The 72,089-nt window shown below is 35.8% G+C and overlaps 2 protein-coding genes and 1 pseudogene across 2 annotated transcripts; all 3 read right to left on the minus strand.

The window, feature by feature from the left end:
- Positions 1–10,047: 10,047 nt before the first annotated feature.
- LOC124945745 (oxysterol-binding protein-related protein 3C-like) lies at positions 10,048–20,503 on the minus strand. The gene is made up of 10 exons (XM_047486234.1): positions 20,187–20,503; positions 19,646–19,739; positions 18,637–18,753; positions 18,475–18,547; positions 18,276–18,394; positions 16,669–16,790; positions 12,977–13,153; positions 12,312–12,456; positions 11,531–11,709; positions 10,048–10,530 (listed from the first exon to the last, which is right to left on the minus strand). The coding sequence occupies exons 1-10, from the start codon at positions 20,288–20,290 to the stop codon at positions 10,299–10,301; spliced, it is 1,362 nt and encodes a 453-aa protein (XP_047342190.1). The 5' UTR covers positions 20,291–20,503; the 3' UTR covers positions 10,048–10,298.
- Positions 20,504–24,148: 3,645 nt separating this feature from the next.
- On the minus strand, positions 24,149–26,186 carry LOC124909751 (annotated as a pseudogene).
- Positions 26,187–47,414: 21,228 nt separating this feature from the next.
- LOC124909752 (probable transcriptional regulator RABBIT EARS) lies at positions 47,415–48,278 on the minus strand. Its single transcript, XM_047450398.1, has one exon. The coding sequence runs from the start codon at positions 48,276–48,278 to the stop codon at positions 47,415–47,417; it is 864 nt and encodes a 287-aa protein (XP_047306354.1).
- Between the last annotated feature and the right edge of the window lie 23,811 nt (positions 48,279–72,089).

Here is a 72,089-nt window from a genome sequence, read left to right on the forward strand (position 1 = left end):
GGGTGCTGTTCGATGTCCTTATTTGGATAATCGGCACCAGGTCAGTAGCACTCGTTCCCCAGATTAGCCGACTGCTTGAGGAACTTGGGGTCCCAACCTGTCCAGGCGAAGATCTGGACCGCAGCCAAGTGTTCACCAAGGAAATCATCGACTCGTTCTACGATCGGGTTGAGGAAGAGTGGAGGAGGAACCGCTAAGTCACTCCTTCTTGCATCCGGTCATTTTGCTTCATGCACCGGATGTATTATTATTCAACTCGAATCTAACCATATCGGCTTCATCCATGTCCACTTCGGTTCTATTCGTGCTTTTCATTTCTGTATGACATATTTCGGCTTTCTCTCTACCACTTTAGGTCTCTATCTAATCAATGTTGTTTATGTGATAAATGCACTTAGTGAGATAATCTTATTTAATGAGATAACTCCCAACCAACTACATATTTAATTTCCAACTAATCTGGTCGCTTCCCAACTAATATTTACCTCGAGCCTTGCGATTTGCTCCTTCCCCATGCATCATTAAAAGGGAAAGATTCTCTTCCTTAATAAAACAAAACTAACCATCAATACACAGATTTTCCCTCCAAAACCGATTCTATATAAGGAGCTATCCTCTTCTTGTCTCATCACATCCAAAAGTACAAAATCACTATCCCCTCTTGAATCTCGTTTCTCTCTCTCAATACCGATATCATGCCGAGCAGAACTCTGGGAAATTTTCTATGCATCGATTTCGACTCGTGCACGGACATAAGGGATTGTAATGCTAAGACGAGAATCATGTATGACTCTCTTGTTCAAACCGGTCTTCAACCGTTTCTTGAAGAGGCCGGTCCCATCCTTTTAGATGACGTCAAGGCCTTCTTTCGAAGCGCCTGCATCAGGGGGAAGTACATCGTCTCGACTGTCCGAGACCACACATTCTGGATCGACGAGGATGAATTTTCTTCACTCTTCGATCTACCCGCTGAAGGTTTCTCTGACTTCCCGGCTGCTCAGGACCCTGCGGGATTTGAAACCGCACTTTACCTGTCGGCAACCCCTCTTTCGGTAGAACAGTTTGGGCCAAAAACCCAGCTTGCCAGTCACGGTCAGCTCTTGCTCGAAATAGTGATCAGGTCAATCCTGTGTCAATCACCCAATCAACGGTATTCCAAGAATACATACAATATCATGACCAACATTCTTCGCAAATCGGCCATTAACTGGTCCTCGGTCATCTGGGAAAACTTGAAGGATATGGTGATAACCAAGAAGGGTCTCGGGTATGCACCGCATATCAGCAAACTGATTCTTGGGTATCGACCGGAGTTCGGACCAGGCACACCGGCTTCCTCTTCTAACATCCTCAACAGTGGTTCGGCAAGAGAACGACTCTGGAGAATGCCTGTTGAATAGGCTATAGTTCTCATTATTTCTATATGCCTACTCCTGTACCGAATCTTATAATCGGTTTTCTCCTCTTAACATTTCCTGAATTTCATTATCATTTCAGTTTAAATGATCGAGTTTTCTTAAATTCCTTGAACACTTATCTAAGTAACCGGTTCACTCTTTCTACCTGTAACCGCTTACTTATCCGGTCTTCTAAAATCTGCTTGAAACTGTTAAACACCGATCAATCAAAATATCTGAATAGGCTTAGAAACGATCTACCATTCGGTCTCAAGGAAAAGATTGTGTCACCCATGACAGAGACAAAATTTTGGAGGGAAATCTCCCGCTCAAAATGCCGCCCACTGTTTCGTACGTAACCGCCCATTGTTTGGCGTCCTTTCGTTTTGGAGGGAAAACTCCCGCCCATTCATGATGGGACGGTTTGGCTTCCAAACCGTGCCTATAAAAGGGGGCCTTCGTCATATTTTTCATTTTCACACAAATTCACTTTCTCTCTCTAAGCTACTAAATTCTTTGAAGCCGAATTCTCTCATTCTCAAACTCTTCAAACATGGGTCGTGATTCGGTATTATTCAAACTATACTCTCAAGTGGACTTTGAAGAGATTCGGCAGAATGGAACAACCGAGGCAAAAGAAGTAATTGACCGACTGATTAAAACCGGTCTGGGATATTTTCTAGGTGGCCCTCACGTAATCTACAAGAACGCGGTCGAAGAATTCTTCAAAACCGCAACCATCTCTTACGATAGGATCCTCGCAACAGTTTGCGGTTCCCAAGTTGAGATCACCGAAACAGTGGTGGCCGAGAGTTTACGTCTTCCAACTACCGGCATGGACGCAATGGCAGAGATGGACGATGACACTTTCAAAACCGCTTGCCGCATCTTATCGGCAACCAACAAGCCGGTTACCACATCCGGAAAGAAACAGACGCTGAAACCGGAGCTTATCCCGGCGTGTGACGTTTTTGCCAGGGCGATACTGGCAAGAGGAGGAAACTTCAGCAATCTAACCAAAGACAAAATCAAAATGATCTTTCGTCTGATGGAAGGAACAGAGGTGAACTGGGCAAGATCGGTATTCAGCAACCTCATGGACATGGTAAGATCAGATTCAGCCAGGTCATGGGGGTATGCCGTACAACTCGGTAAGATCTTCTTACACTTGAACATCAACGTCGGTCCCGGTGTTGGGATAATACAACGTAGCATCATCCGATCAAGGCACTTTCTTCCAAGAAAGCAGTCGGCCTCCAGTTCCTCAGGTGGCCGAAAGAAGAAAGCCGCGAAGAAAAATGCTCCGGCAAAAGAAAACACCGGAGGAAAGAGGAAAGAAAAGATAACTTTCGAAGACCCACCGCAACAAACAGAAGATGAGGAGTGGGCCGATGAGGAAGCCGACACAGAGGGAACCGAGGATAGAACGGACCATGACGACGATCTTTCGGTTCGGAGTCCGAATAATACCGAACAAAGCGCTAATCCTGAGACTACCGAGGGTGAGGACGGGGTTGACACAGGTGCCAATGATGAAGGCCTCAGCAGGGAAGAAGCCGATGAGGCCGAGGCCGAAAGACTGGCACAGAATATCTTTTTCGGCATCAACAAGCGGGACGAGGACGTCATAGACTTATATCTGGAGTGGCATGAGTACCGGTATAATACAAAGTATAGAGATATCCGACCGGACCTCACGCAACAGGGTTGCTTCGCAAGATTGGAGGAAGTCGAGAAGATGATCTTAAGCCTCACAAAATCCAATACCATTCATGAGGTACAATGCCGAACTTGCCTACTGATACCGAGAAGTCATCTTCGGAAACTGAGAAGGCGCATCAGAAAGATTAAGGAAGAATATGCCGAAGAAGGATCGGTGTCTACCGTAGCACCGCGAGTATTGGAAAAGCTTGAAAAAGGCAAACTGGAAATTCGGCAGGAAATAGAGCGGCTGGAAGCCATATGCAATCAGAAACAAGTTCCGGTATATACCGCTCCGGTCATCGAAGAATTTCCAATTGACTGGACAACAACTTCAAGGGAGGACACTGAGACACCGAGGGACATTGAGACACCGATGCAAGAAAATGCTGAGATACCGACTTCAAAATCTGTTGAGGTACAAAGTTTAGAAAATGTCGAAGTACCAATCTCAGAAGTTGCGGTAACGAACTTGGAGGATGCAGTCACATTAGAATCTCCTAATGAGGATGCAGCACTGATGGACTCCGGTGAGAGAGCCGATCCTAATCCGACCGAGCAGTCCCCTCCCACTCCACCACCGGAAGCCACCGTTTCAGTTCCCCCTAAGGAATGGATTAATGACCGGTTCCAAGAGTTTGAGGCATCCGTCTCTGGGCGGATTGATGAACAACTCAAGAAATTTGAAGTGTCCACATCAGGGCAGATTGAAGACCGGCTTCAACAGTTTAAGGCATCAATATCGGAGCAGATTGATGACCGTGTACTTGAACACGAGGTGTCCAAGTTTCAACCGTTCAAGGACTGTTGCAATAAAATATTTGATTCGGCCATGAAGTTCGCCGATGTGACAAAGAAGGTTGTGGATCACAATCAAGCACGCCTAGCGGAACTCAGCACCGGACTGTGGGAAGAAGCCGGTGAGCGTGAAAATTGTGCTCAGCATATTGTAGCTCTGGAGGGTATCACTTCGGAATTAAAGAAGGATTTCGAACGGGTCGACACGACAATTGAACGGGTCTCGGTGCTGGAAAAGACAAATGAGACTCTCGTGGCCGAGGTAAAGACGCTCAACGAACAGATGGCCGAAATTCTGAAAGCTAAGGCAAACGCGGATGCCGCGGCTATAGAGGCCGATGCTCTGGTTGCTAAGAGAGTCCAGGAAAGGCTGGACGCCGAAGTCAGCAAAGACAAAGGGGCGCCGCGAGCAACTCAGCTGACCGAGGAAGAAGTAGAGGCCGAGAGAATAAGAAGGGCTGAGATCATGTATCCAGGGTATGCTGAGCAAATAGCAAGACAAGCTGCGGATGATGCCGCACGGCTGGAGAGACAAAAACGTGGGCTGGAAGAGTTCTCCGAAGCAAACAAGAAGAAAAAGAAAGTGGCCGCCTCTGCTTCAGCACCGGTCACCTCCGCCTCAGCACCAAAGAAAAGAAAGAAGTCGGCTCCTAAGAAAGTTCGGATTGTGGAGATGCTCAATACAATTTCTGACCCGGTCGAGACGGGTACTTCGCAGCAAGACGACCAAGTCGAGGATGAACTCGAAGAACAGCTGCGGTCCCGATCTAAACGACCACGACACTCCACGCAACCGCAACCGCAACCGCCACCGCAACCGAAGAGAAAGAAGAGTGCCTACGAATTCACGGACTCGGAATAGGGACTACCCTTCTTTTTCTTACTTGCCTTAGTATTTTCGCTTAGTCTTTTCCGGTTATCTATAAATATATAAAGTTATTTTTGAATACCGGCCTTATTTTGCATTTCTACATGATTTTGATAATTTTAAATAAAATAATCAAAAAGGGAGAAATTGTTAGATAAGTTAGATAAAAGATAGAGATCCTTCCAAAACTCCTCCCTTAAAATTTTTTTAAAAAAAAAAAAAAATTCTCTAAGCCTTTTTCAAAATCGGCCAAACAAAACAACCGGCCTACGGTTGCAAACTTACATGATTTTGATAATTTTAAATAAAATAATCAAAAAGGGAGAAATTGTTAGATAAATTCATACTGGTTCGAATAAACCTAACTTAAACAAACTTCCCATGCAGGAACAAGAAACCGGACCGGACGAACAAAAGAAAACCAACTGAAGAAACCGAACCGGTCAAGTTACCATACCGATCAAAAGCATTCTGAACGTGACCGCACAAAGGATCGGCCAAAGCCTAAAAGCCAGATCCATCAAATAGTCGATTATCTACAAGACAAGAATAACCGGAAGAAGTCAGGTTACTTCACTACCAAAAGACATTCGGCCAAGTCAAGAGGCCGACTAGTACAAGAAGACACTTTGGGTATCTGTTGAGAATGATACCAAAGGAACAGACTGAATACTTCCATATCCATGCAAGTCTGAGGAAAGACTGTAGGCTGCAGAAAACAATACTACCGGATCCTTCTACTTCGGGATAAGCCAGAAAGGAAATCTTCAAAGTACAGACAACTGTCCAAGCAGACAGTGCCTACATTGAGTAAAAGACAAACCCAGCAGGTTTGCCTTACAGACCGGCAGGTCTGAAACAGGATACCAGGTCTGAGACGACCGGCAGGTCTGAGACACTGAATCACTGCATCTCTGATCAGCCAATCAGATTCAAGGCTTTGAAATATGACCGTTGGCATATTTCACCTATAAAAGGAGGCAGTTGCAGAAGAGTAAATGCAGTTACTAAGCGGGACATTAAGTGAGACAAGTGAAGCGTTGAAAGCATTTACTACAAGTGATAACAGTGTGGTATTCTAAGAAAGCCTAAGTGCTAAATTCTAAGTGTGTGCTACAATTTCGGTGTGAATTGTAAGAGTGTTATCGAGCAGGAAATAAGTCTCGATCGAATTATACTTGTATTCCTTAGTGAATATCCTTCTCGCGGTTTCGAGAGGAAGGGGTGACGTAGGAGTTTTATCTCCGAACATCCATAAAATCTGTTGTGTTATTTACTTTCTGTTGGCTTTATTACATAACCGACTAACTTAACCATACCGCTCCAAACCAACTCCATACTGACCATACCGAATATCCAGATAACCGAAACCGACCCACCATTCTTTAAATCTCCATCATCCGAAACCGACTTCGCCTATCATACACGTGTACCGCTTCAACTTGAAAGCAAACCTCTTCCGCGCTTGAACCTAGTTCAAGGGTTTGTGACAGGTTGTGTAGTATTGAAACCCCGGTGTTAATCTTTAACCGGATTAACAACCACCCTACGAGTAAGAACCGCTAACCGGTCCAACCCCCGGTCCACCAGCGGCGACCTAGATCCTAACAGTATAAGAATATAGCGATTGGTCATCTACCAAACGCCGTTGTCAATTAAGGGAACAACGAGAAGACTTTTGCCGATTGAAGGCGATTGGTTTATGACCAATCATTATAGGCCTATAACGATTGGTTTGGAGGTTAATAGCGATTGATTTACCAATCGCTATAAGGTCTTTTTTTACAAGTGTAATCAAACAATAATTTTTTTGTTTAACCTTATTATATAATGAGATATCTATGTCATTCGAGTAGTTGTTTGATACATTTAACAGAGTCATGAGAAAGAAAAAACTAACAACTATTCTCACAAATCAAAATACAGCAATGGAAAAGCTTTAGTTTTGAGATTGTATGAGACACATGATCGTTTGTGTATTAGGCACATTTATCAAAATGCTACCATACATTTGAGTAGTATTTTTTCAAAGTTTAAAGAGTTTGTTAAAAAAATTGCTTCTTGTATATATGATTCTGATGAAGAGTAATAATTTATTGCATCTTGGAACCAAATGTTAACTCAAATTAGAAAAAAAATGATTGATTGAGGCGTATGTTTAAGATAAGGGAATAATGGGCTTTGGTGTATGACCCACACATATTTTGGGCATATATGACTACGTACGGTCCAAATAAGAGAGAGCATGAACAACATTGTGAAAATGTACGTCACATAGAAACACGCAAGTTTTTAGACTTTTTTATAATCATTTTGAAAGACTACTTGAAGAGTCGATATAAGGAGTTAAGAGCTGAAATACGGTCTAAACTAAGTGCTTCATTCTTGGAATTTGTAATTGAAATTTTTAAACAAGCAAGTAGTATTTATACTCCCAAGATATATAAGTATTTTCAAACCGAATGGTCAAATCTTATGATACTAGTGTTAGAATAATTGAGAATGATAGAACTCTTACAAATATGAAGGTACTCATCTCCGAAAGAGTTACAATTGATTCATACTTTGGAAAATTAGATTGTGATTGTAGAAATTTTGGATTAGCTGGAATTTTATGTTCCAATATTTTGAAAATATTTACGATGAATAATATCGTAGAGATTTCAAGTATGTTCATATGGAAAATGTGGACACAAGAAGCTAAAGTTGAATATTTTGGAGTTAATGATTTAATTGGTGACCAAACAAATTTGTTTTCAAAGTAATACAAATAGGAGATTTGAAGATTTGTATGGGTGGTATGTTCAATTAGTTACTAAGGCAGCGGAGAGTGACACTTATAATATGGTTGTTAAAGATGATATCTTGTGTATGTTGAAATTTATGGATGAGATGTTACAAACTGGTGAGTCTAGCACAAATATTTTAAATGAGGTAGAAATTAGTTTAAAGGACTCTAATGGAATTAAAAGGATTAAAAGGAAGAAGAAAATGACCTCAGCTAAAAGATTTAAAGGTGGATTGGAGAGTATAAAAAAATGAAAAAAATTGAGTAAAACCAAGCAAACATCAACACTTGATAAGTTTCAACCCAAACCCCCAAACCTATTGAAATTTATTTTACTCAAGCAAACATCAACACTTGATAAGTTTCAACCCAAACCCCCCAAACCTATTGAAATTTATTTATGTTGTTAAATGTTATAAATATAAATGTATGGAGGACCATTGTAAGACCATTCCAACATTGTAAGACCATTCCAAGTATATACGTGGTATGTATGGAACTCAATCTTCAAAATCTTAGCCAACATCACATTCTTAGGTATAATTATATTTATAATTACCATTTTTTTGTACCAAGTTTAAGTAATGTTCAAATATTGTGCTCTAATTATTTTACAAATTAGAACTACGAACTCAAGTCAACAGCTCTTGGCTGGAAATTCATAATCATCACTGTGATGGTCAAATGTATGAATCTAGTTAAATTAGCATATTTTTTATTGGGTTAGACTTATAAAGTATTAATTATTTGATAGGTACAACACTTGCAACCAATGACTTGTTAGATATTGGTTATTGTGATACACAAAACTTGTAAGGATGCTATATAATCTAGGAAATTATCCCACCAATGTACTTAATCATAGTTGTAATGATAAATGTGATTGTTGGCATTGTAAAAATAATTTGAATTTATGATATATGTGATTGTTGTCATTGTAAAAATAATTAATTAATGATAAATTTAATTGTTCACATTGCAAAAATAATATGATCGTCTCTCTTGTTTATGAGTCAAGAAATACTATATTATGTCCATGTAGTGAGTTAACTTTTATAAGACACATAATTTTAGATGGTCTTATCTTATCCCTAGCTAGACAAAATTTCTAGATGGTTTGGTCATCCAAAATCAGTTGTGTTGCTTTTGATGAGGAGCTGGCTGTCATACTAATGATGATGCTGATAGGAGTTCATTGTCATACTAATGATAATGATAATGTTAATGATATAAGAATCTCTAATTTTTCTTATCTAATAAATCATAAATTAGTTAGACAATTATACAAGCAAGTGCGAGTATGCATATAATTCACTCTTTATAATTGGTCAATAATTAATCGATTTTTATGATATCAATTACAAAATAAACTACACTTATTACAGAATTGATCAACTACACTTATGACAGATTTGATCCAATTTATAGAAAAGGTGAATAAGCTGGTTTGTCTTTTAATCTTATCACTTCTAAAATTCATTTATACAAATTATTTCAACCATGTTGCATCAATTTTCTTTTAAAGTAAATCAAATAAGTTGTATCAATTTCATCTCTACTACATCAATCTAACTGATTCCAACATTCATAAGAAGAATCATTAATTATTTTATAAAGTAAATAAAACAATATGCAGTAATTTCAATACTACTGATATTAGATTCCAACATTATTTCATTCAACCATATTACATCAATCTAGCAGATTTCAACCTTCGAGAAAGATAAAGAAGATTATCGGTTAGACGTCAACTAGATCAATCCATCATTCACTCTACGAAGAGGTTGGCTATGATTAGAAGGAGCTGGCGACGAGGAGCTTCGGTCTACAAACCAAATTCATGGGGCACAGACAAGTAGAGAAAGAAAAGAACTACCAAATTTGTACATAAAATAATATCAGGTTAAGCGGAGGAAATGAGGTATTACCTTTTATTCGAACAAAATGATGTTTAAAAGCCGCCTATTTCTTCAACATCATCGAACCGAACTAAATCATGATCTTAGAAGTTCTAGTGATCACATCCGTAATGTAAAATTCTCTAAATCAACAGTAAAAGGTGTCGAACTAATGTCAGCTTTCGACTCCAGTTTTTTCTCACAAAAATAAGAAATGGTTCCCTATTCTCAACCCTCAAAAAATTTAGAGCCACAGCCCCTAATCCGAGATTTAAGACCAACATTATCTGCTTCGTCTCATTTTCAGGCTTACTCAATCGAGAGAGACGAAGATGAATATCATCCAATGAAACTGTGATTGAAAAGGTTATGAATGGTTAGGGTAGGACTTGTTAAATTAAGAGGGTTTTGTAGGAAGCCCTATTCACAAGTACACTTTCAAAAATAATTTCTTAAGAACTCCATCCCTTTCCAAATGAATTCTGGAAACGGTCAGAATGTTACTCAAATTTTCTGACAGAGTTCATTTACTGAACAAAAAAGTAAATGTGTTTGTAAAAATGAAAATGTGACAAAATTCAAAATAGGTTGGAGATATAACAAAAATAAATAAATAAATCATAGTTTTAAGTTTTCTTCAAATAAGCTCAATACAAACATGGGAACCTTGGGAGATGAAATACTATTTTAACAAATCAATGGTAGCGAAGCTACAGCTATATCTATAAAGTTAACCAAATAGGAAACCAAAGGGACATCTCACAACTAAAAGCACATGAGTCTTAAAGAGACTGAAAAGTATATCAGAAAAGTCGAGGGATAACACCATCACCAATAATTCTCAACACTTAATACTGCCACGGGTCGAACTCGATTGAGTTGATGTCAATAATCTCCTCAACACTGTCTGACTTATCGATTGCAGCTCGATGTTCATCATATTTTCCATTGTACCCATAAAGCTCCAAGTCACCCCAAGGCGTAACAGCGGTTTCATTCAATGGATCAAACCATTTTGGAACAAACTGATCCCCACTTAATTCTCTTCTTTTCTTTTCAGCCCTCTGCCTCTCTTCCAACCTAAACAATGTTATATTAATCATTAATGTAAGCTCATGAACTGGATTGTTAGGCTCGTGACTTAAATTACAATTCTAGAGGCTGAATTATTGAGCTCAGAAGGCAATTTTTACAAATTTTATAGAAAGAATTAGGTTGAACATGATATAGGGGCATTCTTGTGGAAGGTCATGGCTTATAGGGCTTGTTTGATGTATTACTTTTTTTTAATCAAATTATCAACTAAAATAGAAAAATACCCTCACTTTATTCTTTATATTTAAAAATATTAAGTACTAAGGATACTTTAGTCTTTTTAGATATGTTATTATACTTTTTTTTTAATAAAAATAAACATGCATCTAATCATCAATCACTTCTCCTTTAATTCATTCAAATTTCAAACCATTAAACTACCCTTATTTTATGTTTAAAAATATTAAATATTCTACATATTATAGTAAATTTATCCAAATAAACCAGTTAATAATTCCATTTATTTTAGACATGAATTGTCTTAGAAACACATTTTTTATAAGTATCTCATCTAAATAGGATGGTCAAAATAATCCCAAGTTAAACAATCCCTTGATCATTTGACCCAAATAACCTATTTTCATCAAAAGTTCTTTTTTTAAAAAAGCAAGAGCTTTTTAATAATGAATTATTTGAAAAATAAATCTGGATTATGTTCATGTTTGATTTCAAAAATTCAGATCATTTAAGTTCATTTAGTATTTTACCCTTACCTTAAATTTATAGTAATTAAAGTTAAAAAAATATATTTTAATATTTAGTTGATGATTTAAATGATGGGATCGAAAAAGTGATGTTTATTGAGATTGTGTGTGGATTATTTGGAAATAATCTCAAATAATCTACACATCAAACAAGCTCCAAGATTATTTCAAAATAACTCTAGATCAAGAAAGGCCAAAATCTGTTCTTCTGGTTCCTAATTTACTGTGTATTGCCATGCACAAGAAAACAGAGAAAAGGATGGAGGAAGAGGAAGAAAGACCTGCTCTTTTCTGAACCAGCTTTAGACAAATCACCCTTCTCCAGCGCATATCTGTCGGGACGTAACCTGGAGTCTGATGCCAATAGTTTCTTAGGCGCAGTATCAAAACTATTGATTTTGTGGGCGAAGTGCGTATATTGAAATTTATCATTAACTGGAGGTTCAGCGAGTTTCCACACCTGTAATATGGCAACATAAATTAATGAACCTAGATCTGGAAGAAATGAATTGCATATTACATTGTTCAAACACTATTATCGATATACACAAATTCCAAACATGAATAAGTAATCATATTGAAATTATATACCTTAAGCATATCAGTCATTATGAATGAATGCATAACTAACCAGTTAAGTTTCTAATACAAAAATGTAGGAATCAGTATAAATGAGTTTTGACTAGAAAAGATCATCTAAAGTCAACATAAAATATATAGTTGTGTTTGTGTTGTATAATAATAAACACAACCTGTTCGATTAACATATTTTTTTAATTTTATTTTTACTAAGGTTTCTTCCCTTGGAGGAGACTAGCACAACAACCCTCCCCACTTTAATCAAAGTGCTTTAAATGAGAACTGAACTACCACTTGAACTACCATGGGTAAGTAAAAATAAGTTAGTCCGCATAATCATTTTGAGATAGAGGTTAAGGAAAATATAATAGAGGATAGGGCATCTTATGGCAATGCCATTCTCAACAATATATAAGGTCTTAATGTGGCATTTGGAAATAAAAAGCAAAAGCTGTGAAAGCCAGAAAGTGTAACAAAACTAACCTCCTTCATTTCAGTTCCTGCCAAGGGCTCCCCATCCAAATCACATAATTGATAACTTATCGACTCACTCCATTTTCCAGTCAATAATATTTTTGGTTCCTCTTGGGCATTATAAACATATCCATCTACTTCATAACGGCCAGCACTAAGAACATAACACAGAAAAAACACAGGTCAAATAGAGTCTTGAACTTTGACATAATCAACAGCATAGTATCACTACCCAGAAGACATGTTTATATGGAAGGCTAAACGAACATATTGGCTTCCTTTGGAAACACTGTTTTGATTAGATTACTCATCTGATCTGTGGATCGGATCACTTTTGGAAACTGAAATTCGTTATACACAAATGCAGAAATTTATTTATAGTTTCTTATCTCGATCCTAAAACATAATGCGTTTCCAAATGAAGCGATCACTTCCCTCTTGAAATGTGTAACCAGACATTTTAATTGATTTACAATAGTCCAGTTAATAATATAAGAGGGTATTTTTTTTACAAACTGCCTCAGCATTCACAACAATAACAAATCTTAAGATGAAAAAGATAAGTATTTCACTATCAGTAATTTAAATTAACTTCAATCTCCAGCCAAAATAAATCATAGAAGTATAAACAAATTCATCATAGAACTATGAAAATGACAAAAAAAAAGGCATACCCAAACCATCCGCAAGGCTGAAAGTACAAAACAACCTTGTCACCAGTGGTCGTGTTTGTCAAGATCATCTCACCAGGTGAATCAACCCAAGTACGCCCAAAGATCAAGTTATTGACCTTTGAGGGAGGGGGAACCAATTCTAGAACCACACCATCTCTTTTAAAGACTACCCGTGTCCTGCACAATAATAGTGGATATATGAGTAGTAGTATAAGGATAGTATAAAACTTAGTAGAGTGAGTTAGTGAGATAATGGATTAGTAACTTAAAAATAGTACAGTATGAAATAATATTGGATTATGAATGAGATAGTATTGAATCTAGTTTTCCTCTACATTTCTTCTACAAATATTTTATCTCATCTCATCTGTTGCAGTTAATATGTAGGAAATAGAGATATTTCTTTCAATCTTTTTCAAGATAAACATTCCCATGTCCACGTGTTTGGTTCTATAATGACCAAGATTCATGATCACACTGATTGCATATTGGTTTTCACATAATACTAGAGGGGAGTTTCCCCTAATTCTTCACATATGTCAAGGGCTAGGGATCTTAACTTTGAGTCGGCAATGGTTCTTAAGACCACAATTTGACTCTTGCTTATCCATGTAATTAAATTTCCCCACACATAAGAACAATAGGGAGATATAGACCTTATTTTCACTATGTTAAGAGCATGATATGCAGCTGTGTAAATATCCATCCATCTTTCATCATTTTACTGAAAATAACCCTTTCCGAGTGTGAATTTGATGTACCTCACAATTACATGTGTTCTTCAGTGGGGTTGTGCACGACTTAATGAGTCCTTATCTGAATCAATTAGCTACAAGTCTTGCTTTAGCGTTTTAACTTCTCTAATTGCTCTGTATTTAATGTTAAATGTCCATCAACACCTAACAGGGGCTCTTGTCTTTAGAAAGATCAACCATTGTCTAGGTTTCATTTTTATGTAATGGTTCCATCTCCTCAAACAGAAAGGCATTCTATGAACGAATTCCTTCATAGCCTTCATAGATATACAGTAGTAGGTTTCTTCCATCCTCGATGTGCAAGTGCTTATGCATATTATCTATGAAGTAACAAATGCCTTGTAAATTGGAGACAAGAATGATACTTTACGCAATTGTCGGTAGGATGTTTAGTACATTTTGTACCCCTTTTCTTGATGCAATTGGTTCATCCCAATCTTCAAGAGGATCAGTTCTTGAGGAGACTTTGAACCTCAATTGAAGTTATGACAAAGGTGTAAGCGGTCTTAAAAACCTTCCTTCATATTATTAAGACTTATTTCAAACATCCATTCAAGTCTCAAAACCAAACAATGAAAGGGGATTATTCTCCTCATATATTGAGTCCTACATATCAATGCATGGGATAGTCCATACTAGTTCTTGTGTGAACATATAAGAAGTAATAATCGATAGTAACAATAAGCTATGAAAGCGGTGAGAAGACAGATAAAAAAGAGTTGGGAAAATAGAAGAATAAGGTGAGAGTTACAGGTTTTAATCAAAGTAGCATAAATCTCCCAACACTCAACCTCACCAATTAAATATAAAAACACAAAACCCTAGCTGCTACCATAGTCGGTTACAACAGGGAACATTCTACTTCCACTAACAACAGGCCATGTCGCCTTAGTACTACCAAAAGACAGCAAAAGAAATAAAAACATAAAGCATAAAATAAGCAAGTAATCCCATGTGCCCCAGTCCATCATAACTAAATTGTGACAGAATCCCAAACAAAATGAGTCGTTGAACGATAGATCGTCACCTTTTCGAAGTTGCTAGGGCACTCATGTTCACAAATTATATGCCAAAACATTTAAGGGGAGATGTTATAACAACTAAATATTACCCTCAAGAATCCTAACTTCCACACCCTTTGATGCACTAGTTCAGACTTTTTCCCATACAAAATTCTTCTTCAAACATACCCAAAAAGGTGTTTGGTTGTTCTACCTTTGTTTATAACCACTCCCTTATTGCTCCAAAACTTGACCCGACGACATTAATTGTGTTTTTCTTGGATATTCACCAAATAAATGGGGATACAAATGCAATTGTCCATCCACACAAAAAAAAAAACTTTTCACTCTATGGATGTCACCTAATCGAACTATTTATGAATCAATGAAAAAAGATATGGATAAGGAACTTCTGGAAAAGTAATTCAAATATATTTAGCAATATCACAAACTTCACAATGAAAGAAACTTGAACTTTTATTATGAAGCAAGTAACTCTGAAAATTACTTGGCTAAGTACAAAGAACTAGGATATCCGAGTCAATGATGCAAGTTAAGATACTACTACTGCTAGGATTAAAGGAACAGTTGAGAAATAAATTGTAAAATGAAGATTTTGTGAATGACTATTGGTGATGAGGATGTAGAGACCACACACTAGTTTAGCAAAGTCAATCTTCTATTTTTCTTCCCCGATCTCATCTCTTGAAATTCGCACAAAGAGTTACTGAACTTGGCAATACATTTGTAATCAAGGCATAATTTTGTGATGGACAAGAGGTTACATGCCAAATTTTGAATCAATAAGACCTTGTTAAGGGTGAGATCTTCTAATAATTTTAGTAACTCTTCTCCCAAGACCATATATAGAGTTCCATCAACAATTCAAACACAAGTTTTAGCCTTTGCAATACAGTAATTATCTAGAAATTATGGAACACCAGTCATAGGGTTTGATGCTCCTGCTCCTGACTCTATGACTCAACTGTTTGTTTTAGGCTTGAATAGAGTATAGAGTTGCAGAAAGTTTACCTTGTAAAGACATCATTCCTAATTGATTAAAAGTAGTTCCCATAGTATTATTGATTAAGGTCTACAAGGTTGTTAATTGCTCCTAGCTAAAGCCTATGAACGGTTCTCTTTTGTTGCAGAATTGACATTAGCCTTCCATTACTTGGCTTCCAATCAACTGGTTTTCCATGAATCTTCCTGTTGGGGAAAAACCTTTCCTTGCATTATTTCCAGTTTGTCCTAGCATAGGCTTTTGATTGTTTTCTTCATTTACATCAATGACTACAGTCTGAGATTAGGGAGGGGTTTGGTTTCCATAACCCTTCCTTTTACCACATCAAACTCGGTGTTTAGACCAAGCAAAAACCGAGAAGATATTTTTTTTGTTCTATCTCCTTTTGGTATGTTGTTTCATGTTCAACATTCTTCCATACTAGAGATTTGAACATATCTAGTTGTTGCGAGTATATATTCCGTCGATGGAAGAACAGAGTGACTGATAATAAGTCTTCTATAATCTACGCATTGTGTTATCAGTTTTGGAGTGGACTTCCCTAGCAACATGCTATATCTCATTTGTCGTTCATATAGCAAGAAGTTTGGCATGGAATTAATTAACTAAGACATAACAATATGGTTATTAATCTTCTAAATAAGCACCAAGTTTGTCTATCTAAAATCTAAATAAGCAGACCAATAACCTCTAACACCTAAACATGTAGATATTGGTTCAAAATATGATCAAAATCAACAAACCAATGTATGTTTTAGTCCCCAACCACTTACCTTGTATTTATTGCAATACTGATTAGGGTTATAACAAAAATCAACCAACACAAAAAAATATACACAAAGTTACCAATTATTATAGAGTACCAACATAAAAAACCGAATACAAATGCTCAGACAAAAAAAGTTATTTTACCTCCCAAGAGGATATATATCAATCGAGTTTCCCAGAAACTTGGTCTTCACCTTCGAAGTTATATCATACACAAAATGGTCATTTTCCGCATGTGCAGCACTTATTGGTGGATGATGGCTAACCTGAAAGCAAAATTATGTGAATATTACAAATACACAACGGAAAAGCTCAATAGAATTATGTGAGGGTTACAACATATTAACCAATAACAATATATTAACAAATACAGCAATGAGTCTTAGGGGAGACTGATAGATAAGTTCATTGATTTATATAATGTGCGGAATGGAAAAAGAATTGTATGGATCCACTATGTATCAACCACTTGAGTAATCCTATACTTTATATCTTATCAGTTCTCTAACTAGTAAGTAATCCTTTTCTTGTTTTCCATTTAATTACAAGTTCTTCTTTTTTGAGATAGAATATACTACCGCAGTTTTAATGTAAAGAGCTTTTACCCCAAACCACTAATGTCACTAACATATACAACATTGTTCTTTTACAGTGAGAATCAACATTGAACTCATACCCAAATGACAAAGCCTTAATGAGAACTACAAATCCTCCACGATGTAGCATCTAATGAGTTGAGATTCCTTCATTGGGGAAGACTTAATGAACTAGATATCATTAACAAACAAAACCTTCTTTTTTTACACCAAGGTTTTTCCCCTTGAGGAGGCTAGCTAGCACAAAATCCATCCAAACTTCAATAAGGGTGCTTTCAGTGAGAATCGAACGTGAGATATCATCCTCGTAGATCAAGACTCAACAAGAAACTACCTTGGGTAGGTCATTAACAAACATAATCTATAACCTACTACTAAGTAAAAACTCAATTGTAACTGTTCTGTATTCTATTTTCTTTTAATTTTTACTTTTCTTCAAAATTGATAAATAAATATTTCTGTTAACTTTGTTAGTGTCCCTTTTTTCTGTTTAAAGAGGATGGATTTCAATTGTTTCAAGATTTCTAGAAAAAAGCACTGCATATTTTATGAAGTTGCATTTTTTATTTTACAGTTCTTGAATTAAATTTATCAGCCATCAAACATAGACATCTTACTTGAACCACTATCTGTTATAAAATTTATTTTCTTTCCATGTACTTTCAGTCTTTCAATAATATTTGATAGTGCAGTGCCCGTGATCTGGACATCTTGGATTTATGTTTCTATATTAGTCAATAGGTTTAGTGTTTATAAGTCTTTCCATATTTTCTATTCTCAATCATATGAAATCACCTATACATTGTGACTGTCTTAAAGGTCAAACAACGAGAATAGACACATTTTTAGTTTGAAAATAGAAGAAATAGTAGTTAATGCAAGGAATTGATGTTAGTAGGACAAACACTACTAAACTTGGAGCATAATCAGCTTTTAATCTGTATTTGGGTCTCATTTTAAGTATAGACTCATATTCAGATTTCTTGAGATGAATTATATATTCAGTTGAACGTCTTCACTACTTTTTACCACAAAATAAATAAATGAAATATTTTTTTTGTTACTAAATCATGTGAGGAAATCATGATAAAAGCTACCATTCAAAGTTAAGGAATTCAAAAAAAGTAGTTATCACAAGGAAAATGTCTGAATAACCTGTTCTGATAAAAATGTAATACCACCATGATTGGCCATTTCATAAGTTTCACCTAGAATAGGATTGAATGGCTTCCAGGTTCGCTGGAATGCATAATAAGTGCCTACAAAGAATGATGCTGCAGCAGAAAGATACATAAATTTAATAGGTAAGAAAAGTTTGGGACAGAGAAAGCAAACGAAAATCAAGAACTCTTACATGCATATACCAAACGCATGTACGGATCCTCACATGTATCAGCCATGTCTAATAGGTAACTGTATTCCATCAACTGAGAAAGCATATTAGTGATAGCATGTCAGCAAATGATGCTCAAATCTGAAGACAGAACGTCATTTTTTAATGTTAATTAAGACAAACCTCTGACATTTTCTGAACCATTGACATTGGCTCAAAAATAACAACAGGCAGTGTGACCAAGGATGTGACATCAGCCCCTATATACTTTTGCATCATCTTCCAATAGCTGTCTCGATCCTACAATGCAAGAAAAATTGAGAATGAGATCATAAAGTCTGGTATGCCTTGAGGAATCTCTGATACTTTCAACATCATGATTGGACAGTAACCAACATCGATGTAATGGAAAGTTAATGCAGTTGTTGGATAACACATATGAAATAAGCCTCTTCTGTTTTAGATCTGACCACAAATTCTAAGTGAAAAACAAACCATGTGGGACAATAATGTGATGGTTAAAATGTTTAGAACAGATTAGAGAGAGTTTCTTTGAAGCATAATATGTTCTCGAGAGTTGGAGAAATATGTCTAAGTATTAGATTGAGGATTGAAAGTTGCATTAGGCTAGGTTTATTTTACAGGTTATTTATGTCTTTCCAATATTCTATTATGGCACAGTTAAGATATTTTCAAAAGTCTCTATGGAAAATTGTCAAAGTTAAAATTGAAAGTAATTGTTTTCATTTGGTATAAAGAATGTGGATAATCATCCACATTATAGTGTATTTTATACAAATTATTTTCTTGATCACCTTCCAAATTATAATAAAACTTTTTGCTTCATTTGGTATAAAGATTTACTTCTTGATGATCAGATATTTTTAGATCACCATGATCTTTTGCAAACCTAATAAATGCAGATTTTTCAGATCATTATCAACATTAAAAAATGTTGGTAATAAAAAACGGCCACATGCCCTATTAATGTCACTAAATGTGAGAATTGTTCCCTATGTTTTCAACATTAGGGGTCACAATTCTAAACCCTAATAATAGATGACTCTAGAAAAACCCTAGTTTCATGAATATTAGAATCAACCCATTGTGGCTTTCCTCCTTGTGGCTTTCCTCCCCTGTAATAAAAAAAACGGATTAAATAAAATATGCTAAAAGAAAAAACACGCCGCACCTCTTGTTTCCATCTTCCCTTCTGTGCTTCAGCTTCAGAATCTTCAGTACCTCCTTCAGGATTTATAACTTCCAGACCTTCATAGCCCAACATTCTAAAGTAAACACATACAAAACATGCTTAGTATATAAGATGAATGTGAAGAGCATCACATGAAGCAACTGAAGATATAGTAATGACCCTTTGAGCATCTAAGAACACTTGGACACTTTAGCATATCAGCAAATAAAGTGATCAGACAGTGTCAGTTACATCACTATCCTTAGTCACTGATGGTACACATCCATCAAATTAACCCTAGATTTTCATGTTACAGGGCATGTTATGTGACAGAGCTTGCAATTACTTGTCAGTTCCTTTACAAGCTTTCTATTTTAGCAAATGATCCAACTAAGTGAACCCAACTGGATGCACAATTCGCAATTCAGTATTGTGAATAACATAGAACCATGATAAGACACACAATTATAAGAGACGATGCAACTGCCGACAAATTCATAGATTGAAAACAGAAGAATCGACAGATATGATGAAAACTGACCCGTGAACAGATTTCTGCATCGCACTGCCGAAACCGGACAAAGTGGAAGCAATCGAGGAGAAGAATCCACGCCCTTGCTGCTTCTTGTTATCTTCGGTACCCATGACTGAAAATTCAACCTGATCCAGACGACTGGGCACCGGGAAAAGTAGATCTCAGTTAGGGTGAAAGAGACGGCAATAATGATATAAACCCTTTCGCATAAAGAAATGAACGTGCTTTGGAGAGAGAGATTGAGATAAATATTATGGATTATTGATCTTAGCTTTCATTTTCTAATAGATAAAGAACGGCGAGGGCGTGGAGAAGCAGGCGGATCCCACTCACTCTGTTTGAACTTTGAAGTAAGTAGTCAATTAGTTTTGTTTGTGAAAAACCTACTTTTTCTTAGCAAAATAATATATTTAAAATAATTAAATAAATAGAAATCCTAAACTATTTTCATATTTTTGTATAAATTATAACAAAAATTATATGTATTTAGACCAGTTAAATTTTATAAAAACAATACTTAAAGTTTTATAACAAAATGTAGAAAACTTTAAAAAATAAAAAAGTGAAACAAATGATTGCGTTGTCCCAAGTTCGAGCAATTCAAGCTGAAATAGAAGCACGAATGGATAAAATAGCCAAGGGCAAAGGTATTGACGAACATTATGACTGAAAGACGCCATAAAAACGACAAAAAGAGCGGTCATTCCAATAGGTATCAAATTACCCGCCATATATAAATATGTTGGCAAGAATGATCCATTCGTCTTTTTCAAGATGTATACGTCTACAATGACTCATTTACGGCTTGGAGAGCCAACGACACTCCATCTATTTTCCCAATATCTCGATGATGTTGCTCTACGCTGATATCATTATCAGAAGGTAACATATTTGTAGACCATTAAGGAACTAGCTGCAACATTCATATTGTTGGGTCAAATTATTTTGATCAAGTGTCAAATTGTTTGACTATTGGAATTTTGATGATGAATGTATATCAAAATCTATCTATGTGTCTAATTGCTTTTAGTGCAAGTGTATCAAAAACATGTTATATTAGACCTGGTCTTAATGAGGTTCATTAGACCGATTTGACATTAGATGTACAGTTAGACGTGGAGTCTAACACACGGAGTTAGACGTGCAGTCTAACTAGTTGAGTTAGACGTGCAGTCTAACACACGGAGTTAGACGTGCAGTCTAACACACGGAGTTAGACGTGCAGTCTAACACACGGAGTTAGACGTCCAGTCTAACTAGTTGAGTTAGACGTGCAGTCTAACATACAGAGTTAAACGTGCAGTCTAACTAGTTGAGTTAGATGTGCAGTCTAACTAGTGAAAGTTAGACGTGCAGTCTAACTAGTGAAAGTTAGACGTGCAGTCTAACACACGGAGTTAGACGTGCAATCTAACTCTTTCAGATTAGTCTGAAGTGAACTGTAAGTAAACGTGAGGTCTAATGGAAAGAGAAAGTTAGACGTGCAGTCTAACTACTTCAGATTAGTCTGAAGTGAATTGTAATTAGACGTGAGGTCTAATGGAAAGAGAAAGTTAGACGTGTAGTCTAACTAGTGAAAGTTAGACGTGCAGTCTAACTCCTTCAGATTAGTCTGAAGTGAACTGTAATTAGACGTGAGGTTTAATGGAAAGAGAAAGTTAGACGTGCATTTTAACTAGTGAAAGTTAGACGTGCAGTCTAACTCCTTCAGATTAGTCTGAAGTGAACTATTATTAGACGTGAAGTCTAATCCCATTAGACCAGGTGGTCTAATGGATCTTGTTACTAGACGGGGACGTCTAATTTCATTAGACGAGGTCGTCTAAGTAAAATACGTCTAATGACATGTTTAAGCAGTTGCTTGAAGCTAGCACCCGCCTACCCACGTTCTCTAGTTGTACGCTATTTTTGCTCCACTTTCTGTGAAGATCAGTATGACAGCCAGATTTAAGCAATTGATTAATTCCACGTAAGCAAATATTCTTCCCACTACTTGTTTTTGCAGGAATATCCTTGAAGAATATTTGGCGCACTACTAGATTGGTACGGCCACGATCCTAGTACTCAAAGTCTGTTGTGTACTATGGAGGCGTTCCAATGGAAGCTCGTCATGTGTCATTATGAATATTCGGCCGTTGGTACCTGCTCCTATTTAAAGATCCTCAAGGACAACGGAAGAATCATCGATCTATCGATACTCAGATTATTTTATCTTAAACTGTCAGTTGCTTTCTTGCTTTTACTGTGTGTTAATCAAGAGAGAGTTAGAATCAAAGCATTGTATTAGCTGAGTGATATTCTTCATATTGTAAGTTGAACGGAGTCTGTTCTGTTCAACAGAGAGTTAGTCTTGCGATTGTATTTGATTCGTTGAAAGCTTAGTGAATCCTTCCGGTGGTTGGAAGAAGGGGTGACGTAGGAGAGTTAACTCCAAACATCCATAAACAAATTGATATGTTGTTTCTTTCTGTCATCTTTTCATTCTTGGTTCTTAGCTTCAATCTCAAGCAAACATTTCCGCACTTGAATCGTTCAAGAGTTTGCAAGAGGTTGTGCAGAATAGAAAGTGATCTAAATCCTTAACAGAATTTCTATCAAATCGTTCCGAAGTCGTTATCAATCGCTAGACCCCCGTCTCTATTGATTACGCTGATCCTATCAAGCATTATCTTAATCTGGAACGACCAAAAAAGAGGCTAAAAAATATTAAGCAAGGCAAAAAAAATTCTCGGTTTTCATAGAAAGATGGAAAACTGTAGTTAAAGAAATTGACTCTCTCCTAAGTGAACAATGACAAATCGACATGATTTTGGAAAATGTCAATTGCCAATATTCTGTAGAATTCACAATCAAGCCCTTCCAAAACATAAAGAAAAATTGTTAAAAACATGCAATAACCTCGATGACGCGATCGAGAAAGAAAAGATGGAAAAACAGTCAAGACATACCAACCTATAAGTCGATTTTCAAAGAAAGAAAAGACTGAAGTACACTAGGTGGCAACCGCTTGGCAAGAACATCCCCTTCCAAAGACGGACCCTGATAAACCTCCACAGGTCAAGGAAAATATGCCAACATTCCCAAACCAACGACACAAAAAACACTCAGACTGCTTATAGTCTTTGATGATCTTGGTATGCCTTTAAGTCAAGTCATGGATCTTCTACGAAAGAAAGACTTGATCAAACCTCTAACCCCGAGAACTGACAAACCATTCTTGGGAAAATATGAGGTGATTGGTGTGACCATCACTAAATGAGGGTCATGCTATTGATAATTATAGTGCCCTTAATCATCTCTTTCAAGACTTGATCGACCAAAATATCATCGCCAAGCCAAAGATAACAAATAATCCTTTACTAGACCATCAAGTTAACATGATCACAATTTATGAGATGACACTCAACGATGATGCATTGCTAGATCTAATCTGCGATGTCGAGCCGGAAATCAATATGATTGACCCTTAGACCAAAAAGAAGCCTAAGTCCCCTTCAAGTAAGGCCTTGAAATGGTGGATTAAAGACGAACTAAAGTAACTTCCCAAATCAATGTTTAGGTAAAAATTGTAGTAACTCGTGGTGGAACTGATTTTCAACCAAGTTTCATGAAACTACCATGGCTAACGTGCCAACAAACTCCGAACAACCCTCATGGAGGAGAAAGGAGAGCAAACCTAGAGCTCGAAATCCAAGAGATAGTCTTCTGACCTAACTCGAAAAGACAAATGCTAAATTGAACACAGGAAGGTTGTTCTAAATGAATTAAGAAATGACAAGTTAATATGGGTCAAACAGTGATGCTTCATAGAATGTATCAAAATACTTATGCTTATAATGATATATTTTTTAAACTAATTCTAGTATGATATTTTTAGCAAGAAAGAACAAAGATACAAAATATGATACAAAATACTCAATGTGAAGAAGCCTAGCATATTATTTTATCAAACAAAATTCGATCAAGTGTCTTTTTTGTTGTAGTGAATTAACATTGTTAACTGGTGTTTATTTCTCATTAGATACTATTCATGGGCCTGGTAATTAGAATGATAAAATCCCTTCATTTTCCTTTTCCCTTTGCCTTTCCTTTCCTTGACCCTTCTTAGAATCCAACTTGGCTTGGATTCGAGCAGCGGCTGCATCTTTAGCCTCTTCTCTCTTCTTTTTCTCCTCTTCCTTAACTGCGGAAGCTAATTCTCTCTGTTTTTTCAGTTCACTAGTTTTTACCCAAATTATTAGCAAAAGAGTTAACTTGAAGGATAGACCTTGAAAAAACTAAGAGAGAAGATGACTTTACTCGAGTCTAGCCCTCTCCTCTGAAGCGCTACTCTGAACCTTTCCTTGGTCTACAAGCAACCAACTCAACCTCGAAAACAAGGCTTGCACTACAAAAAAACATGAAAATTGAGATCATTATTTAATAAATAACACTGAAAATGTTCCACAAAGAAAGATAAAATAGTACTCTAGAGGGATATCTGGTGGAGTGCCAGCACTGCCATAAACATATTCTGGCTAGAGGGTAAGTTTAGCCACTTCTTGAAATAAATTAAGAGCTCACAAATTAATATATATATATATATATATTTATTTATTTGGCTAGAACCAAAATGAATTTAATTATTTTGTTTTTTTCCAATAAAAGACTACACCTTCATGATTTTGAATGCAACATCCCATCCTCTGATTACACTTCCCTTTCAAGTTCAAACGTAAATACCGTATTATCTTCATGGGTAGTATCAAAAACTTCACCAGTTTAAGCTAGGATTCCTTCCCAAAAAGGGAAGGCCCTTCGCGAAAAGGGAAGGCCCTTCGCGAAAAGGGAAGGCCCTTCGCGAATAGGGAAGGCACTTCACGAAAAGGGAAGGCGCTTCGCGAGAAGCCCAGTCGCGAGAATCAAATTAATCTTCCCTGAAACGGAACCGAATCAGAGCATCATCAACTACAAACATCATCATCGACAAGATGAACAACCAATATGAACAATAAGAAAAAACCTCATGGTTTAGGGTTTGAAAATGAACATAATGAAAATAAGAACATAAATCAATCCAATCACATGATATTAGAACGAGTTTTCGTCGTCGATCTGTATAATGTGTTCGTTTAGGGTTCCACCGTCGTGCCGTCACGAGAAGAGAGAAGAGAGAGAAAGAAAATAACGAAATGAAAAAATTTGAGTATTTATATAAAAAAATTCCCTTCCCGAAATGCGAAGGTCCATCGCATTTTGTGAATAGGGTATTTTTGTCAAAAAAATTAAAGTGGTAACCAGCGCAATTAAAATTAGGTGGTGACCACGGATAAAAATAAGGCAATCTCTAAGGTCCTTTCGTCAAATTTTTTCTTCAAGGGGCCTTGCTTAACTCATTGAGGACTGTTTTTATATGCTAGATAGAGTACATTAGAATTTCCTAGATGGAAATGTTAACATTTGTCCTTTTTAGTTGATTGAGGAGTCTATCTCCTAGGTTAAGAGCTCTAGGCTCATCTTCCTTTCTGCTTTCCACAATAATCTAGGAGGTGGAAGGCACATTGGTTAGTGTGGTCTTCATGAAACTTGTTGGAAATCCGTTCTACCACGCTTTGCCGCGATGTCTATTGGGGCATAGATGTAGCCAGTCATTTTTTATGTCCACCATTTAGAAGTCTTAACGGAGCAGACTTTGGACTTCTCTTTAGGCCAGGTATCGATCATGTTGATCTCTGGTTTGATGTCATGGATCAGGTCTAGTAACACATTGAAGTCAAGGAATGCTTCATCAGTGATGAGCATATTGACTTTGTGATCCGATAGTTGATTCTTTGTTATTTTTAGTTTGGCGATCACGTTGTGATCGATCAAGTCCTGGAATAGGTGTTTGAGGGCACTACAACTGTTGGCAGTGTGACCATTTTCTTCATGATTATCGCACCAAGCATTCTCATACTTTCCCAAGAATGGTCTGCATGTTCTTAAGGAAAGGGGTTTTACGAGATTCATTTCTTGAAGAATCTTCATCACCTAACTTAAAGCCATCCCTAGTTCATCAAAGACATAGGGGGTCTAGGTGCCTTTGGAGGTGATTGCTCTTGCCAAGCAGTAGTTATTTAGTGTATTTCAGTCTTTTCCTTTTTTAGGAAACGACTCGGGGTGGGCTAACTTTGACTGCTTTTCTCTCTTTTCCTTCTTTCTCGATAGCGTCATCGATGTTATTTCTAGTCTTTAGAAATTTCTTCATAGTCTAGAAGGTTTTGACGGCGAATCCAACAAATTATCGTCTGTTAACATTTTCCAGAATCATATATATTGTTCGATGTTCGTTCGAGAGGGAATTGATTTCCTCGACGACAACTTTCCATCTTTCAATAAACACAGAGAATTTCTCATTTTCTCCTTGTTTGATTTTCTTCAACCTCTTTTATGGTTGTTCGAGGTTGAGATGCATTGAGAAGTGTTCAATGAATGTTACAGCCAGTTCTTCTGTGCTCTGTAGATAGACTATCTTTTGCTGGTGATACTAACGCAGAGTATCATCATCAAGATACTAGAGGAATAAGAGGGGAACAATTGGTTTTTCAAGTCGCAATGGGGTCATTGCGGATGTGTACATTTTGAACAAGACAGACGGATCGTTTTTTCTTATGTACTTAGAATGAGCTGGAAGTTTGATGCCTACTTGAATAACTGCTCATTCGGTAGCTTTCATGGCGTCTTTTCAGTCATAATGCTCTTCATTGCTTTTTCCCTTAGCTAACTTGTTTAGTTGGGCTTGCATTACTACCTATATGGCTTGAACTTAAGCCATCTAACGTTCATATTTCGTTAGCGGCGGTTGATTAGCCGCTGCAATTTGCTTTCCCTATGTTCCTAGAGGGTTGATTACCTCCTCATATTGTACCCATTTAGTTAGGTCAATATCCTCTTCAGAGTCTTCGTAGATAGAGACTTCTTCCAGAGCTTTCTGACTAATAGAACGGGTTTTAATGGTCAATATCCTCTTCAGAGTCTTCGTAGATAAAGACTTCTTCCAAAGCTTGCTGACTAATAAAACGGGTTTTAATGGAGGTTAACATAATTGGAATTGCCTGGTTAGGAAATTGAGGAGAAGGGGGTATGTTTTAGGATGTAGACGAAATTTGTTGATTAGCTAAAGAAGATGTGATCAACGTGAGTTACTCCGTTACTTGTTGCAAAGCCTCCTTCATTTCTCTAAACTCGTCTTCTAAGACTGTTTCGGGTACGGAGGGTTCTTTAGAAATATGGCGGCGTATAAAATGTTTGATTTTTTTATCTCTTTCTAGGGGCCATGTCGGCTTGTCGCAGTCGTGGAATGTTCTAAAGAGAAAGAGGTGAGGGTTTGCACATGTAACAAAGTATAAATGCACTGCACAAGCACACAAAATAAATCCTATATATTGAGCATATCTATTTGTGATTCAATAAACAAACATAGAGTTGTTTTATTCACATACTCGTTTAGTTTATTACAGACTGGACTCTCTTGTTGATACTTTATATAGAGTCTAAAAGAGAAAAAGTGCTTGATGGAGGTCACATGCTTTAGGTCCAGCTATAGCCTGTTTCGACACTAGCATTTTCCTCCGCTTCATTTTCCTTGACCTCCTCATATTGTTTGAGAATTAAATTCAGGTACTTCCTTTTCTTTGACAAAATATTAATTTGGAAGGCGTCATGCCATTTTTTCAGGTATCCTACATATGTTATGCGGTCGAATGACTTATCTACAGTGAAGACAACTTCTATGAAGTCGTAGCCAAAATGCTTGAACAAGCTATGTGTGTAATAGTAAGTAACCCATTGAAGACCTATAAGCATGATCATTAGCTTGTCATCCATCATGAATGTTATATTCTTGATGGGGTACCATTGGAGAATGTCCTAGATTTCATTATTGCTCTATACAAGATGGTCAGTCAAAGCTTCATTCATTCTTTGATACTGAATAGAAGGGGACATGATTCATTAGTTAGGATATAGAGGATTATAGGTGAGCCCCTTTTGTTTATAGTGGAAGATAAACATGAGTTATTTAATCCCGTTAGATTTTCTGCCAAAATAACACTCGGGGGTCTTTGTTTTCCCTTCGCATTTGGTATGCTACATCGATAATTCTTGAGGAGCGTTTACCATTTTCTAGTGTTAGGAATAAGTGATCTAGTAGGATCGTCATCATTATCATGGATGATCCAAGTGTCAAAGGAAATTCTCCCTTCTTTATTTCCATCTTAGTCCAAGTTTGGAAATCGATGTACGTCCTTGCAAGGATAGTAACATATGTGATTTTAGAGTTTCATATTCATTTTGTAAGAGCTTTCCTAGGGACATTGATTCCTCAAATGGCCTCAAATGTAGAACATTCTCGTTGTCCGTCATGAGGATAGCTCGAAAATCCTCTATTGTTGGGCACATAGACCATTCTTTGAGGAAATAAGCTCATTTCACATGATTCCACCTTTGTTTAATTTCCATCATGATGGTGGAGTTTATTTTGAAATTTATGAATCTCGTGATAGAAATGAGGCCATAATATCAATATTTCCACTCATTTGTGTGAAAGTTATCAATCTAGGGAACCAGCGCGACGTCCGTAAGCATGTCATCGTTTGTGACTAGAAACTCAAAACATTTACAAACATGCATTTTTTTAAAAGGAATGAACAAGCTCAGACTTCTCATTTAATATATACATGCATACACATAATACATATATAGCAGTCACAAAAGGGGCTATAGTGGCGAGGTCTTTTGGTTGTCTGGGCACGACAAACAACCAGCTTGGTGATAGTAACTAGATTTTTAATTTTAAGGGGAATAATAAGAGAGTTTCATTCATTGATGTGGAGGGATAAAACCTCCGCCATAAACCAGAGAATATCTACTCAATTGGGAATTTCTCCCCACCTCCACAATGTCTAGGTCCTATCGGATGACTCATCGTTAGAGGGTGGGGTTGATCCCGTGAATTCTAGTTTTTATTCTCGTAACATCACTCGGTTTGTAACAAATTATCATTCCTTATTGACAATCTTTGCACATAAATATAAGTACCAATCCCAGTCGTGTAATTTTATGCAAGTAATGAGAGGGTGATGTACAATTTACACATACAAGCTTTAAATAGGATACAACTTATGCGTCTTTTAAGGTGTTATAATTTTTAAGACAAGCCTATTGAGTGGAAAATGTGATACAAATGTTTCAAAAGACAAGTTTATGTTTTTGAGTTAAACATTTAATTCCCCAATAGAGTTGCTAGAAAGTTGTAGCCCTAGAAAACCCCTTTGCGTAAGGTTTCCGTGAAAAGCTCGAGGTTCGAGAAATTCAACCTTTGTTTGTGTGTCAAGAATTTTCTTTTAAAATAAAACATTATTTTTAAATGATGTCATTGATTTCTGACAGATTTTTGAAATTAATTAAAAATAATTAATTTCAAGGTTCAATTTAAAATAATCCCAGGATTTACGGTAATCAAATCACAATTTGATTTTTAGAAATCATTTAGTTTAATTTAATTAAACATAATTAATTTAAAAGATTATTTATTTTGAAACAGAGTTGCCAATTGATTCTTAAAAATCAATAAAAGTTGACATACGTATACAAACGTCTTGACTAAAGTTTTCTTTCTATTCGTAGTTTGGTAATACTCGATAAAGGCTTTGGAACTTCATCATCCGTACCTGTTTTAAAAACAGTCCTACTTATAAAGTTGGCTTTTAAAAATCAGTTGTATAACGTTTGAGTTCTAACCGATTATTCTTCCGGTCTTAGTCATGTTTCTAAGTTTTAGCGTTATTTAAAATATTGAAATAAAAATTATTTAAAATATTGGTACATGTTACTGATGATAATTAAGGAGGAAATACTTGAAGAATTATAGTCATTTTTAAAGGCGTTAGAGTTATACTGATGATATTAGTATATTGTATATATCTTGTTACCTTGTTTAGATTCCTAGATTAGTGGGTTACCTTGTTTAGATTCCTAGATTAGTGGTTTACCTTATTAAGAGTCTTTTGACTAGTATATATTGTAACATTGTTTATCAATAATAACCATGGGATTAATCTCTATCATGGTATCAGAGTAAAGATCCTCTCAAGATCATCAATCGAATTTTTTTTTTCTCTTCCTCCCACCTTGCTGCCTCACGCACAAACTTCTAATGTCTGTCCCACCTACTAATTCAGACTCCTCCTCCAATCAAAGTCAGACGCCCACCACCATGTCTGTTTCTCAATACCACTCTGCTTTCTCTGTTAACAATCTCCGCTCCATAATTCCTATCACCCTAGAGATGGGTAGCGAGGAATATCTCTCTTGGGCAGACCTTCTCGAAAACCACTGCTTGATTCACAATGTTTACGAACATCTCAAACCAAAAACTCCCAACGCCTCCGAAACACCTTCAACATCTTCCGAGACCGACTCTCTTCTGTGGAAACGCCTTGACGCCCTTGTCAAGCAATGGATATTTGGAACAATATCCAAGGATCTACTAAACACGATCCAAAAACCTGGTATGACGGCTGCTCAGGCTTGGGAACGTTTAGCGAATATATTTCAAGATAACACAGGTTCTCGCGCTATGTATCTTGAAAATAGGTTTTCTCAAATTCGTCTCAATGATTTCCCAAACATGAGTGCTTATTGCACTGAATTGAAGATGATTGCGGATCAACTTGCTAATGTTGATTGCCCCGTTTCTGAAAATCGACTGGTGTTGCGTCTACTTGGGGGTTTGAATGAAAACTACGAAACAATCGCCACCATAATAGGTCAAAAGAAGCCTCTCCCATCTTTCTACGATGCTAGATCTGATTTGCTCCTTGTTGAAACAAGGAAGGATGAATTCGTCCACACAAACACCTCTTTTATTGCCTCGGACGATCGTAGCCAAGGCCGCGGAAACAACTCTAGCCAATCAGCCCGTGCTACCGGCCAGCAGCAGCAGCAGGGCACCTCTAGCGCGCAGGAACAGGCCGGCCAGGGCCGAGGACGCAGCCAGCGCGGCAGAGGACGCGGTCGCAACACCAGCCGCACATACCACCAGCAGCAGCAATTCTGGGCACCTCCTGGCCAACAGCAATGGGCACAGTGGGCGCCTGCGGGCTGGACAGCACCCCCTTGTCCCTACCCGACACAACAGATCTGGCCGCAGCAGCAAAGCGCCCCCTGGCACGCATCTGGTCAACAGCAACAAGGCGCCTCCTGGCGCGGTTCTGGCTATCAGCAGCAACACACTCGGACAGCAGGAGCAGGCGTACTCGGTTCTCGGCCACAGCAGGCCTACATGGCTGAGACGAGCCAGCAGCAGCCCCAAAGTTACGTTGCAACCGATATCAATCAGGCGATGCACACTTTATCCCTTACTCCGCCTGACGATACTTGGTACATGGATTCGGGAGCAACTTCACACATGACACCCAACTCAGGTAGTCTCTCGCCTTATTCTAATTTAAATTGTGTTAAAAATATCATTGTTGGGAGTGGACAGGAAATCCCGATTCGCGGTATTGGTAAAACTAACTTAAAACCACCCTTACCACCCTTACTTCTGAACAATGTTCTACATGCTCCCAAACTCATTAAAAATCTTATATCTATTCGTCGGTTTACTCGTGATAACAACGTCTCTGTAGAATTTGACTCACTTGGTTTTTCTGTAAAGGATTTCCAGACGGGGAAGGTTATCATGAGGAACAATAGCTCGGGGGATCTCTACCCACTCTCTCTGTCGAGCCAAAGCCAAAAACCCCCAACTAATTCTTCGTTTACTGCAATTTCGTCAAATTTATGGCATAATAGATTAGGACACCCCGGTGTCGATATTTTGCATTCTCTCAATAAATCAAATTCTATTTCTTGTAAGCCCGTTTTAGGGTCTAAACTCTATGAGTCTTGCATCTTTGGTAAACAAGTTAAGTTACCATTTACCAATTCTGTCTCTTATACTACTTCCCCATTCGATATTATTCATAGTGATTTGTGGACGTCGCCTGTGCTAAGTACAAATGGACATAAATACTATATTCTGTTTCTTGATGATTACACAAATTTCCTTTGGACTTTTCCAATTGGAAACAAATCCCAAGTATTCTCCGTCTTCTCTACACTTCAAAATCAAATTCAAACACAATTTCAAAAGCCCATTAAAACAATCCAATGTGACAACGGAACTGAATATAACAACAGTCAATTTCGTACATTTTGTGACAAAAATGGTCTACAATTTCGCCTCTCTTGCCCCTATACTTCTCCTCAAAATGGTAAAGCAGAAAGAAAAATACGCACCATAAATAACATGATTCGAACATTGCTTACTCATGCTTCTCTCCCGTTAAATTTTTGGCATCACGCCCTCGAAATGACCACTTATCTCCTAAATATTCTTCCAAATAACAAATTCGAAATTTCTCACCCACTCAACTTCTATATAACCGAACTCCTTCTTACTCTCACCTAAAAATTTTCGGTTGTCTTTGCTATCCTCTTCTTCCTCCAACCACTATTCACAAACTTCATAAACGCTCTACCCCTTGTGTCTTTTTAGGATACCCCTCTAATCATCGCGGCTACAAATGCTACGACCCAGCCTCAAAAAGATTTATCATCTCTCGTCACGTCATTTTTGACGAAACAAAATTTCCCTTTTCTCTTGTCCAAAACCCAAACTCAACTCACCCATCTCAATCCGAACCAATAACCATCCCAATACACATCCAAACCCCGCCCATCACCGAGTCCATTTCCCCACCAAACAACACTCCATTACCGAGCCCATTATCAACTCAACACACTCCACCAAACCCACCATCACCCATCACCACTTCACCAGGCCCAAACCCAAACACGACCAGCCCGTCCACAAGACCAAACCGTCCAAATCATTCACCAACCATCATCAATCCAACACGGACAATACGAACCCGCGCAATGGATGGGATTGTCTGTCCAAAACGCATTTTCAATCTAAACACACTCACATCTCCATCGCCTATTCCCAAAAACCCAAAGTTAGCTTTATCAGACCCGAATTGGAAAGCCGCCATGGACGATGAGTTTAACGCTTTAATTAGTAATAAGACTTGGGACTTGGTTCCGCGTCCTCAGGGTGTTGATATTATACGATGCATGTGGATTTTTAAGCATAAAACTAACTCTGACGGCTCTTTTGAGAGGCATAAAGCCCGTCTTGTTGGTGATGGCAGGTCTCAGCAGATTGGAATCAATTGTGAAGAAACCTTTAGTCCTGTTGTCAAACCAGCCACCATACGAACTGTTCTGAGCATTGCTTTATCGAAGTCTTGGTCCATTCACCAAATGGACGTCAAGAATGCATTTTTACATGGTAATCTCAACGAAACAGTTTACATGCATCAGCCTTTCGGTTTTAGAGACAAAATCTTTCCCGACCATGTTTGTTTATTGCGCAAATCTTTATACGGCTTAAAACAAGCTCCTCGTGCTTGGTATCAAAGGTTTGCAGATTTTGTCTCTACAATCGGTTTTACACACAGCACGACTGATCATTCGCTTTTTATCTATCAACATGGGTCCGAAATTGCCTATCTACTCTTGTATGTTGATGACATTATCATTACGGCTTCGTCTGATCAGTTACGTCAGACTCTCATGAAAAGCTTAGGCGCAGAATTTGCTATGAAGGATTTAGGTAAATTAAGCTATTTCTTGGGAGTTGCTGTATCGTATACTAAGGATGGACTTTGTCTTAGTCAGAAGAAATATGCTGAAGAAATTATTGATCGTGCTGGAATGTGTACTTGCAAATCAACACAAACGCCGGTCGATACAAATGGCAAACTTGGAAAATCAACTAGTCCACCAGTCTCTGACCCCACTCATTACAGAAGTTTAGCCGGAGCACTACAGTATCTTACTTTCACACGTCCTGATATTTCATATGCAGTCCAGCAAATTTGCCTCCACATGCATGATCCGAAAGAGGCTCACTTGGCTGCCTTACACAGAATCATTCGATACTTACAGGGTACAAAGCACTATGGCCTTCATCTTTACAAATCCTCACTGTCTACACTCGTTTCATATACTGATGCAGACTGGGGAGGATGTCCAGATACCCGTCGCTCTACATCTGGCTATTGCGTCTTCCTAGGCGATAATCTTCTGTCTTGGTCGTCAAAACGGCAATCCACACTTTCTCGTTCTAGTGCTGAAGCTGAATATAGAGGAGTTGCCAATGTTGTCTCCGAATCCTGTTGGCTTCGCAATTTATTGTTAGAACTTCGTATCTCATTGGACAAAGCCACACTGGTCTACTGCGACAACATAAGTGCGATTTATCTCTCCCAAAATCCGGTCCAACATCAACGTACCAAACACATCGAAATGGACATACACTTTGTAAGGGAAAAAGTAGATAGAGGTAAAGTTCGCATTCTTCATATGCCTTCTCGTTTTCAAATCGCTGACATATTCACCAAAGGACTTCCGCGCATACTATTTGAAGATTTCAGAGACAGTCTCAGCGTCCGAGAATCTCCCGTTTCGACTGCGGGGGTGTATTAGTATATTGTATATATCTTGTTACCTTGTTTAGATTCCTAGATTAGTGGGTTACCTTGTTTAGATTCCTAGATTAGTGGTTTACCTTATTAAGAGTCTTTTGACTAGTATATATTGTAACATTGTTTATCAATAATAACCATGGGATTAATCTCTATCATGTTTTAAAAACAGTCCTACTTATAAAGTTGGCTTTTAAAAATCAGTTGTATAACGTTTGAGTTCTAACCGATTATTCTTCCGGTCTTAGTCATGTTTCTAAGTTTTAGCGTTATTTAAAATATTGAAATAAAAATTATTTAAAATATTGGTACATGTTACTGATGATAATTAAGGAGGAAATACTTGAAGAATTATAGTCATTTTTAAAGGCGTTAGAGTTTAGCAATAAACACCAAATGAGCCTTTGTCGAAATATTTTTTTAGAAATATCCCAAAAATATTTAAAACGCATTTTCTATTTTTTTCTAAATTTTTAGAAAATGGTTTGGAGTCACAAAATCATAAAAATAATTTTAGATTTTGAAAAGTGCAACCAAATAGGCCTTAGGACTAGAGTCTTGGTCAAAAGACTCTCGGTCTGGGTCGAGGAGCCTCTCGGTCCCAAGTTTATGATTCTCGGTCCTAATCTTGGGATTCTCGGTCCCAAGATTAGATCTCTCAGTCCTACGGTTAGGACTCTTGATCCTAAGGTTAATCTTATCGGTCTAGATATATAAACATATCGGTTATGCGTTAGCCTGTGTCTAAGTTTCTCGATCGAGTTATATAAACCTATCGGTCATGAGCTTGCTCTAAGCTAAGTCTCTCGATCTTGGGTTCTGGAGCTCTCGGTCCTAGGTTTAGGATTCTTGGTCCTAAGCTTGGGATTCTCGATCCCAAGGTTAGACCTTTCGGTCCTAAAGTTAGGTAGTCTCGGTCCCAAGGTTAGAACTCTCGGTCCTAGGGTTAGAATTCTCGGTCCTAGGGTTAGGACTCTCATTCCTAGGGTTAAGACTCTCGGTCCTAAAGTTAGGGAGCGTCGGTCCTATGTGAGAATCCTCGGTCGGATCTCTCGGTCCTAGACTAACAAGCCTCGGTCCTCAAGAACTCCAAGTGCATATTTTTTTTAGCTCTACTTCTTTATCTAAGATCTTGGGTAGTTTCACAAAGCTCTTAGGAACATATTGATCATTACCTCAAGGTATCAATCGACCTGGATGATGATCAATTTATTCAAAATAGTTTGTGAACAAAATTCGGGTTTTTGATTTTAAATATGTTTTGAAGCGCAAGGAGCTATCCAATAGATTTCTTATACTGTATATACTTGATTGTACCAAAACAAGAACACTAGTTGTTCGTTTTGACCAGATCAAGAACTCAAATTTTTTATTTATTTCGAAAATTTTGATTATTAATCAAACATTATCGGGATGGATCAAACATGATTCAAATAGTTTCTCAACATCATTACAATCATGTTAGGAAGCTTTCTGAGCCGTGATTCAACAAAAATTAACCCAAGAACAACAAACCCGTTTTTTTTTAAAAAAAAATTGGGTTTTTGTTATTTAGATCGATTGATTGGTTCTATCCCATCCATATAGTTTCTAAATGATCATAGGATCGATTTTAATTCATAAAATACCATAAACAACAAGCATACAAGCCTATGAAATTTTAAATATAAAAATTTCAAATTCAAATTATAAATATGAATTAAAGGGTGATTAGAACTTTACCAAGGATTGAAGAACACTCCTTGATCCTCAGGAAAGCTTTTGGGATGTACAAATCCAAGTTTTAAGGCCTCAACGAATTTTCGAAAATACAAAAGTTTTGAGCTTCAATGGATTTTTTTTGTAAAATTGTGATTTGAGAGGGGAGATTGGATTCCCTAGTTTGGGAATGACTCAGGGTATCTATTTATAGCTGCCCTAAGTCGGTGGAGGCTTCTAGTGACCTGAATCGACAAAAAAGTCATTAATGGCATTTTGGCTATTCTTCCAGCCACTTGAAGATATAGGGATGAATCATCCATATTTTCGTAGGGGGGATGATCACCATCATAGGTTGATCATTTTGGGCTTTGAATTAGTGAAAACCATTGACTATCGAAGGAGTTCCAAAAAGATAAGATCAAAGGCTAGTCTTTGATCTTATCTGTTTCAGTGTCGCGTTGGAGACGAAGGTGGTGCTCAAATCGACGTTGTTTTGAGCGCTTTCCAGTGTTCCATTGGTGTTGTGTTAGCCCTTGGCGTTGCGTCATCATTTTTTGCTAACGAGGCTAATGTCCCGTTAGTTGATTCAATGCGATGCACGCGTGCTTCTCCTCGACTACAACGGGCTAGGCGGGTGCTTTCTAGGCACTAGATTAAAATATAGCGCTCATCCGATGGCTATAGTTCCTGTTGCAACGTATTCTCGCGGTTTCGACTACAAAAGATCATAAATTTTATTTTTATTTTAAAACCTTAAGGGTTTGTTTGAAATTTATTTTTCTTTAACCCTTTTGACTTTATTTTTGATCTTTTTAAATACACAAAATATTAAAATAAATATGGAAAATATTATACCAATTTATTTATAGGGACCTAATTATTTATTTACAGGGATATGTAGGCAACCTCCTAGTATGTTCGATCTATTTGATCCACTTTCTTCTTTCTTATGGAATAGAAGTCTGAGATTCTAGTTCATACAAGGGGCATTTTTTGAAAGGAAAAATGATAAAAATAATTTGCATCACATACATCATTCATATGATTGAGAGTGTAAAATATCATTACATGAGTCACATCTATTAGTTGGTGATCATTCAACATTCATTTGCATAATCGTTCAACAATCATGCTGAAGTCAGGATTTTCAAACCATTGTTTTTAGTTTCAAAAAATTGAACTACCTTCAGACCCGATTCCTCTCCCGTGAGGATAGGTAGACATCCTATCAAATAGGTTTGGTCACATGTTCATGCATTTTACGAAAAATCTTGTTATTCTAAAGTAAAAGAAGACAGAGGACTCTCCTGTCAAAAAATACTATGGACACAACAAAACGAGTAGGCTTTAGGACTAAATTTTAAAATAGAGACTATTTCAAGTGCAAAGCGAGTTTGAATACCTCTTAAAAAATTCATACGAATGATTATCTATTTTAGCTCCTTCTCATGTCTCGTTGATTGTTAAAACGTTTTTTAGACTCCATGAAGTTGTGTTGATGTTCAAACATTGGTATCAAGGCTAAGAAGATTAGGGAAAATCGTCTAACTTCTAAAATTGATTAATAAAGAGATTGATTTGAAACTCTGAGCAATTGTGTAAAAAGAAATCAATGAGAAAAGTATTCATCACAATGTTGATATAGTGAAAACATGACTTGGCAATCTTGCTAGGTATGTTAATTTGTTAGATATACCGATGATACTTCAACAAGAAAACAACAGAACAATGGTCACTTTTGTGAAGGTTGAGACTTTGAAATCACCACTAAGAAATCTCGCTAGGTGTGTCGATTCAGTCAGATATCCCCTAGTTGTAAAAAAAGACATCATACTCACAATGTTTAAGGCTTTAAAATCACTGATAGACAATTTCGTTAGGTGTACTGATTCAACTAAACACCTCGAGTATAAGCCTGCTCAAGCTTAGAGTTTTAAAGATTTCTCTCTAAAACATGTATAGAAGTAGATAAAATTCCGAAAATGATAAGCTTGAAAAATGAACGATTCAAATGATCGGAATCTTCAACAAGAGTTAAACTTCGGTTATTAATAACCTTTTTTAAAAACAATCAAGGACATACGATTAAGAATTTAATTTGAGTAATTCATTTTGTATTGAGAAAAAATGATGAGTAAATCAGACCTCCTCTAAACAGTTTAGCACTTTTTATGGGTCTTGTAACCCTGAAGATGTTTCGGTCTCAAGCTAATCCTATGACGATAGGATCAAAATCTTCACTAAATTTTAGGGAAAGGAAAAAAAACGCACTAGTCTTCACCAAAGAGATTTTCAAACTTGTATTCATTTAGCCTAAAGTTAATCATGCATTTCGCATCATGGATTTCTAAAACATTTGTTAGTTTTGAATTACTAAACATGCATTCATTATTACGAGTCATGGCTAACAAATGCATCACAATTTCGTGGCCTTAGAGCCAAGCATGCATTAATGCATCAAATGATTAAAACAATTGCTCTTTGATGAGATGTTTGTTCTAACTCATACCAAGTGTCTCAATATAAAGTTTGAAGAATCCTCGAATCAGGATGTGAGGATATATCCATTTATCATTTTTGTCATAGATCTCAGATATGATCTACTTCGTTTCATGATTTGGTAGCCTTAGTGTGCTGAATTCATCATTGTTTTCATAGATCTATGTTATGATCTATTTCGTTTCTTGAGTCGATAGTCTTAGCATGATGAGTTCATCATTTGTGTCAACAGATCTCGGGTATGATTTGTTTTGTTTTCTGAGTCAGCAGTCGTAGCGTGATGAGTTCATCATTTGTGTCAACAGATCTCGGGTACGATCTGTGTTCGTTACATGAGTTAGCAACCTTAGTGTGTTGAGTTCATCATTTGTGTCAAAAGATCTAAGTAAGATCTATTTCATTTCATGAGTCGACATCCTTAGCGTGTTGAGCTCATCATTTGAGTCAATAGATCTCGGGTATGATATGTGTTTGTTAAATGAGTTGGTAGACTTAGCGTACTGAGTTCATCATTTGTGTCAATAGATCCTGGGTACAATCTTTGTTCGTTACATGAGTAGGCAGCCTTAGCGTGCCGAGTTCATTGTTTATGTCGTCAAATCCCGAGTACAATCTATTTCGTTTCGTGAGTTAGTAGCCTTAGCATGCTGAGTTTATTATTTATGTCAATAGATTTTGGATACAATTTGTGTTCCTTACATGAGTCGCGGTTCTAGCGTGCTGAGTTCATCATTTGTGTCAACAGATCCCGAGTACGATATGTGTTTGTTACATGATTCGGCAGCCTTAGCTTGTTGAGTTCATCATTTGTGTCAATAGATCTTGGGTGCAATCTATATTTGTTACATGTGTCGACATCCTTAACGTATTAAGATCATCATTTGTGTCAACAGATCTCAGGTACAATATGTGTTCTTTACATGAGTCAGTAGTCTTAACATGATAATCGTTTGTGTCAACAGATCCCAGTTACGATCTATTTTGATTCGTGAGTTGGCAACCTTATTAGTCTATGTTCATCGTTTGTGTCAACATAAACCCGTTACAATCTGTTTCATTTCGTGAGCGACAACCTTAGCGTGGTGAGTTCATCGTTTATGTGTAGGGTACGATTTGTGTTCGTTACATGAATCGATTGTCTTACTATTCTGAGTTAAATATTTGTGTCAATAGATCCTACGTACGATTTGTGTTCATTTCATGATCGACAACCTTGTGTGCTGAGTTTGTCTTTTTAACTAACATACCTCAAATAAGATTTGTTCTTTTCTAAAAGTCAGTAGTTTCTCATCATCGCGTTGATGTGAGGACTATGTGTTATCTAGAAGTTGCTCGTTATCTTAGATACAAGGATTCTACATTTTCTAAGAAAGCCGCTCATCATCTCGTTGATGTGAGGACTTTATGTCTCATAGTAGTTGCTTGTTATCTTAAAAACAAAAATTCTACATTTTCTAAAAAAGTCGCACATCATCTATTTGATTTGAGGACTCGTCGTTTTTCTCAGCAAGTTACTTATTATCTTTTGGATGTGAGGACTCTATGTTTTGTTAACAGTTTCTAATCATCTTTTGACATGAGAACTCGTTGTTTCTTAATAGTCGCTCATTATCTTACGATATGAGAACTCAATTTTCTTGGTAGATTTTCATCATTATTTCGATGAAAAACTCTATGCCTTTAGTGTTTCTTATGGTTCTCTTGGAACGTGAAATTGATATCCTCAAGGATAAGTTGTTATATGCAATTTTGATAAGGCTTCGTTATTTTGGTATAATTGAAACCTTTGTAACCAAAAACTCAAACTCTCATCCCTAGTGTGAATTTCAGTTAGTACAACCCAGGTAATCGATGAAACACAAGATACATCACAACTCATTATTGTTGGTCTTTTATGAATTTTTTATGTCTGTGATACTATTCTAAAGGTATCTCTTCGAATTTTCGTCTTCTAGATAGAACTACTTAGATACATCGTCTCATGGTTGTTTATAGAGTCTCTATATATGGACACATGGTTGCAGTAAAGCTTGTTAAGATCTTGCATAGAATCAGAATGCAACAAGTCATACACTCTAGATGTGTAGTATGTTATGTCTGCATATGTCGTTATCTTGTACATGTATTTTTTAGGAATGTTGTTATCTCCACACATCCAAATCCTCGGACACGTGTTTATACGAAATGTAAAGTAGAATAGAAGATGCATGACCCATGTTATATCTTTTCTTCTATTCTTTAGTATTTTACATTTTAGGGTTATGAAATAGTGATTATTTAATCAAATTTGAACACATTTTTTTGCAAAATAAAAGTCATCTTCTCCAAACTCTGTCTAAGAGGGGCATTCTGTAGACACTTAATTTTTAAACTCCAATATTAAAATAAATTTTCCTGGTCCAGTATGATATTATACTTGATTATTAGACCGGGTGAGCAAAAATCAAAAATAAATTTCAAAATTGGCTTAGAACAACCCTTGTATAATGGTCCAAATGCCAATTTCTGAAGATACTCGACCTTTAGAAGTTTTCATACGCTTAGAATGACCGATTTAAAAAATTATGAACTTTGAGTATAATATTGTTGTTGGACTAAATGTACCAAACAACCAGTTCGGGACTTGTTTTTGTGTCCAAATGTAATTTTTCATAAGTCAGAATTTGGGAGACCTGATACATTCAAATTAATTGGTTCAAAAAATTATAAATTTTGAGTATAATATTGCTATTTTCAATTTTATGCCGAAGGCCTTCAAAAGGGCAAAAATGTCAAAAACCGAGTTTAACCAGACGAGTCAATGACGAGTGAATGGAAGTCAACAAGTTTGATCGCGGGCCTTCACATTATTCAAAAAGTGGATGTTGACGTCATGCTGACGCCAGACACAAATTATTTGAAAAAACGCTCAAATGTATGTATTTGGCGTCTTGGTTTGTTGAAGACATCTTGGAAGGATCACCAACTTAGAAAATTCACCCAGATCGTTATACTCAATAAAATTAGATGATCTTGGATGATTTGAAAATCTTGAAGTGTCATCTACAATCTGTTTGTGTCCAAAATTAAATCGATTCTCTTAACCCCTCAAAATCGGTGGTAAAAGACAATGTGACCAAGACAAAATCAAACTAGACATGTCTATGGTGTATAATTCATAACTGAAGTTATGGTACTTCGAATTTGGATTATGACCTACGGTTGGAAAACTAAGACGCATCTCGTTCGAATGAAACTAGCCTTACGTCTTAACTCGACGGCAAATGTGATAAATTTGACTCGACAACCAAATGCAAGTTCACAATTTCAGTCTTGGAGAGAACATATGCATCGTGTGACTTTGAAAATTTGTATCTTTGCACTCACTTTATCATTTCGTGCAAGTGAGATACCATTAGAAATATTTGAGCTGGATTTAATTTGATAGAAACTATAATTCATGGCTCGACCTATAGCCCATGCTAGGTCGCCCGTACGTCAGTCCGTTCCTTTCAAGACCCACGAGGCTGCAACGAGAATTACATGGACTTGAGACTTGTCTCGTATTTCTTGAGCAAAATAAAAAATTTATCCAATCTCAATACCTTTCCAATGCACCCTAGCTCAGTATTAAAGGTATCCCGAGTCAAAAATTCTAGTTGTTTGAAGTCTCGGGAGATCCATGTTGGCTGAAGCCAAAAACTCAAAAGAAGTTTGACTTCGAAATTGTGTAACTTGGTCCACACTACTTCATTTGATTTGTTTCAAGTTGGTTAACGAAGTTGGACGGATTACTTACACATAAGGGTTGGTCTCAGCCAAAATGAGCTTGAACTCAATCTAGGATCGCTGAGTGAGTTGTCGGTTGAGCGAACTCTAGAAATTAAAACTCCCAAATTTACCCTTGTATAAAGAGTATATAAATGAATTAAAATTGAAGAACAAGGATTCATTTGCAAGGTTTTACCCTCATTCTATAAAGAAAGCAAGCTTGAGATTAAAGTAACCAAATCAAGAACAAGGCCAAGGAGATTATGGCTAGTGTTCGTCTTCTCCGGCGAGTTCGATTCTAGCTTTGTTTCTTCTTGTACTTCTGATTTCTTCAGGTAGGTTTCTCAAGCCTTATATATTGTAGTTCATTTAGGATGTTGGTTTTGTATACTAATGTCGACGATCAGTTGTATTCGTGCAATTCATTGATTAATTTAGAGTTTGTTATTAATTGTTTAATTGCTGATTGAATTTTGTTTATATACTTGGTTTACCATAACTTCTAGAGTCTCATGTAGATTTGAGTCTAGTCCTAGGAAGAGGCTAGATCTTGGCTAACCTCATTTACTTAAATCTAAGTTCGTTAGAAATATCATCAATTGGTCGTTTGAGGAAGAACCGTCGGTAAGTTCTTAAAAGAACTTCTAGATATCCTCCTCGACGCAGCGAGGGTGCAATCGGAACTCTAGAAAATGAGGAATACTTCCGTATTGTTCGTGGATCCAATGCTTAGACGAACATCGAGTTACATGAGGTAACCACCATACGTATTTCAGATCTATAGAGGAATAATCCTTCGATTCCCCTATTCTTCGTTTTCGTGTGTCAGAATCGTTGTCCGAAGTCTCCAAAGCTTAAGTGAACCTCCGTAGCGAGGAGTTCTAGCAGTTCGAGGCAGCGGCGAGACGGAAGGAAGCTCTATCGAATAATCCGAGGTCTAGATCAGAAGAACAAAGTACACCTCTTTTATTCGACGTTGGATTCTAGAAGCGCTTAGGTTAACAGCTAGGCAACGAGAATGAAGCTAATTCCGACGTAACGTCAGTTGTCTAGTCTTCAGAAGAATCCTTGCGCAGCGTTGAGAAAGAGCGAACATCGGAAGCAAACAACGAGGAAGACGATGAAGGTCGTCTATTCCGTTTCTACTTTTTAATTTTTCTAATTCCTTGAAGTTCCGAGGTGCATTCAATTTGGCCATCAGACTTTTCAAATATTTAAATGTGTCCGTCAACACTAATTCTGAATTAATTCTTTTTGACCTCAAACTTCCAAATTTAGGTTATTTTCGATAAATACAAATCAATTTGATCCTTGAACTATTGTAAACGTCAAATTCGACCCTCAAACTTTATATTTGTCCAATTTTGGATATAAAATTTATATTTCCATATTTTTGGAAAATTCCTATACAAATTCCCTATAATTGGATTAGCCAATTATTCCTAAGTTGTCATCCAAAAACCATATAGAGAGAGCTTTCTAAGTTGAAATATTAGGTTAAAATTGAAAAAGGAATGGAGTGACATTCCTCTAATCACTCACATCCCCTCACATATAGGTATTAATTTGATAATCTTCTTTGGATTTTGTATATATTTACATAGTATGCAATACTTTTTTCTTAATGACCAAAAATATTTTCTTTAGATGTCTTACATTTGATATTTTGTTTGGCAATTAATGGATCAAGTGAGATTGAATCCTCCTAAATCTTTGGAGTTTGTGCAAAATTGGGAACTTTATAACAAAAGAATTTCATCATAATATTGCGTTTGGAGTCCTACTTGATAAACACTCTTTAATTTATTGTTGGAAACTAGATTGAAAATTTAGTGTTTTCAACTTTGTAGACCAAATCTAGATTATTTTCAAGCATCTGAATCTCTATTGGTTATGACTGTGTATTCTTCACATTTCAGGGGGAGTCTATTGTATAATTAAACATTTAATTATAATTTTCAAAAAAATAAATATGGCTATTATTGAAATCTTCTGTTCATTATACTATCAACAAATCATGGCCCATTTGGATTCTTAAGTCAACAGTGTTGTGGGAAAGAAAGAAATGTGGAGGAAATAATTTGCTCACCTAACAGCTACTATTAAATTAGGGTTAGGGTTAGGGTTAAAGAACATTCTTTATAACTTTTAAAATTATAGATACATGGATATATGTATATGTAATGTCTCATAATTAACTAATTATGCACAGTGGGAGAAACAAAATACACGTATCATGCGTCATACAAAACGCCATAATTATATTATCTTAGTCATAAGTTGCATCTAAGAAATGTTTATTAAATATAATTAAATAATTAATTGGTTGGTTCTCGATATATGTTCTGGTGCCAATTTTGGAAGGATCAGAGGAGAGAATTAATTGTAAATGAAAAGGAAGATGAGTTTGTAACTAGCCTATTTGAAATATGTGTATTTTATTAATTTATTATTTGAATCAATAATGCAGACTTAATTAATCAAATCAAATAATAATGAAGTGATTTTATTTTTATATTTTAGTTTCTACCTAATAATCGTTAAATTCAGGATCTAGTGGATTAATGAAAAGTTGTTTATTTTCAAAAAATAAATAACGAAATAGTTTATTTATATTAATTTTACTGTTCAAAAAGTACGTAATTATGTTATCATTTTATGTGAAGAAATGGTCTAGTTAGTACTCTCTTATCTTGGCTTTATTTTTATTTCATTTCTGTTTTTGATCTTGTTCTTTATATTCTTTTTGTTGTTTTGTTTTTTTCTTATTTTTTTTTTTTAAATATCTCGAATGATTCTTTTTCAGATAAAAAGGAAGAAAATAAATGAAAGGCCAATAATTTATGGATTCATATATTTTCATTCCCAATTAAGTTGATTTGTTTGAGAATGATTAACCATTTAAAAATAAATGATCCATTTGACAGGATGTGATAACTCCAAAAATACCAATATGAATAATAAATTCAATACATCACATACAACGAGATCAAAAGAGGATCTCTATGTTTGAATGTTAGGTTCATGAGATCCTCTTTAATTTATTCTTATTAATAAAAAAAATGAAAAAATGTGATGATATTAATTTTTGTACATATCAACTAGTTTTTGGAGGAAACCATCACTTTGATCAATTATAGTAATAAATAATATTGTTTAAGTCATTAATGGTTGAGTTATTCAAAAGTGGGTAATAACATGGGTATTGACATCCATCCTTCAATCTAATTACACTAAAATTAATAAGGGTAGGATTAAAAGAAAGGGTAACACTTAAATTGTTTCTAAGTAGAGTTAAAAGTTTATCGCAAACTCTTCAATTAAAAAGCTTTGATTTTACAAAAAATCTTATTTTCTCCTTGCAATATATCTCATAAATAACTTTTATTCTCTAATGATTTCTTTAACGTCAATAATCTTGCCAAGTTGTTAAACTAATTTTCTTTTGCTAGACATATGTGATTCCCCCACTAAATTCACATGATACGATCATTCTTAAGGTTTCCTCATGTCGGCTTTTCTCATCAACTGCCATAAATGGTGCATAAAGACTCCATCCGAACACCATTTAAACTTGAACTCTATTATATCTCCCTTCTTCTATAATGTTTGTATCCTCATTAAGGGAGGGGCGTGTGAAGTTCTCATCAGTGTTTATGTCTTCCACAATTATCAATGACACGGCAATGGAGTGTAATCCAAACGTGCATTATACTTATTATGAAGTGTTCCAATTAGGGTCGGCCCTAGGGTAAGACTTGAACCTAAGACCTAAACTATTATATCATTTACCCAACTAAGATAAATTATTTATGTTTAAATATAATATAAAATTATTTGTTTTCAATATAACATAAAATATAAAAAACAAGAACAAATTTCCCCAAACTTCGGGTCGGCTTTGACGCCAACTTAGTAGGGATTTTCCCTCTACCAAATCTTCTCAACCTAAGATCATGAACCATAATAGCGAGGAATCGGTGATTCACCCTTTGTAGGGAGGTTGAATCTACTATATGTCTCTCCCTATTTTGTATATATTTTGACATATTTCACAGATTTCTATTGGTTTACACCCTGATTTCTCTTTTAAGTTTCCTCAACTATCGGAGGAATAGCCAACTCCTTCATTTACCAAAATCTACTCATAGGCTAAAAAATATTATAGATAGGAGATTAATTTCAATCTCTAGTTTTTGATAGACACAAGTTAGGTGAATATCTCCAAAGTGATAGTAGAATATCATCTCTCATGATCAAAAATAGGAACATCAGAAGTTTCAAAGTGCAAACAAAAATATATAGAAGACTATCATAAAATTATTGAAGTAAGATAACTTGTAAGGATAGAATTAGTAAACACCACAATTGGTTTATCATGTTTATCTCATTAGCAACAAGAATAAATACCAATTATAAGTGATTGTTTTCTTTAAATGCGTTTAAACTTGAAGTTTTCCACTTGTAGAACTATATATACGAATGATTCTATTTAGAGAATAGTCTCCCATAAACTGCATGTTTTTACGAATATAAGCACGATTAATTTAGTGTTGTCGCACCTTTAAAATCACAAGTAATAAGAAGTGAAATCTCACATAAGTCATGGATTATAGAAAGGGAAATGTAATATATATGTTAAGAAGACCAAAGAACTTCAAAAAAAAACTAAGAAATATATAATTCCATGTATAAGCACACAAAAAAAAAACAATTTTGATCACCTTCACTTCAACTTTGGTGAATCTCCAAGTCTCAACTCAAGATCCAATCCTTCCTTTGAGATTAAGCTAATCTCCAATCCTTTATACGCATGACAATCTTCAAACGAACTTTGATTTGGAAACAGAGATATGGGCGTCACATCTTTTCTTCTTCGTTTATTATTAGAAGTATCATTAGCCATATCACCCTCTTCTACAAATGATGGATAGGTTCCTCGGTAAACCAAACTCAAGCTTGTGTAAAGATCCTTCCCAACAAACACATTCTTTTCAACACAATCATCTTTCTTCAGGATCTTAGAATTCTTTCTCGCGTCATCCTTCAAACTTGATGAATTTTGGGTATAGTTCTTAACTTCCGGGTTAGACGACCATGATAAAGGAAATAAAGAAGCATCCTTTTGATTTTCTTCAAGAATATGAGAAGAAAACGGAAGGATTCTATTGTTAATTTCATGTTGGGAAAGTGTCAAAACCTCATAGTTGGAGCTCGGGATATAATCCTTAGTGCAAGTTTGATATGGGTATTGATCATGAACTAGATTTGAGTTTTGATGATGAATAGGAGTAAGTTGATCGGAGAGAGTTTCATGGTGTGGATGAGATGGAGATTGCTTTAACCTTGCCCTTTCTCTCCTATGAATATTCATATGACCTCCAAGGGCTTGAGCAGACCTAAACTCTCTTCTACAAAAGGTACAAGAATAGGATCTTGGAGGCCATATGAACCCTCCAAAAGGGCCAGCTGCATCTTCCGCAAAGGCTTGTTCTTCCCATGAAACTCCAAGCAAAGCATCAACATGGGATGATTTAGTCAACCCATGTTTACGCTTTGCCCACATCAAGTATTGCACTTCTTCCTCCATAGGATGATCTAAATCAATAAACAAGATGTAAGAAAGGAGATTTGTACAGAAAAATTCTTAGGACAATAAAAACTTAAGGGTGGAAGGAAATTATTTTCAATACCTTGTTGGGAAGAAGATATATAGATCTCTTATAACTCAGCTTCAACAAATTGATCCTATTTCTAAATTGATTTCATTTGTCCTTCTCTTTGATTGAGGAACAAATTGACTATAATGGCGCTAGCTATCTAGCTCTAGTGAATATATATAACATGTTGAATTAGAAAATCAAGATTGTGGGTCCTATGGTTCCATCGGGGATGCTCACATTGCAAGACTGAGATTATCTCTATGGAGGAAATGAAAAATGTAATCAATTATAATGTGACAAATAAGATGTGTCTTATATGTGAACCTTATGTGTGACTTCCTCTCAAGATATACTTAATTTTCACATTTATATTAGATGTGCATTTACCTAGGTTAATTAAGACAGTAACTAATAGCTCCTAATTAAAAATAAAAAAAATAAACATGTCACCCTCGTGCACATGAGAATAAAAACCAAATCAATGAAGTTCCAGTTATAACACTGATGCAGCGTGCGTGGCTAGGATGAACCTTTATCAAGATTCGTTGATTCTTACGAATACCGAAAGTTGATAGATATTGAGGAAACCTCGTTTTCTAATTAATAATCTTCCCCTCACAAAGTGTTTTAAGATTCTTTTAAATACTCAAACCCTAGCTTGCAAAAGAAGTAAACAACTTTTCATAAATTGCAAAAAAACACCCGAAACTAATAAAAATGCGATTTTGAGCCCCTAAACGTTTCCGCCCGAAAAACACTAGGCAATCGTCGATATCTGACACTTGCGAGATATTTTCGGATGCTGCAACTTTCGCATAAACGCCTCTTCGACTCGCACCGCATCATTCCCCCCAGGGTAGAAAAGATTCGTCCTCGAATCTTGAACCGCATCATCCTCATCAGAAGAAGACTCACCCACAAAAAGAACAAGATGCTTCACATTGAACACATCAGAGGTACGCACATGGCTGGGAAGGCGTAAACGATAAGCATTGGGGTTGATCTTCTCCACAATCTCAACAGGACCAATCTTCTTAGCAGCAAGCTTGCTATATTCATGAGCTAGAAAACGATCCTTAGTCAGAATAGCCCACACAAAGTCACCAACTTCAAAATCAACAGCACGCCTTCTCGAATCAGCCTTCTCCTTGTACTTGGCAGTAGCAGCAACCAAGCGGTCATGAGTGGTCTGATGAACCTGAGCCAACTGACCAACAAAATCCGCAGCAGTGGAATGAGGACGCACCTTGCTGGGCAGCGCTAACAAATCAAGAGGAGCACGCGGAGACAGCCCGTAAATCACATGGAAAGGACTGAAACCAGTGGAGCGATTAACAGCATGATTGTGAGCAAACTCGGCCTGAGGCAGCTTCAGATCCCAAGCCTTAGGATGATCCCCAATTAAACTGCGCAGAAGGTTCCCCAAAGACCTATTAACAACTTCAGTTTGGCCATCAGTTTGCGGGTGATAGGCACTGCTAAAATTCAGCTGAGTATTAACCAAACGCCAAAGACTCCTCCAAAAGTGACTCACAAAGCGAGTGTCCCGATCAGAAACTATGGAGGCAGGAAGTCCATGAAGGCGATACACATCCCTGAAATAAAGCTGTGCAACAGCCACAGCATCAGAGGTTTTCTTGCAGGGAATGAAATGAACCATCTTCGAGAATCGGTCAACCACCACAAAAATCGAATCAGAACCACGCTGGGTACGTGGCAGCCCAAGGACAAAATTCATACTGACATCAGACCATGGTTCAGTGGGCATAGACAGAGGCAAGTATAACCCGGCATTAGTCGAAGCGCCCTTAGCCAACTGACAAACACGACAACGAGCAACAAAACGCCCCACCTCTTTGCGCATCGAAGGCCAGAAATAAGAAGCTGCAAGAAGCTGGAAGGTACGATCACGCCCAACATGGCCTTCTTTGTGGAGTTCCTGAATCATCCTCAAACGCAGGCTGCAATCTGGAATGCACAGCTGCACACCGCGGAAAAGGAACCCATCCTCCAAGACAAAGTCCCTCGAATCCCCCTGTTGGATGCGAATGAGGACCTGAGAAAAGAAAGGATCATCACGATAGAGGTCCACAAACGAATCAAAGCCGGGTACATGGACACGCATCTCTGCCAACAACCCATGACGACGACTCAAAGCATCAGCCACGCGATTAGACACACCAGCCTTGTGTTTAATCACAAAAGTAAACTGCTGTAAATAAGAGACCCACGAAGCATGACGATGAGAAATCTTGTCCTGACGACCAAGATGCTTGAGGGAATCATGATCCGTATATAAGACAAACTCCCGCTGAAATAAATAATGACGCCAGTGTTTGACTGCCTGGACAATAGCATAGAACTCAATATCATAGGTACTGAAACGAAGTTTAGCGCTAGACAGTTTCTCACTAAAATAAGCAACAGGACGCCCAGATTGGCTAAGTACAGCCCCAATACCCAATTTCGAAGCATCACAATGTAGTTCAAATGGCTGGGAAAAATCAGGAAGAACCAAAATAAGGGCTGAAGTGAGTCGGTGCTTGATCTCAACAAAGGCAGCCTCGGCATCATCCGTCCAGAAGAACTTAACCCCCTTCATACAATCAGTGATAGGAGCCGTAACACTGCTGAAGTGAGGAATAAAACGCCGATAGAAGGAAGCCAAACCATGAAAACTGCGAACTTCAGTGATCGAAGAGGGGCGGGGCCACTGATTGACAGCCAGTACCTTACTCGGGTCCACTTTCAGGCCCTCCCGAGACACCACATAACCGAGGAACTGGGTAGAATCAGTAAGAAATGTGCACTTCGAGGAAGCAGCATAGAACTTGTCACGCCGGAGAACAGATAACACCTCACGAAGATGGGAGAGGTGTGCTACCTCGCTGTCACTGTAAATCAAGATGTCGTCGAAGTAAACGACTACAAACTTCCCAATGAAAAGGCGAAGAGCCTGGTTCATCACACGCATAAAGGTGCTAGGAGCATTCGACAGACCAAACGTCATAACCAGCCACTCATATAAGCCCTCACGAGTCTTAAAGGCAGTCTTCCACTCATCACCCATGCGAATACGAATCTGATGGTATCCACTCTTGAGATCCATTTTGCTAAACACAGAAGCACCACCCAACTGATCCAACAAGTCATCCAACCGGGGAATAGGAAACCGATAACGCACTGTAATCTTGTTGATAGCACGACTATCAATGCACATACGCCAAGACCCATCCTTTTTTGGGGTAAGAAGGGCCGGGACAGCACAGGGACTAAGGCTCTCTCGAATGTGTCCCTTAGCCAGCAAGTCCTCCACCTGTCTACGCAACTCTTCATGTTCTTTGGGACTCATGCGGTAATGAGGACGGTTGGGTAGGGCAGCACCTGGAACCAAGTCAATGTGATGTTGGATATCACGCAAAGGAGGCAAGGCACAAGGCAGATTCTCAGGAAAAACATCTGCAAACTCCTGTAACAGCGGCTGCACTGGAATAGGCACCTCAGAACTAGCGCCACAGGTAATCAGCGAACAAAATAGAGCAAACACCATGCCCGATTCGACCACGGCGGTCTGAAAAGGACCCCGAGACAACAAGGTGGTAGGGGGGACGCATGATGAGTGGGGGCAGCACCCTTCTTGGGCTGATTTGACATCAACACAATCTTGGTACCATGAAATAAGAACGTGTAGGTATTAGCACGCCCATCATGTATAACAGAATGATCAAACTGCCAAGGGCGACCAAGTAAAAGGTGACAAGCATCCATAGGAACCACATCACAATATACAGCATCACGATAATGGGAACCAATGGAAAAATTAACAAGTACGCGCTTGGAAACTGTAACATCCGTACCTTGACTCAGCCAGGACAGGCGATAAGGCTTGGGGTGAGGTTCAGTGGACAGACCCAGCTTCGAAACTGCAACCTCAGAAATCACATTCTCACAACTCCCAGCATCAATGATGAAGGTGCAAACTTTGCCACCGATGGTACAAGTGGAATGGAACAGATTATTGCGTAACCACTCGTTGTCAGGAGCACGAGGTGTTAAACATGATCGACGAATCACCAAAAGGGGGCCAACATCACCAGAAACATACTCCTCCAATGCCTCATCATCATAAACATCATACACTGGGGCTGAATCTGAAGGAAGAGCAGAGTCAGGATCATCCACCTCAGTAAAAAGACCACGATTGGTGGACTTTGGGTTGCGACACTCTGCTTGGCGATGGCCAACTTCACCACAATTGAAACAACGCAAGCCACCGGGACGTCCCTGCGGGGGGGCTGTAGTGCTGCGAGGGGGGGCTGGGGTGGGATGGGCCGGCTGGGAAGAAGAACCAATGCCACTAGTGGGGACAACCTGTTTTCCAAAGCTACCCAAACCGCGCCTAGCTAGCTGTTTCTCAGCCTGTGAAGCACGCTGATGTGCCTCAGAAACAGTCAAGGGATCAAACATATTCAAAATATCCTTCAACTGGAGGCGAAGGCCACCAATATAGCGAGAAACCAACTGGAGAGGGGACTCAGACAGGTCAACACGAGCCACAAAGGTGTAAAACTCAGTGGAATAGTCATCCACGGAACGAGAACCCTGACGAAGATTCTGGAACCGCTGGTATAGGTTACGTTCGTAATTATATGGTAGAAACGCAGCCCTAATATGTTTCCTGAATTTGTCCCAATTCGTGAGCTTTGCCTTACCATGACGAACACGTGTCTGTTTCAACTGCTGCCACCATGCTTGTGCACGACCATGTAAGCGAATCGTAACAAGGGGTACACGACGATCTGCAGGAACTTCCTTGAAATCCAGAATCTCTTCAACCTGAGAAAGCCAATCAATAAACTCTTCCGGTGGTAGACTACCATCGAACTTAGGGATGTCCACCCTGAAAGCCTGCTCCCAGCGATGATTGGGGCGTTCAGGGGATCGATTCCGAAGACCACCGAGAGGGTTTTCATCTGTCATCGTAACATCATCTTCAGGGTGGTGCATGTGCATAGATGCATCCATCCGTTGCGTCAACCATTCAACCTGCCGCCTCAAATCGTCGTTATCACGGCGAAACTCAGCGTTTTCACGTCGCAACTCAGCAAGGTCACCATCATCAGCACCAGGGGTAGGGTTGCGCGGCTGTCTTCGGGGCGGCATACCTCAGGGTCGACTGGAAACTGATACCAACTGATGCAGCGTGCGTGGCTAGGATGAACCTTTATCAAGATTCGTTGATTCTTACGAATACCGAAAGTTGATAGATATTGAGGAAACCTCGTTTTCTAATTAATAATCTTCCCCTCACAAAGTGTTTTAAGATTCTTTTAAATACTCAAACCCTAGCTTGCAAAAGAAGTAAACAACTTTTAATAAATTGCAAAAAAACACCCGAAACTAATAAAAATGCGATTTTGAGCCCCTAAACGTTTCCGCCCGAAAAACACTAGGCAATCGTCGAAATCTGACACTTGCGAGATATTTTCGGATGCTGCAACTTTCGCATAAACGCCTCTTCGACTCGCACCGCATCAAACACTAATTATGATAACTAATTTTATAGAGCAACAAAACAATACAACATCCAATGACAAGTTAAAAAAAAACTTGGATATCAAGGCCATTTTGATTGTCCTAGGGATAGATTTTGCTAGTCCATTATAATCATGTTATTTTGAAGTTATACATTATTCTTGATTCTTTTCCATATTTGACATAACATTTTAAATTCTTCGTTATCTCCAAATCGCGCTCATAGTTATCATAATAATGTCATTTATTTTTATGGATTTCAACTCAATTCCTCCATCTTATCCTAGCCCCTTGACCACAGATCTCATAATCATCATTATCTTATCACCAAGCATATTATAAATTAAGCCACTTATCCCTAATTCATTCCTCCTCTTGAGTTCCTAATTGTTTTTCAATATTTTAAAACAAATTAAAATTAATAACATGTGTAGCAAGAAACACATATTTGAACGCAAGAAAGGCATAATTTAAATGAGCTTAGATTCACATGGAATTACTCCTTTTATTTTTCTCTCACCATGGTTAAGATCTCTAAATAGTTTTTGTTTACATATTGCTTAATAGATTTTGTTTTTCTTTGTCAATATTTGATTTAGTGATCTTAACATCTTCTTTTGCATAATCTTACAAATAATTATTCTTCTCTCCTGATTGTTTTATCAAAATCAAGATTCTCATTCTTAATAATTTAACTTTTCCAAAAGTGTGACTCACTTACTCGATCTGTATGGTATTATGATCCATGGGGTTTCCCTCCCAAGTGTTCCATGTTCCTCATCTAATATACATTGTTTAAAAGGCTCGATGCAAAGTAATGTTTTCATACACAAACCTATGAATTTCCGAACACAATCTCATCTATATTTATAATGAGAAATTTAGTTGAAATAATGTTAAAATTTTGGTTTATCATCAAACATTGAAGTTTAAATGGTCTAGTACTTTAATAGAAATAATTTAATCTATAAGAATCGACAAAATAGTTAAATTTAACATGGAACTGATGTCAAATTTCGAAGTTTTTTTTTTATCTATTGGAAGTAGTTTATTTCACTTCGAAAGTTTCATTTTTGTTTCTTCTTCTCTAGTGTTTTTTTTTTCCACTAGATTGACTTATTGATCCTCCTCTATATTCTCAATAATCTTTTCCTTATGAATGTTAGGTCTATCCTAAAAACAATTTAGTGAAAAGATTTCTTATAGAGGTTGATGATAATAGTCCATCTCTTTACATGCTAGTAATGACATCTTTGCGATATTTAGTTCTCCTTATTTATGTAACATTACCCTTATATTCGTTTCTAATTTCTTCACCGCTCATCATTAATGAATCCCAACGTTGAATATCTCGGCTTAAGAGAAAATTTTCATGTCTAAAATCGCACTTAATGTCTGGTTTATGTTCTCCCCAATCACATCATCTTCAACCGGCCCTCCCTTATAGTCCACTCCAATAGGTCCATCTCTGAGAGGGACCATGAGTTAGACACTCCTCCAAATTTGACTCATCCCTACTTATTTTCTTATATTTTATAACAATTACATTTTTTATTCTCAATCAATATTAAAATATTTTAAAATAAAATTCTTTTTTTATTAATCCTCGACGATAAACCTGAAAGTCCTATCAGAAAAACCAAAACATTACCAAACTTTGTACATATATATATTTCAGATTGTGTATATACTTCTTTCAAATGAATTAATGTTAATCTAGAGCTCAACTTCATCTAAACTAATATATGCAAACCATAAAATTAATAAAAACTTTAAAATAATAATTGTTGACGTGTTTAACTAAGGTCTTTACTGGCCTTACCAACTTTGAAAATGTTTTAACCTGATAGATGACCAGAAACCCTAAGGTATAAGTTATTATGTAATAATTAGAAACAAAAAAAGCATAGACCTGAGATGCATAAGATTATAAACGACATGAAAAAAAATGAACATGTAGTGAGAATATATCAATCTATATAAATTTAAATATCATTATATTAGTAAATTAGTAACTCATGATTCTGTAAAGAAAGATTGTAACATATTATGAACTTGAAATTAGAAAGCAAATCCAGTCAAATTCATAAATAAATGTAAATAAATATTATTTTCATGTTGTCCGCAAGCACTCTAACGAACAATATTAGGCTGTCACACCCTAATATTAATAATTTATATACATTAGTTTCTGTATCAACAGCAAGCTCAGAAGATGAGGCTTTTTTTGTACTTATTAGCCATTAACAGAAGATGGGTATTTCTTTAATTTACATGTAAGGATAAAACATTATTGTAAGTTTAAATTAAAGAGAAGAGAATATAGCATATGCTGACATCTTAAAACAAGGAGGATATTAGGATAAAGAATCTAGAAACCAACAAGTGTTCTTCTGAGCAAGCTATTTCACATCACATGTATCTTATTTTCTGGACCCAAAATCGTTTGACTGATATTCTCTAGGAATTCTCTCTCTGTTTTTATCTCTCTTTTTTTTTTTTATTGGAAAATGCTTTTGTATAGTTCTATTAAAATAAACAAGTGAATTTTGTAGAGAAAGTTAAAACAAACGTATATGGCTTAAACAAACAAGAATAACAAAGTAAAATGAAACATTTAGGAATAAAAAAATTCTATCTAAAACGCAAAAACATCAAAGTTATCGCGGTTGTTTTCCAAGGTATTGTGTTAAGTATATATACCTTGCATGCAATGCAAGGTTAATTAATACATATTGATTTCCTTAATGTTTAATTATTTTTTTTAAAATTTACCAAACATATTAATAGATGGAGTAAAGTGATCTAAGATGTGAAATTTTAGTTGCACCAAATAAAAAGAGAGAAGGAAAATGAGAGTGAAACCAGAGAACACCACTAATCTTCATGACATATTCTTGCATCACTCCTACTTAATTTTGCTTCAGAATATTATCCCAGATTTGAAAGACATGAATCACTTCAGGAATAATAATTGTTAGAGAAACTATTTTTACTGATTCATTTAAGGTTATAGAAAAGGCCGCTTATAATTAGCCTCAACTAACTCCCCTAATACTCCAAATTAAGATTATGATCAATATTTGTTGAAATTAACTTGTAGACAAATATATGAAACTACATTTTTCCTTCAGTGTTTCATAGAACTAAAATTAATACTCATTAACTCTAGTTAACAACAATGAACGCACTGATAATGATAGGATGAGCAACCAAAAACAAGAACAGATAAGGGTAAGGAAAAAGATAGGAAAAAAAATGAAGTGGGTAAGGGTATAAGCTGGCCCTGCTAACGCTGGTCCTATCGGTCATGTTCAGAGTACCGGCCCTAGGGATTCTGTTTTCTCAAGAATAGGTCCTGTTCAAAACGTCGGTTCTGGTCAGGGTATCGGTCCTGATAAAGCTGGACATAGCCACACCGGTCCTAGAGCCTCTCATAATGCTACCGTACCTAGACATATTGAACATGTTAAGCCTGATCCTGGACTTGCTGATCCGGATACTACTCAAGCTACCGGACTTGCTACTATCAGTCCTGATGAAAAAGGTGCAACCATTGCTGGTCCCGACTATATTGGTCCTAATACTAGAACAAGTCCTATTATTGTGGATGATACTATTGCTCGTCTTAACTCCACTGGTCCTAATACTAATAAAAGAATTGGTCTTGATGCAACTACAGGTCCTGGTTCTAAAGTTTCTAGAATTCAAAGATCTATGGGATGAGGAATATTTGACCCATATGAAACAAGCAAAATTGGGTCTGATGGCACTCCAATAGGCCGTGAGTCCACTCTTCAAAATTCTAGAAATGCAAGCAGGAACCGAAAAAGCAATGTCATCAGAATTCGAAATGACCTGATCCATGGGCTCAGAGCCACCTTTTGAGATATTGAATAGGAGAATCCTGGATAAAAAATATTGAAAACTAACAAGCAATAAGGAAGCTCTTGAGAATGAACTGGGAAATCTTGGGTTTTATGAAATCAAAAAATCAAGTGCAGAAGAAGACAATTTGGTCTTGAATAAGGCAATGAGCATTGGTTCTGAAGTAGGGCGAATTAAAATCGATAACATACATGAATCCAGTAGTGAAGATGTTCAAAGTCAGAAAAGACCTACTAAAGAAGAACAAGCTAAAACTCGAAGACAAAGTAGAAAGATCCTAGATCCTGAAGTCACCGACTCTATAACGGGATAACATGATATCTATGTGAGGCAATCTCCACTCAATGGCAATAGTATTCCATGTAATCAAGTTGTAGCCATTGAGGATAGCGAGACAAGTGATGCTTACGATTTCTCTGATGAAGAGGTCTAGGACAGTCTGGAAAGTCAGGAACCCAACACTTATATCCATTCATGAATATAGTGACATGGAACATAAGGGGAATCAATGACCCTCTGAAATGCAAAGAAATTAGGAGGATCATTAAGAACTAGAAGATCACTATTATGGGTATTCTTGAGACAAAAGTCAAAAGTCGGAACGTTGAGAAGGTTAGCAAGTTTTGTATTGATAGCAGTTGGGAAATCATTCACAACTCAAATGACAAAACGGGCAGAATTTGGGTTATCTAGGATATCAAAGTTGCTGAGGTCATGGCTCTCTTTTTGAATGATCAAGCAATCCTGGTGGAGGTCAAAGACAGAATCATATGAATCATGTTTAATCTTGCTATTGTCTATGTTAGCAACTTAAGCACTAACAGAAGACTCCTCTTGAATTGTCTTAGAAACTGGATCAGTAGTGATAAATCTTAGGATGTCCTCGGTGATTATAACGTAACTAGAAACGAATCTGATTGTAGCCCAAAATCTGAAATAACTCAGGATATGATTGACTTTAATGACCGCGTCATGGATATGAGTTGTATCTAGCCTACCAGTTATGGGAATTTATTCACTTGGTCTTCTACGAGAGGGAATGAGCAAATTAGAAGAAGTAGAATTGACATATGTCTGGTAAATGAGAACTAGATTAACCAATTTCCGAGCAGTCAACTTCATGTTCTAAATCCGGGTATATTTGATCACTGCCCGATTAAATTGTTCTGGGAAAAGGAAGAAAGGTTAAAAAAAAGCCCTTTAAAATTTTCAATTTCTAGATGGAAAACGACAAATTCAAGGGTATTTTCGAAAGCGTATGGTCTACAGATATCAGGGGATCCAACATGTACAGGGTTTCTGAGAAGCTTATGCTCCTGAAGAATCATCTCCAAAGCTTTGACAAGAAAAATTCAGCAATATCTCCAATAGAGTTTTGACTGTTAGAGAAGAACTGGAAGAAGTTCAGAAAAGGTTATTAAGGGATGATTGTGATGAACAACTCAATGAAACATAAAGGGATGCGCTTGAAAACTTCAGGAAGCTAAGTCTGCTTGAAAAGAATTTTATTAGACATAAATCAAGACAGAGTTGGCTCTCATTGGGTGACAAAAACACAGCTTTCTTCTACAGAAAATGCAAGGCCAGAAACATGAGAAACAATGTATATAGGCTGAAGAATGATTATGGTGAATATGTTCAGGGTCAAAAGGGTGTACAAGATTTGGCTATCGATTTCTATAAGTAGCTTATGGGTACAATAAAGCATCATCAAAGTCACCTGAATACCTTATATCAGATTATGGATAGGAAAATTTCTGCAGAAGATAGTCGCGAGTTGATAAGGGTGGTCACGAGGGTTGAGGTTAAAGAAGCTCTATTTAGTATTGATGGGAATAAAATCCTGGGTCCTTATGGGTTTAATACACAGTTCTTCAAAGACAATTGGTCGGTTGTGGGTAAAAACGTTATTAACGGGGTTCTAGAGTTTTTCAAGAACAGGAAGATATTAAAGCAATGGAATATAACGGTCCTAACATTGATCCCCAAAACTACAGTACCTAAGAAAGTATAAGATTTCAGACCAATTTCCTGCTTCAATGTGATTTATAAAATCATTTCAAAAATCATTTCTAAACGATTTTAAAATGTCATAGGAAAAATTATAAATCTTAACCAATCTGCATTCATCCCCAGTAGGATAATCTCTCATAATATTTTTCTCATGCAAAGCCTTTTAAAAGGCTACGGGAAAAAGAAAATATTCCCGAGAGTGACTTTTAAAATAGGTATCAAGAAAACTTTCGACTCTGTTAGATGGGAAGCCATTCAGGACTTTCTAGTTGTTTCTGATTTTCCTATAATTTTTATTGATTGGATTATGCGGTGCATTTCATCATCCTGCTTTGTTGTTAACGTCAATGAAGTCCACGGAGGCTATTTCAAGGGGGAAAACGGGGTAAGGCAAAGGGACCCACTCTCTTCTTACCTTTTTATAGCTATCATGGGGATCTTTGATAGTATCTTCGCGATGTTCCGAAAGAATCATCCATACATTTTCACCCATTCTGTGAGGTAGAGGAGGTAACTCATTTATGCTGTGCTGACGATTTGTTCATTCTAGCGCACACAGACATTGATTTCATTAAAACTATTAGGGTTACATTAACGTTCTATTCTGAGGTTACATGTTTAACTATAAATGAAAGAAAAAGTGTGGAATTTTATGGAGACGTGAATGACGAAATAAAACAAGACATCTTCAACATCATGGGCATCAAGGAATGCAACTTTCCCGTAAGGTACTTAGGAATTCCGTTAACCGCGAAGCAGATCAAGATCTCACACTGCAAGTCGCTGATTGAAAAGGTAAAAAAAACATGATATCTGACTGGGCAGCAAAAAAACTTTCTTATGCAGGGAGGATCGAACTTATCAAAACCGTGGTTATGAAGGTAATGAAGGAGCTCGACATGCTGATGAGGAATTTTATCTAGGGCAGTAGCGGAAGAGGAGGAAAGAAAGTCAAATGGACCGCTCTCTACAAACCGAAGGACGAGGGAGGCATCGACTTGAAGAACTGTATCGAGTGGAACAAAGATCTCACTTTCAAGCACCTGTGGGCTTTGGAGCACAATCAGGAGTCACTATGGATCAAATGAATGAATACGAGGTTTATGAAATACAAAACTAACATTTGGACTTGCAAAATTTATAAAGTTATGAGCTGGTCTCTAAAAAAGATTCTTAAACTAAGAAGCGATATTGCATATCTTTATGACATACGGTTAGGGGACGGGAAATGCACTCTATTCTGGCGCGACCCCTGGTTCGAAAACTAGCCTATCATCCACAAGGAGGAGTTTCAAAATACCCGTATCAAAAGGGACTGCGTAGAAGCGAAAATCAAAGATATTATAGACGGAAATTGAGACTCACTCCTGAGAAGAAATATAGAAGGACAGAGGATACTTGATCATATAAGTAACATACAACTACAAGACATACCGAATATTCATAAATGGAAAGCTGAGGACAATGGGAAGCTCGTATCAAAGAAAATATAGGAGGTGACTTGGGAAAAAGCGCAAAAAGTAGAATGAGCTTCTCTTGTATGGTCAACGAAGATTATCCATCGACGCCAGTTCATCCTATGGCTCGCCTTCTGGGAAAGACTCAGCACTCTTGATCGTATAAGCAAGTATATGAGTATCCCGGACGCGAGCTGTCTTCTATACAGAGGAAATGAAGAAACCATATATCACATATTCGGGAGCTGTTGTATTGCTTCAGAGCTTTGGACAGATTCTATCAAAGCCTGGAGCTGATCAGTTTCTCGAGCGAATGGAATGAAATCAAAGAAACGGAACTACTCAAAGCCAAGAAAAATAGATTTGCAACAAGCGTGTTCAATTGCGACTTTGAAGCAATGATGTATAACATTTGGTAAGAACAAAATGCAAGGGTATATGGAAGAACCCGCATGAGCGTTAAAGAGTTATGAAAAGATGTATCGGATTGCAACGCCCTCGCAAGAACGTGGAGAAAAATTTCAAACACGGAGCAGAACTAGAATATCTACAGGAACTGGAATTTACTGTTTTTTAAACTCATTAGAATTGAAAACATTGTAATTAGATAATTCATTTATGTTTTTAGCTTTTTAGCTTTTATTCATAATGATACGACTTCAAAATCAATATAGGCCTGTCTAGAATAATCTCTTAAACTCGTGGGTTTTTTTCCCGTTTTTGGGAATTTTTAATGAAATGACGCTAAATTGTTTTTCCAAAAAAAAAATCCGACAAATTAATTCTTTGATATTGATATATTTATTATCATACTTTTTTTTAATATTTCTCACAATCCAATACAAAAAACTTTCATTTACAACAAGTTCCTTAATGACATTATTTTCGTTAAAATTGGACTTTAACAATATTCAGAACATTCACAACTAAAGTTGCAAGCACATTGCAAATAACTTAGTTGCAATTTTGCATTACTTTTTTTAATACTTGTTTCATTAACATTTGCACTAAACACAAATGTGAGAAAAAACAATTCATTTTATTTGAAACTCTATGTAACCATAGTTAATATAAATATGTAATATATTTTTATTAATAAACTCGTTGTTTTTCAATAAAATTGTAATACGATAAATCTACTAAACAATAAAAATATATTTAATATAAATTAAAATATTTTATAAAATTACGTAATACAATAATTTTTGCAATACCAAAATATAATGAATATATGAAACAATAAAATTTACAATTTTTTTATGTAACCATATTTACACTATATTTAATAAAAGTATATTAATAAATTGTAATAACTTATAAAATTACGTAATATAAAATTCTTTGCACTACTATATTTATTATTTATATTATCATTTACAAATCTATCTACAATTTTGTTTGCAATATTCGATTTGAAATTTTATTTAGAATATCCAAAATATTTGCGTATATTACACTATAATTTGCATTATATTTATATAATTTATCTGCAACCATTTTCACAATGTCACACGTAAAATTATATTATTGATAATATGACTATATATTTCACCCATAATTTTGCAACTATGCAATTACCTTATTCATAAATTTTCAATATTATTAATAATAAATTCTAATATTTTATTTATATTATTTAGAATACACAATTGGCATGTTTTTTATATAATATATTTTCAAAATTTGCATTAAATTTACAAAATATATTGAATCTTTATGTGCATTATTTCAAAAATTAATATTAATAATTCAATTCAATCCATTTTTAAATTATTCCCGCTTAATATATATATATATATATATATATATATATATATAATAACTAAAAACATGCATCAATTATATGATCAATTCAATGTAAACTAATCTATTTCAATATAAATAGTAAAAAAACATCCAAAATATTGATGTTTCACACTATCCAGTTAGATTTCAAAAAAGCGGATCATTGTTGTATATTTATTTATGCAAACTTGTATAATTTATTCAAATAACTAATTTACTATCTAGTTTAATTACCCATTACATTACATGTATTCTTCAACAACATTTGACAACACTAAACAATTCGCTTAGGTATTTGACAAATTAACATATTGAGAATATTAAGAATTAAATATGTTTCTTACTAAATAACTATATTATTTTTATGATCTGCCTATTAATTATTCAAATCAATAATTTAACATACTTAAACATTATGATTATAACTAACCTCAATAGTATTTTACGAAAATATCATATCTTGCATTGAATATGAAGCATATAAATTAAATTAAATATTGAAATCACTAGCATTCTTCATAAGTCATATGGGGTTGTAAAGTTTGGGTAAATTCGTTGCCCTAAGTTGTTCTATAATGCTAGGATATTGTTGATTCGTTCATTTACAGAATGTATTTGTGTTTGGAGAACAACTTTATCATTAATCAGTTCAACTTGAGTGAACTCTAACACTTTAATTTTCTCTTGTTGTTATATATACTCTACATTACATTTATCAACTTCTTATTTTTGAAGTGCATTCTCTTTCTCCTTTTCTTAATTTTTTATTTGTAAAGCACTTATAATTTCTTTAGAGTATTTACATTCATACATAATTGTGTGTTGAATTGTCCATTTTCGAATACTTATTTTCGGCAAATGTAACATATTCCAAACACACACCCACTTTGGGAAATTCATGTTGTCTCCATCCATAACTTTATTTATGTTTATTTTTCATTGATATCTAAGAAATCTTGATTTTTATGTAGTTGAGTAAAAATATTCTATAAAAACATATAGTTAGTAATGTATAAAATATTAATTTCAACATTTTCATGAACATAAAAAATAAATACATAGTTGTGTTTAACACATTTCACAACATCTACTACCCTATTTTTACTAAAGGGAAGAATGAAAAAATAATTTTAAACATACCCTAAGACTACAAATGGAGCATGATATGTTGTAGCCTAAATCGGGAAGATTCAGTGCAACAGATACTACAACTAGATCATTTTCTTTAATGCCATGTCTATGATAGAAATGTATTTCTAAGTGGATCTGGTGGATAAAATTTTGCATTTCTATGATTAAATTTTATGTCATCGTGAATGGTAGTTCTTAAGACTTTTTTAAGAGTTCGAGGGGATTAGGCAGGGAGACCAATTGTCCTCCTTTTTGTTTCTCATTTTTATGGGATCTATCTTTCTAGGATGATAATCTTTGTTGAAAATAACGGACTTATCCATGGGATTTTTGTAGATAGAGTTTTGTTTTCCATTTCTCACTTACTTTTTGTTGATGACACATTTTCTATGATTAAGGCAATCCTTAGAAATTTCAAGAATCTTTGTTATATTTTTTGATTAGTTGGGGGCTTGCTCAGGTCTTAGTGTTAATATTGGAAAGTCTGAAATTTTCTTCTTAATTTTGTGTCGATTAGGAGAAGATCTCGTTTGTCAGGTATTTTGGGTTTTCACAATGGATGTTTTCTGACCCCATATCTTGGTCCACTAGATGCAAAATCTCATTCTAAACCATCTTATGATTTGATTATCTCTAATATGGAAAGAAAACTCCTATTTGGAAAAGCAAGTTGATCTCTAAGAGAGGTCGTATGGTTCTCATCAAGAGCACGTTAGAATTTATGCCTACTTACATGATGTCAGTATGTGTCATTATTTTTTATGACGGTCCTCTAAATCTTCGTTTTCACATCTTGTTAGTTGGAACATTGTGAAAATGCCCAAAGGTGAAGGGGGTTTGGGTTTTTGTGATCTATGTACTTTTAATAAGGCATTATTGTCAAAGTGGTGCAGCTTGTTTTGTTTCAAAATTGAGAAGTCTCTGATTTAATATGATTAAAAGAAAATATGAATTGGATTGGTCTAATTGGTTCACAAAAATATTCAATCTCACCGTAGAATGTTGCAAATGGAGTGACATATCAATCATGTAGAAAAGTTATCGTGAACATTCATCGTCTACCTTGGGAGATGGTTTATCAATCAGTTTTTGGAAGGATGCATGGTGTGGGGTAAGTGTTTTACGGTTGTCTTTCCTATTCTTGTCTCTATTGCTATTTGTAAAGATGTCACTGTCAAGGACATGTACGACCATCACTCTCAAGATTTTGTGCCCCATATTAGATAAGGAGGAGATTATTATTTGAGGAATGTTCTTCTCATAATATATTATTATCCTTAATGGCTAACAAAGGGGTGTCTCCATTGAACTAGGATGTGATGCGATAGTTGAATTTAAATAAGTTTCATGTGGGACACTATTATTCTTTATTTGATAGAGTTTTTCTAATTGAGTTGGGTTGGGATACATTTTGAAGTCGATGGTTTTCTATTAAGATCTATTTTTTTAGATGGAGTGCGATCCACGGTAGTATTCTAATTGATGATTGATGTATGCGCAAGGGAATTATCTTAGTTAGTCGATTTCATTTTTGTATCAAAGAGGTGGAGACGGTCTATCATCTTCTTTTATATTGTAAGGGTGTCGCTAATATTTTGAGTTTTCTTGGAAGTATTATTGATATTCATTGGGTTATGTCGGAACCATTGGTGTGTGTTAGAAAACGTGGATTGAAGCGACAAGATTTGCAGGTCTGAAACAATTGGGATATATCCCTATTATTTTCTTATGAATAATTTGGTTGGAGAAAATTCGTAGAACCTCTAGCAATCTCAAACGATTGTTGTGAATCCTTCACAATGCTATCATAAATATATTATATGAGTTTCGATTTGAGAAGTCGACATATTCGATTAAGAAGTTCATTTCCCACACATTAATTGTTTTATATTTTATTATTTCTCTATAAAAAATTTATGTTTTTGTGGTTGTGATTAATTTATTTCATAATGTCATTACATGGATCATTTTAATAAAAAAAAAAAAGAACCATACTTTCTTATTGTGAAATAATCACCCAGCTTATAAAGAAAATCTTGAATGCAACTATAAAGTATTATAGACAAATGGATGCATGCAAAATCTAGAAATTTAAATGTTGAACCAAATTAATTTACAATGTTTAATGCACATGGGACGTTGTTCTCGCATTTTATCTTTGATTCGGTTACCGATGTTGACATAGTGAATATGTTTGAGGAAGTTTTTGTTCAATGTGGTCAATGTTTCCTATGACATTCCTATCAGAACTTTATATCATGAACCACTTATTTACATGCACATGCTGTTTAAGAAGAATATGTTGTCTCAAAACCAGAGTATAATATTGATGAGGAAGTTTGTGAGGTTTCTGAACTCATATTATAACTGTAAATAAATATAGATCCCTTAACCATGTGGCAATACTTGAGGCCAAAACAAAGTGTGGCTGGAAATTCATGAAATTCACCCACTTTCATATAGCTATTATAGCTATTAGAATAAAGAAATGATAAAGTTTGCACTTCATGTTTGTTATTTAAATGTTGAGAAACAATTTTTGAAGCCGGACAATGTGTACTCTAATAAGTTTATTCGATGATTGAGAAGATTATTGTGTGGAATGTCTACATTGATTGTTATACAAGGCTTCATGAAGTATAGACCTAAAGAATTTTGGGCCTATAAGTTTAGTCGTGTATTTTATAAGATTATTTCAAAATGTTTGGCGAACAAGTTATGTTTGGTGTTAAAATCAATTATATCTATCAACAAAATGGTGTTTATTAAACGACATAAAATCTTTGACGCAATGCTGATTACTAATGAGTATCTTGATTCAGCTAAATCCAATGGTATTCAATGTGATTTCGTCAAACTTGATCTTAAAAAGATTTATGATCATGTTAACTAGATTTTCTCTTCAATGTTATGTCTAAGATGGGAATGCATTTATAAGTGGATCTGGTGGATACAATTTTGTATTTCCACAACTAAAGTTTTGTTAATGGTAGTTCTTAACCTGTTGTCCCCCTTTTTGTTATAATTGTTATGGAAGCTCTTTCTAGAACGATGATTTTTGTTGAATATAACAGACTTATCCATGGGATCGATTGCGGATTAAGGAGAGTTTTTTCTTCCATATCTCAATTGTTTTTTTATGACACGTTTTTGTATGATTTAGGCTACCCATAGAAATTTCAAGCATCTTTGTGATCATTTGTGGTTATTTGTTTTTTCGTGGGGGTTCGTGTTAATTTCTTCTTATTTTTTCGTCTTAGAGAAGATCTCGTTTTTTTAGGTATTTTAGATTTTGATCATTTCTGGCCATGTATCTTGGTCTTCCACTAGGTGCAAAAGCTTGTTCAAAATCCTACTATGATTTGATTATCTTTAAGACGTAAAGAAAACTTCTATTTGGAAAAGCAAGTTAATCTTTAAGAGAGGTTGTATGGTTCTCATCAAAAGCACATTAGAATTTATGCTTACTTACATGATGTTATTATTTGTTATTCCTAAAATTGTAGTAGTGAAAATGGAGAGGTTGATGTGTAAATTTTTATGGGAGTTCTTTGAGTCTTCATTTTCACATCTTATAGTTGGGACCAAGTGAATAAGCCCAAAGTTGAAGGGGGTTTGGATTTTTGTGACATAGAATTTAAGGCCTTTATGTCAACATGGTATGCTCATTTTGTTTCAAAACATGGATGTCTCCATGTTAATATGCTTATAAGCAAATATCGATTGTATTGCTCTGACTGATTCACAAAAAAAAATCAATCGTCCTATGGGATGTAGCATATGGAGTGGCTTATCAATCCTGTAGAAAAGTTATCGTGAACATTCTTCGTTTACCGTGGGCGATAGATCATCAATCAGTTTTTGAGATGATTCATGGTGTGGGGTAAGTGTTTTATAGTTATCTTACACATATCTCTATTCAAGATTATGCGTATCGAATCAGATATATATATACATCATTGATCCCTATCCTATTTTTTATGTTGGTATCCACAATTTACCGAGTCAATTTTAAAAATTTAACTTTGCAAAGGCTCACTGTAAAAGGTGGGGACAATATCAATGAGGACATCACAAATATGAGTCCATCAATTGTTAAGCGTAATTAAGAAATCTGTGGTGTAAATATTAAAGACCATCCAAAAGTTCACTTTGAAGATGGGGACAATGTCAATGAGGACATTACAAACATGAGTCCACCAATTATCGAGTGTAATTAAGAGCCCGATGGTGTAAATATTAAAGATCATCAAAAGGCTCATTATAAAGATAGGGACATTATAAATAATGACATTACAAACAGAAGTCCCTCAATGGCCGAGAGTAATGAAGATATAAGTTGTGTAAATATTAAATATCATTCAAATAGGCTTATAGTGGTCCTTTGATCCCCTTATTTGATAAAGCTATTCAACCAGCTTAGTAAAGTTTTACTCAATGAATAACTACTAGCAAATCTTTTATTTTGTGAATGATTGATTAATCCAATATAAAGTTTCCTCAAAACATCTATTAAAGAAAATTTTAATACAATTTATTAAAATACCAAGTAATATATGTTCTAAATGTGCTTTATAGGTTTCGTCAACCCAAACTCTAATTGGCATGTCAGATTCTTACCACAATGAAAGAATAGACGAAAATTGACATTAAAAAAGTTGACGTTTGAGTCCATGTCTTGAACCTGAATTTTACAAGGTAGTCAATGTAAGAAACGAAGAATTTGATTCACGACAATGTCCTATGTAAATACTTCACATTATTTTGTTTTATGTTTTATGCTCAATGCTCATGTGATTGATATTTAGAATTAATTTACAAGTTATGAAGGACATAATGTTAGTTTCTATAATAGCAAACTCATTGAAGAAATGAATTAGATTAACATATCAACAAAATATCTCGATTCTTCTGACCTTGTAAGTAAAACCTTCAAATAACGAATATAGTTTATGCTTTATGCAATGCTAATCATTAAGTCTATTTTTTCAAATATTCCTTCCGGTAATAAGCAACAACCATTTCTATGTTGTTTGTATAAATAAGATTGTTGAGAAAGTACAAATAATTGACAACAAGTCACTTCCATGTGATATTAAGATTACAGATAAGTATACTATTATAGATGAACATAAAACTCTATTTGTTAGTTTTTTTTTACCGAAATAGGCTCTTAATTTGTTGTTCAAGTCAAGAAATTTAAAATAATGTTCTTGAAAATTTTGTGGCAAGATGATTCAAATATCACATATTGTGGAGTTTGTTGTATGAGGCCTCTAAAAACATATATAATAGATGTCACAAAATTGACTATGACACCACTCTTGAAAATGTAAGTGTTAAACATATATTCTTTATTGTAACTTTTTTTTATTGATGTTCTTATATATTTTTGTTGTTGTTTTAAAGGCCTCAAAAACAATTAACACTATGATAAAATAAATTTATAGGATTCTGAACTCGGAGCTAGTAACATGGGTAATCTGCTAAAATTATTTAAGGATTTGTATACATTAACTAGTAGTTAAGAGTTTTACAAATAGTGAAATTATTATTTTTCACATGTATTAATATATTTAACACAATTTATTTTGGTTGTCTTCTTTATATTATTTTTTTATTCTAAATGATCTATATATTAAAACAAAAGTGGTTGAATTGTATTGAACTAAGCCTTATTTCACATTAGAACATACAACAACTTTCATATGAAGTGCAATGAAGTATAGTAATGAAATAAGAGCGTGCATACATAGATGGTGTACGCTCTCAGGTGAAGCGCGCTCTCGTGAGCGTATCATTCATGTGACGAGATCCATTGTACGATGTCATGGAAATTAATATATTTAACTATGTCTTATAAAATAAAAAAATAAAATATAATTATTATATTTTTGTATTTTATTTTAAAATTATTCATTATAGTATTTTATATTTTTTTACAAAATATTAGGTTATTATTGTTAAATAAAAATAATAATTGGTTGAATAATAATGACACTAGGCCTTATAAATAAAAATTTAATTATTATACTTATGTTGTTATTTTATAATTATCGATTATACTAATTGTATATTTTATGTACAAAATATTATGTTATTATGGTTAAATAAAAATAATAATTTATATTATTATTTTTAAACATAATAGTTATATTATTTTAAAAAAGGGATTATTAAATAAGAAAAAATTTCACATGAGAGTTGTTGTACGCTCTCAGGTTAGTGCTCTCATTAGAATTCACTTCACACGAGAGTTGATATACGCTCTCATATGAGAGCGCACTTAACCTGAGAGTGTACACAATTTATGTGAATTGCGCTTCACGCGAAAGTTGTTGTATACTCTCATGTGAAGCGCACTTCACTTTAGAGCGTACATCATTAATGTGAAGCATGTTTCACATTAGAGTTGATGCACACTCTCATATGAAGCTTGCTTCACATGAGAGTGCGCTTCACTTATAAGCGTACAACATCCATGTGAAGCGTGCTGAAGCGTGCTTTACATGAAAGATGTTGTACGCTCGCATGGAAACACGCTCTTTCTACAGCCATGTCAAGCACTTCCATGTCGCCGATGTATTAGGTTAGGCTTAAAGGCCCGAAAATTGATATTAAACTAATTTTTAGCTAATAAGTTAAAAATAAAATTAATATTTTTATGTATAAATTAAATTATTAGATTTAATCATGAGTGGAAATACATTGAATTACATTAATTTGAAATTAAATAAATAAAATTGAGAAGATATATGGCTTTCAAGAATTGTTGATGATTTAATATTTATAGGAGCCATTTAAAGTAGTCATGTGAAGTGAAGGGCATTCACACATAATGAACTTACCTTTGAAAGTTGAAATGGAAAAAGTACAGTACATGGAGTGTTAGCAACCACGTTCAAACTTTCATTTCATTGTTGTGGAGTTCATATTGTGACAGTTGATGGCATTAATACTAAAATTGGTTTTCTTGTTTCCTAGAATTATTCTATAAGCCAACTTTCAATCTCTTACTAGAGTCTTTATTTTTTATTTTTTTTAATTCCTTTGACTTACTAGAGGTACCATCACCAGAATCAAATAAACAGTTGTTTGACTCATAATTGTTTTTTATAACTTATTATCCACGATCTTACATTGGTTCAACCAACATTATGTAACATACCTATAAGTTTCATCCATTTATGCTTCATTCATAATAAAATGAATAGACAATCCAAACAATTTTTTGTATCACATATTTTGAAGTACTTTTTGATCTATAGTACATAATGTTCACCATTAAATTTGTAACTCCAAAATATACCTTCTTTGTTGTCGAGTCCACCTTATTAATATCAACTTAGTATGAATCTTCATTATGTTTCTCATCGTGAATATATTTAGAATATGAGAACATAAAAATCCCACCAAATTCAAATTTTCGACAACTACACTCAATTTTATCACATTTATTTATCATCTATAGCTATGTGATGGTATCTCTTTTTTTAGGGCGTAATAATTTGTGTGTATCAACATCCTCAAAATTTTCTACATCACAGTCGTAAGACATGAGCCATTGTCGTTCAAAACACTTGAATGTGTCAATAGTGTAAATACTAATTTCATATTTTAAGACTTCAATTGGGTAGGAAAAACATGGCACACTAGTAATTGATTTAAAATCAGTTTTTAACTCATCATATATGATCATCAATGAGTCTTTAGAAATTATTGAAAAATTCTAAGAACCCGTGTTTATAGGAGATCTACATTTTCAAAACATTGTTCAAGCTGTCACTTCTTTGGTTTTAGTCATATCTGAAAAAAACATATATCATCCATATGCTAAAGCCAATTTTTTTCTAATGCAAAACATTTGCCTCAACTAATCATTGTCTTCAAATGCATACTTTGTCAATATTAGATTTCAGCTTTCAATAT

The sequence above is a fragment of the Impatiens glandulifera genome, chromosome 7, assembly GCF_907164915.1.
Source record: "Impatiens glandulifera chromosome 7, dImpGla2.1, whole genome shotgun sequence".
NCBI lineage: Eukaryota > Viridiplantae > Streptophyta > Magnoliopsida > Ericales > Balsaminaceae > Impatiens > Impatiens glandulifera.

Coding starts and splice junctions, on each gene's coding strand:
- LOC124945745 (XM_047486234.1), bottom strand. CDS start 20,290: ATGGGTACCGAAGATAACAAGAAGCAGCAAGGGCGTGGATTCTTCTCC. Junction 12,457..12,976: donor CAGCCTTGCGGATGGTTTGG/GTATGCCTTTTT, acceptor TTATGTTCTTAG/TGCTGGCCGTTATGAAGTAG. Junction 11,710..12,311: donor CAGGAACTGAAATGAAGGAG/GTTAGTTTTGTT, acceptor GCCATATTACAG/GTGTGGAAACTCGCTGAACC.
- LOC124909752 (XM_047450398.1), bottom strand. CDS start 48,278: ATGGAGGAAGAAGTGCAATACTTGATGTGGGCAAAGCGTAAACATGGG.